We start from the raw sequence: 67,875 nt of genomic DNA on the forward strand, positions 1-67,875 counted from the left end.
ACCAACAACCTATTTCTCAAATTAGCATTTCGTTTAAACTGGAGTACAGAGGAGACCAAACGCTTCACTGACTCCTCTGGCCGGACTTCAGTCGACTCAGATGTCCTAAGTCCTTTCCATAAAATGTGTCAATATGGGCTTTGAGCATCTTAACATGCAAGGACTGGAAAGCCCCCGGTCTCAAACAACAACAAAAACAGTCTGAGGTAGTTTAAAGGAATCATCAATTAATCTACACACCAAAGGAAAAGTCACATGATGTGAAAGAGTTTGGTATAACTATAAAGTATAATGATTCAGTTGCTTTAAGCCTTTTAGCCACGCACACCTGGGAAAACCTATTTGACGGGGGAAGCAATCTGTGATGGCAGCCGTACGAGTTAAAAGGATGTATCTTCCCTGGAATATGGAAATAATTAATTTCACTGCATAAATTACATGAAGCTTAAGGGGTCCTGCCCACTGCTTATTTACAAAGACAATTACGCAGCAGCCCCCCCCCCCCCCCCCTCAAACACCCTCTATTACATAACGAGTCCTGAAGACGTGTAGCAGGATGAACCTGTTTTTGCTGTTGCTCTGGTGACTCCCAACGACTCGCTGGGGAAAGAGAGGCGACTCTGCCGAACTGTGAATGCAGCACACGAGGCGAAAAAGCCCGGGCGTCGTCTCTTCTTCTGCCCGTGAGTCGCTGCATACATGACGACAGCCTTTCCCTGCCTCCGCGCTGATGTTATTTGGAACAATGGTTGTTTAAAAAAAAAAAGACACTCCGGGGGCCCGAGGGGTGAGGATTCCCACGAAACGGGTGGAGCGCATCTCCCCTCCTGCTGCTGCTGCTTGATGCGGGGCCAAAACAAGCCGACCTTCCTCCATGTCAGCAGGAAGGAAGTTTTCTGTTTTCACAAGGAGGGAGGGGGGGGGGGGTCACATTGTGTGTGTGTGTCCTCCTATTTCGGAATATAGATTCAAACTCGCAAGAACAATTGCACATTGGCACGTACCTCTCGGGTTTGTCCACCTCGTCTCAAAGTGAGACATTTGTCCTCACTGCCTGGAGCGGACATGACAATGGCCTTAAAGTGCACGATCACATATTTGTAATCTCACATATAATGCAGCAACTAAGCCGGATCTGTCCTCCGCGTGAGGATGACTCTTTACACCCCCCCGGCCCATTGAGCTTCCCTGTAAAAACCTTCTTGGTTTCGGGAGTTTGTTGCTGCAGCTGTGCACCCTTTGCAGAAAGATGCACCTGTGCATGATTGAACAAAATGCGATCATAGAAAAACCAAAAATCCTCCGGCAGAGGAGGACAACATGAGATGGGAGGGGGTGTCAGACCGCCTGCGACTGCATCATGTTAGTAGTGAGCTAAACATAACATACGGAGGGGGGGGGGCGGTACAAGTCAGATTACCTCATCCACCGCATATTGGGTTGTTATAACCCTGAACTCTGAGCCGAGGAAAATGTCAACATAGTCTCTGGAGAGACAGCCATAAGCGGTCAGCTGATCGTCATCGTGACGGTGTTCGTTTTTTTGCAAACAGGTCATCTTGCGTCGATTAGATCAAGACTACGATCCGGTTCGAGGTGGCGATGTTAAACTCGGTATCTTTTATGATTTGCAGACTGTCCTCACTTGCTTAAAATAAAAGGATGATTAATAATTCATCCGGACCAATTCATTCACACCCGACCCCGCTATTAAACGTGCCTTGGCTTGAAGCAGTGTTCAAAAGTGAGCCAGGCAACAACTACAAAGTCCGCCCTGGCGAGAGCCCGTTTTAGTCGATTTAAGCCGCACAGGTGAGGTGGGTGAAAAGGTGCACGCGCCCACGGTGATCTTACACTTACGCGTTGATCCCGCCACGGCGTGTTCCTCCATTTCGGCGGCAATGCGCTCGCTTTCTGCTCTTTTGTTTATTCAAACAGGCGGGTTTCGGCTCTTCCTCTCCGGCAGTCCTCTCATTCCTCAGGCAGAAAGGGGGAGGGGGGGGGGGGGGTTGTTGGGGGGTTTGGGGGCGGGGGGGGGGGGAGACTCGAAAGAGTCACTCCGAAAGGGACCCGATGCCCCGAACTTACCCGGCGCAGGAAGCCCTCCTGGGGCGGCTCAGAGAGAGGACACACACGCACAAAACGAGGACCAACCCGCGTCGTTGATAAAGGCCCTGCTTGCTCCGGAGGGAAGAAGCGACTGGGGGGGGGGGGGAGGAATTCGGAGGGAATCCTGTAAGGAAAAAGCGAGAAGGGGCCGCGAGCGAAGTTTCTCGCTCTCCGACACACCGCAGCTGATGATGTGCTCGAGCGTATGGTCCGCTCACCGGCCCTGATGGACCGTACCATTACGAGGAGAGGAGGGGGGGGGGGCGGCTGCAACCAATGCTATTCGTTATCTAGATGCAACAGTGCGCAGTACAATTACACTAACTGTGAGATATAAATGTGCTTATTCTGTTGTCTTAGTAGATTAATACGGATAGAACCAGTGAGTAGAAGCGCGTTCCCCCGTGTTCTGATTGTTTACTACACCCACAAAACTTCAACCAGCCGGTTCACAGGCCACTCGATAGAAACTTTCTCTTGGAAGTATTGTCTGCAATGTGTTTATCATTGCTTAAACTGCATTGAGTGTTCTTTAATATCTAAATAAATGCAGTATGAGTAAATAGTGGGTTGATATGACAAACTATTATATTTACTGTTTTCAACAAAATACTCCTCATGAAATAAAACCATTAATTTGACCTATTGGGAAGATGTTACATAAACACACAAACCACGAAACGTCACCCTATAATCATTGGAGTCACCCTGATGATTATGGGTAACCTGAGGGACATTCCTTTTACAGCATGTTGAAATGCTCTGAGATTAAGTCAGGAAACGCTTACTCGCTGTCAGCAAGGCGTGACCACATGTACCGTCGATGACTTGTATAGGCTTTTCATTTTAGTGTAACCCAGTTCAACACATAGAAGTTAACAAAGATGTTTGTTACATCACAGTTTGGGTGCTGCAATGTCTTCTCATCCACCACCTGTGGTACTCTCAGAGCATCTGCCAAGGCGGGGGGGGGGGGGGGGGGGGGGGCTGGGCCAGGGGCCGATCGGCACGCTTGAGAGGGAACACCCCGTCAAAAGGACTCCCAACGGGGATCCTTTGTGCAGCTGTTGAGTCACGTTCACCCTAACCCCCCCACCCAAGAGCCACCTGCCACTGCAACTGGAAAGTGGGGGATTTTGAAGGAGGTGGGGGTTGGGGGTGCACGCGGCAGAGTGTGTGGTTGGTAGGTTTTTGCTGAATTGAAGCCGGAAAAAGTCTGGTGGTGTTTGTTATCAGAGGCTTTTTTTTTTTTAATGTCCTTGATTAATTCACACCATGACTCAAATTTGCACAAAGATGGCAGTCCCTCTAAAGTCATCACAGGCTGCTGGTTTTAGCCACTATCTGTAATTCAATCACAGATAAGAATAGTGCTTTGTTTTACTATTGCAACATATAGTTCATGTCCACTCCTGTCAAATCAAGGAAAGCTTTAAGGAGAGCAGGAAGCATCTTGAGCGCTAACAAAAGATCAGTGGCTTCCAATCTTATCCAGTTCAAGAATACAAAATGTTAAGTTTATTATTTCTAAGCTGATTGATAGTGCTAATGACAGAAGATATTAGATTATGTCGAACAAAGATATGCATATTTGTATTACTGGAGACAATGGAGCGGATGATAAGAGCGCTGAAATGTATAAAAATACAACAAAAAAAACCCACTGCTTTAAAACATATTTTCATGAACCGTGATTTTTAAATGGAATAACATGATTAAGGAGAAAGGACAAAAAGATGGGTGGATTATCTATTGGTATATTCTCTAAATATTTTTCAAAGACAACTAACCCTTTTTGATGAACACGTGACTGTATCAATAATAAACCATTACTCTTTAACCTTGCACACCAGCCAGAAGACCAGGTGCTCGAGTCACGAGTCACTTCCACGCTGTGCCGATGGGTCCTCGAGCTGAGGTGGATGCTAATAGCACGAAAGCAGTTGGCCTCCACTGGCTGCACGTTAGATCTGCTGAAGTATTATATTAGTAGTATAGTAGTATATTTTGTCCTTTTAAAGTTACGCGGACTGAAACAACACGTGATGGAGAACATCGATCGGCCTTTCTGCTACCAAACCCGGCCCTCATTACCTCTAATCCCTGGTGAGTTCTGTTGGAATGGGTTAACTCCATTTGAGAACCACTCACTGCACACAGGAAGTGGAGTCCCCCTCCCTATCCTCCCCCCCCCCCCCCCCCCCCTCCTTGATCCATCCCTCAGTGATCAAGAAAGGACTTGATTTCGGAGCTGCAGCTGCGGTCCTCTCTTAACGCACAGAGACTCCCACACAACACACCATCAGATACAAACAAACCCACAAACGCCTCATTAAGCCGCCACTGATCACAGTAATCACTTCATGCCTTGAAAGGGGACAGTTTACACAGAACACTCGTAATAAGAGAATAATTACATCCCAGAGGATGCGATTGCATCAGTGATCCCGAAAACAGGGGGGGGGAAACCAACTGCAGAGATAAGGAAGCAGAGGGAAACAAAAGCTCAAAGGAAAAAGGGAGTTTGGATCTAGCAAAAGACTCTTTTTTTGTGACCACAACTGATAGCGTCGAGGAACAGAGAGCCGCCAACAAGGACTTGATTGTGGAAAGACCTTCCCGGAGACTGCTGTTTGTCTTTCATTGTACCTCTTGGAGTACCGCACTCTATGAGACCAGGAAGGTAGGGACAAACCAGACAAAGACACTCCTATCTCCTGCCACTTGGACGTTGGGATTTCTCTTTTCTGAAATCTTTCGCGTTGCCTTGCAGAATTAAGAGCCAGAGGTCAGGTCATGTGACAGGGGGGGGGGGGGGGGGGTAACCCTCAGTCTGGTTAAGGAAGCCTACGTCATAGACTGAAGACAGATGGTAGTAAAGAGGGGTCGTCCGTATAGTTTTGGTAACTTTCGGAGTTTTTTCGGAAAAGCGGCACCATTTTGGTGTCTCGGCTGAGCTGGGTCGGAGGTCGCCTGCACCTGTAGGGGGGGGGAGAGGGGGGTCTTCAGATTCGTGCAACTTTACGATCGTGTTGTCTTTTGTTTCCTGTCGTTTCATCTAATCACATGTCACACTGGAAAAATGTGCGCGTAGGAGAGGAAGGGAGAGATAGTGTGGGAGCGTTCCTGTTTTCTTTGTGTTCCTCTCTAGGGTGCTGGGGGAAGAAAAAAAAAAAACACAATTCAGGCTGAAACACATTGACTTAGAGGGCCTCTGGCTGTGGACCGGGGTCAGGACTTGAGCCGGGAGGTGTGTTGGAAGTCGTGCGTATCTTCGTGCCGGACTATCAAAGTCAATTTTTCAAAAACCAAATCGGTGGACCGTTTGGTAAAGCCCCTCCAAAAAGCATGATGTCACCACACTGACATCATCGTGGTCCATTCTCAAAGAGGGGTAGATCTCCCAGTGACACATGACTGAGCAGAGAACAACTAAAGTGCTTTTAATCCCCTCGGCCGCCCACTAAACAGCATTCGGTGTGTCCGAGGCCAACGTCTCATATCAAGTCCATTTTTCACGGTATATTATTGTATAACGCCGCTAATCATGCCGCAGTACTTCGGCAGCACGTCTCAAACGGCAGAGAGCCTGGCGAGCCATGACGTAATGGCCCTGAAAACGTGCGGCCTGTTAGAAGCGGGGGCCAAAACACGTGGAGTCGGTCCCCGCCCCGCCCCCCCCCCCCTCCCCACCTCCCCCGGGGCCCCTCTCTGTTCTCCTTTTCCTCGTCTCTCTCTCTCTCTCTTTCTCTCCCTCCACCTCCCTTCTGCTCCACCGCACCCTCTGTTTATGAGTGCATGAATCGCTCTATTTCTCTACAACCCAACTCCCGGCCCACTACCAATCCGGCGACTGCTTCAATAATAGAAGTCCACCCCCCCTGCCCCCACCCCCTCCGTCCGTCTCCCCGTGCTTTCGTTTCCATGACAACCCACAATGAGGCGGGAGAGAGACAGGGTCGGAGGCAAATAGCAGAGACAGGATAAGCCGTGAATGAGAGAGTGGGAGTGCCTTCGCTTGACCTCTGGTTCCGTTTGCATGGAAGGAAAAAAGCCTCAGAGTTTCAGCGAGGTCAAACTGGACAATCGAGAAAAGCGCCAACAGCGGCGCCGCTCAGTCACCACACAACGGGCTTGTCGAGCGAGTACGTTTGGTGCATTTTTGCAGAGTGCTTTTCAATAGGAATGAATTGCAAAAATGCTTTACAGGAGTAGCAATGTAAAAAAAAAAAGGAGAGAAAGTGTCAGAAAATAAGATCAAGATCAAATCTGGAGAGTTTTAGAGATATTTGCTGATGTTTTAGCCACTAGCATGGCTATGCAAAAAAAGAGTCAAACACAATACAGAGGAAATAAATATATACAGTACTTTCTACTTACAAAAGATGGGCCACCTTAGGAATGGTCTCGTTAATGCTAAAAGGTCAAAAGGTCACTCCTGCGCGATAGGACTCGATGATGCGGTGTCACACGGATGGACGGCCTTCAGAGTGACAACAAAGACAACAGAGACAGACAAAGGGGGAAAAGTCCCGAGGTCACGCACACGCTCTCACACACTCGTATGCACACACACACGAGATTAGTTGTTTTAATTCAACTCCCTGGATTACAGTCAGGATTAATTCTACGTACTGGTGAGGAAAAATCTCTGTTATGCCGTAACCACCATAGCTGTGTGCACACAGTGTCTGGCCTATTCTTACACAATTATTTCTCCCAAATGAGTCAAAGTGGAACAGAAGAGATAACATGAGATCATTGGCTTCCACTTGATTGCTTGTAAAAAATAAAAATAAAAAAAAAACTAGATAAAAATAAGTATCTAGTCTCAAATTCCAGAGAGGTAATCCAGGATTACATTATGCTATTGATTCGCAGGTCAGAATTCCTTGTGTGTGTGTGTGTGTGTATGTGTGTGTGTGTGTGTGCAGGACATGTGGAGTGCAGAACCAGTGAGCTCAATGTCATCAACAAGCTCGGGACAACTTGAGCTTCAGAGCAGAAGTAAAATTCCGACTCAACCCCCGCTTCTGCATCTTTTTTTAATCAATCCGTGCGAGAAAGAGTCAAACTTAGCTTTTAGCTGTGCGTGTCGGCACGAGCGGAGTCCGGGACAGTGGGGGGGGGGGGGACATGTCCCACGGGACCTGGCAAGGAAGAGGGCGAGCTCGGTAATCCCAGAGCTTGCGGGCCTCCCAGTGTGGCGTGCTCAATCCCCCCCCCCCACCCCCCCAAGGCCATGCCAAAATCCCCTCGACAGCAGTCCTTATTATTTGCCTATCAGTGGCTTAGCCTCGCGCCCCCCCCCCCCCCAGACAGAACAGAGATAGAGGGATTTAGTGCAGACGAGAGGAGGAAGAACAGAGAAACACTAAAGACAGTACAAACACGATTTACTCATCTCCCCCCCGAAGCTCCTGAGAGCCGAACACGACAGGGGGGGGGGGGGGGGGGGGGGCACTTTTTATCTGCTTCATCGGTGCACTGTCCAAAAGAAGGCGGCTCCTTTGCTGGTTGAGATGAAAATTCTTCCAGATAACATTAAAAAAAAAAAACAGCGCATCGGTGAGCTCCAACGTGCGATGGAGAGACGTGTGGACACAGGAGCTCGCACTGTGAGGAGGAAATAAGTCCATGCAGGATCGGAGGCATTGGGCAGACAAACAAACGGATGAGCACGTTAACCTCGAGTAAAGATTCATTCATTACATGAGAAAGCGTGAGGCAGGAACGGGGGAACAGAATGATGCCAAATTGAATGATGTTGATTTCCTTTCTGACACCATCCAAGGACGAAGGAGACAGATGCCCGCCTTGATTTATTGACCTTTCAACCTCGGATTTGTTCAATCTGGATCATTGCAGAGGTAAATCATCTTCACTGTGAGAGTATTTGGGCTAAAGGGGATGGGAGAGGTTTTCCTTGAACCTTATTATGCAGAAGGAATAATAAATATCATAAATCTACTAAGACGGGAAAGGGAAATGCTACTCAAGCCCGACTTCCAAAGACAAAATAGTTAACTTGAGAAAAGTGGGGATGGGACTAAATTATCCATAAGAAAAATGTCTGACATTCAAAAAGAAAAACTTCAGTGGCGCACGGATCCACAATCACACACAGATGAAGTTACAAACGTGCAGTCCAAGAGGTTCTTGTTTATTATTAAGGATTAAGGTTTAACGATTAAGGTTTATTATTAAGGATTTTTGACAGCATATACAGTAAAAATGAAGTTGTTTTTTCCCCCAGTACAACAACAATAATAACTTAGATCCTGACTGGAGGTTTGTGTGAAATACCATAAAAAATGTCACCAAAAAGCTTGCATATTTATCGGTGTGTTTGTAGAGAAATCTAAAAGACATTAAGTCAGTCGTCTTATTTGGCAAAGCCCTGAGAAAAAGTTTAAAAAAAAATAAAAACATCGGACTTTTTTGCACCTAAAACCGGATGAAATGTTCGATATCTTTGGAGGAAAAATAGAGTCACAGACAAGGCAACTGGAATGGATCCTGCTTTTTGTCCCTGCAGGGACAGCCCCCCCCCTCAGATAATACTGTCCTTTGATGCACAACATCAGCAGCCATTAAAGAAGCGTGTCCTCGCTGTCCTCATTGTGTGTCCTCGGCGGGGTCTTCCTACGAGCGCTGATCGCCGCCCAGATTCTACACAGCACGCCGCCTCTGAAAGCAGCCAATCGGATCGCAGCGTTGAAACACAGGGGAGCAAAAATCAAAACCATCTCAAAAACACACCAACAAGAGTCTTCTTGACTAAAGGGCCCGTATGTGTGTGTGTGTGTGTGTCCTTGCGTGGACAGCTGCTGGTTGAGGAAGCTCACCTTATTCCACAGCTCACCAAGTCGTCCCTGGAGGCGGCGTACAGGAGACAGTCCAAGGTGAACTCGTGGGCGAGCAACTAGGAAGCAGGATTGGACGGATTTGGATTAACGGGAGGAAAAAAAACCACCACAAAGAGAAGACACGAGGCGATCTGTGAGCGAGTTTACCTTATTGATTGTGTTGTGATCTACGGGGACCGAACTGAGCCAGTGCACCAAAGCCCTCGCTTCTGGTCTGGAGCTTTTCTCCGTGGCCGCCCCACCGTCTGACAACGTGCAGGAGGTTTACAAACAGTCAGCGTGGATGGTTCAAATAACAGATATATTCTGTAACGTCGTGGTTTTTAACGTCACACACAAAAAGTAAACTAAACTAAACCAGCACGCGAGCCGTGGCTCGGGCCCGGCAGGCCGCGTGATCGTTTCCCGAAAAACTGAAAAGTCAAGTCTGAGCACGTTATTCCGACGATTCTCTGACGAACCTGTCGGGCGGAAATCTGCAGCCCGGGGGGGGGGGGGGGCGTGGCAGGGATTGACTGGTAAGTGTTAAGAAACACTAAGCAGCATTACCGAGCGTATCGATAATCCAAAGAGGGCTTGGTCTCTTCATGCAAAAGTCCTCATGCTGCAGCTTGCGCAGTTAAGCACCAGACATTAGGCGTAGTGCTGACTCCTCATCAGCGAGGCAAACAGATGGAGATGTTTAAAACAGCAAGAGGATTGGTCTATTAGTCAATTCGTTTACATAAAGCCACATATTTAATTTAATATACGTTATTTATTACAGCAGTTTGTGCACTCTGTAGCCTTGCAATGCTGTATTCTTGTGAACAATTCACAGACCCACACTGACCCATCACCACACACGTGAGATTTCTATCCGGTTGAACGTAGATCTTTTAATCACATGGGTTATTGTGCCACCTATGGGTGCATCGGTGTGGCTAAAAGAGAAAAGCATTACCCTCAGTGGCTTCAGCTCTTCTCAGTGAGTCTATCTGCTCCTGCTTCCTCTGGACAGAGTTCCTCAGTAGCTGCTGATATTCTCTCTCCTTCTCATTCAGCTGACTTAGAAGTCTGAAACAAAACAAACTCTCAGAAGATCAGAAAACGGCAGAGAGCAGAAAGATCCCCTTCGTTATTACGTGAAAGCAAAAAGACTGCATGCTACCGGGCCGTCTCGAGCCGCAGGTCACTCAGTTTCTCACTGAGGGAGAAGCTGCCGTCTGGGGGCGAGTCGGGTCTTTGCGCGTGCGGGACCTCGTACGCGAAAGCCGGCTGCTCCGTGTCTTCTGGCGAAAACACGCCGTCCGAGACAAGAACCACAGGAGTGTCCGGGTCGGCGTACTGCTCTTCAGCATTGCTGTCCTCCGTCTCAAATGAGGACTGCAGCTGGAGTTTCAGCTCTGAGACGGGGGTGTGGGGGGGGGGGGAGAAATAGGAAAATAAGAGGAGTCCCAAAGCTCGGAAGTTTGACCGGACGGGAAGACGCCGTACCTGGTAGCAGCACAGTGATGGCGTCCTGCACGGCCTGCCTCAGCAGATTGTCCAGAGCAAACATCCAGTGAGGTTTCACCTGCTCCTGCCTCAACACCTTCTTCACCTGCGTGAAGGAGCGGAGGGTTTAACGAGATCAACATCTGTCGTCTCTTCCCACCCCCCTCTCTCCCCTTCCCCCCTTCCCACTGCAAAATCCCTATCCGACGTACCGCCTCCTGGAAGCTGAAGAGCACGGCCTGCAGGCTGCTGGGTGACACTGCGGCGGAGCGCATGGCGGTCCGGAGTGCCTGCAGGCGGCCCGTCAGCAGCCTCCGGTCGGGGGTGTGGATGTTGTCCCGCAGGCAGCTGATGAGCTCCGTGATGTTGTCTGCGGTCAGCGCTGTCCCTCGGTCATGCTTTTGAAAGTAAAGGGTAACATAAGGACACACTACTTCTACCTAACCATCGAGGTCTTTCTTGCTCATTAGGGATTACTTTATTTAATAAAATACATCTGATTCCAACCATTTCATTGTATAATAGGAAAAGTAAAAATATAATCTATGATTTGCAATGATTCTGGTTTGCAACATAATTAGATTTTTAGAGAATTGTTATAGCTATTTGTATATGTAGTCTTTGGAAGTACATTTAACCAGAGAAAGAGAGCGACTGCTTTTGAGCATTAGTTAAATGCATTTTAGAAAAGGAACTTCCCACACGCGTTATGCATGAAGTCACTTCTTCACCCACCTGAGGGACAGACTCCAGTATGTTGGAGACGACGAGGCTGATGTAGTCGGTGAGGACTCGGTGCAGCGTGGCTCTCCTCTCGCTGTTTTTTCTCAGCATAAAAAGACCCATGTTCTCATCTGCTGAGGCGGGACTGCTCATGTCTGATGGGTCCTCGGGTATTCTGGACAGTAGCAACAAAGAGATCAATCACACCATAAGAGAATTAAACATTTAAAATATATAAATACAAAAAGATGTATTAGGAATAATTTTTGTAATACATAACACTGCGGAAGGCCTATTGAAATTATAATGTTGGTTATTATTACTTTTATCGTATTATTCTGCACCAACTTTGAGTTGAAAAAGAAAGGAGGTGCTTGAACTTGAAAATGTTAGCAAAGAAATCCGACGTGGCTCTTTTTTTTTTATACGTCGTCGTCTGTTGACTGCATTTGACACAACGGCAGGTCGCCCATTCTACGCCTAAACAGGATGTACCTCATCACAGAATCAGACTGAAACCGCACTGTGGTGTTCCACTGCTGTAAGAGCCTGGTCTATGAGATCTCAATCTCCTGTTGGGCAACAGCCCGACTCACGACAAGAGGCTGCTGGTGCTGGGGGGGCTCTCGGAGTGGTCACTTGCCCCGAGGGGGGACTGGTGCCTCCTGAGGTCCAGCGAGTAGGACAGGTCGATGGAACCCGAGAACGAGTCCGTGTCCTCCACCAGGATGGAGACGGGCACGGACAGGCTGCGTTGGTAGTCAGCTGCAAGCGAGATTGGCGTTAAGATACGAGCGAGCTTTAAATACAGAGTGTGGCGTCTGGAGTGCGGGCGAGACCACCCCCCCCCCCACCAGCAGAGACGTAGTCCACGGGCTCCGATTCCAGCGGCGCTTTGGCCCTCTTCCTGGGAGACGACCTGAGGAAGGTGTCGCTCAGCAGCTTGGCGGACGAGGCCCGGTCGTCGGGTTCCGGCACAAAGCACTTCATGATGAAGGCCTTCGCCTCGTCGGACATGCACTCCGGAACCTTGGGGTGGATCTTGAACATGCCCACCTGGATGGGATTGTTAAAAGTAAATTGTTCAGTTTTGCAACTTTACCTTGGGATAGTGCAATAAAAAAGTCTACAGAGTTCTGTGAGGCTTTGTTATACAGATAAAACTCGAAAAATTAGAATATCGTGCAAAAGCTCATTACTTTCAGTAATTCAACTTAAAAGGTGAAACTAATATATTATATAAACTTATTACATGCAAAGTGATATATTTCAAACCTTTATTTGATACAATTTGATGATTATGGCTATATATACACACACACTAATATATTAGTTTAACCTTTTAAGTTGAATTACTGAAAGTAATGAGCTTTTGCACGATATTCTAATTTTTCGAGTTTCACCTGTATGAAATGGAGGCAGATTTTGGGCACAGTAGTGCTTCAAGTTAAAAACCAACCACGTGATAGCCATGCTAACATGCTAATGTTATACCAACCACGTGATAGCCATGCTAACATGCTAATGTTATACTAACCACATGATAGCCATGCTAACATGCTAATGTTATACTAACCACATGATAGCCATGCCAACACGCTCATGTTAGACTGACCGCACGATAGCAATGCTAACACGCTAATGATCTTTCATAGTTGAATGTGTTAGCATGCTAACACTAAACACAATGCAGTGCTGATCACGCCGACAGTTGAAAAGACGACGCTTGGGTAATTTATCCTGAAGCAGACGGAACCGTATCTTCCAAATCTAACGGCACCCTGTCCAATAGTTAAGATGTTTCAGACCGAACCAATAAATAGAGGCCAAATGTAGAACTGTGCCGTTACAAAAGCACCACAATCTGTGTGTGTGTCAACTTTTCCTTGGTTACCTTGAACATTGCTGCCTGAGGACTTCCCAGCTCATGGAAGGGGGGTTTGCCTGTGGCCATTTCTATAATAGTGCACCCCAGGGACCAGATGTCGGCCGGCTTCCCATAACCCCGAGGCCCTTGGTCTATGATCTCCGGGGCCATGTACTGAAGAGTTCCTATTCAAATACAAAAAAACGGTAAACTGTTGTAATCAGTTATGTGAAATTAAAAAAATGGTATCTGTATGAAACAATTCAGCCATGAATTATGAATAAATGGGCATCAATTTACCAGCAAACGTCTCGGTACACGGGTTGATGCCTGCTAATCGTTTAGAGGTTCCAAAGTCAGAGATCTTCAGCACTCCGCTGTATGTGTTGATCAGTACGTTGTCCCCCTGCAGCAAAGACACACAACACACTGCAGTCTCACACCACCAAGCTCAAAATGATGCCATTTGTCCCCTTCAAGTCCCACGGTGACCCCACTCGCCTTGATGTCCCTGTGGACTATCTGATTGTCGTGAAGGTACTTGAGTCCATCCAGGATCTGTTTGGTGTAGAAGATGATGGTGGCCTCGTTGTCTTTCAGGGGACCCCATTTGGAGCGCAGGAGGGACGACAAACTTCCTTCGAGATTAAGAAAAGTGTAACATGATGTAAGCGGATTCATCAACAACCTCGACCATGTCCACTGAATCAAGAGATGATTTGTGTCCCACTGGTAAATGCGATAAGTCCCGTCCCGGCTTCATGTGGCAACACCACACTATTTTTTGCCATATTGCACATTCTTTCAACAACCACGCCACTGTCTGAAGACGTTTCTTTCTTCAATGAGCCCGGATGTTGAAACCACCCACTTTCTAGCGAATGTCTTCGGGTACGAGTTACACAATGACAATGTCAAACCACATAAACAACACCAGCCAGACGCCCACTTCCTCCATGCTTAGTCAAAGGCATCGTCCTGTACCAAAGTCACAGTGAGTTTGGAAAAAGGAGGAGGGATTCGTTACGTCAGCCCTTCCAAGAAGGCCCGCAGTGTTTGGTGGCCTGTTTTCACTTCTGGGAAAGAACATCCTTTCATCTGGTGACCTTACACTAGTTTGCTAATGTCCAATTATTAACTTGGGCAACACTGATGTATAATTCCAGGTCTCTGTGTCATAAAAGTGAAAAAAAGTATTAAGTACAGAGTAGAATGTCTAATCTTAGACAACCTCCTGCAGCCTTATACAATGTTAAGACTCATACTGCAAGGTTTGCACCTTATACCTTATTTCATGTATTAAAAAGTTTGGGTACGTTTGTGTGGATTTTGGCTGAAGAGGTCCATTTAGTGGTGGACAGTCACCCTGCACTGCGTAGCTCAAAGTTCACACTTTAGGATCCGTACCTCCAGGTACTTCCTCCATGAAGATCTTGATGAAGCCGTCCTGACTGACGGAGCCGAGGTATTGAACAATGTTCCTGTGTTTGAGCCTCTTGTGCAGAGCGATTTCCTCGTGTAGGGGCTGGGAGTACCTGGGGAAGAGGGAAATAAAAGGGTGAAGGGTGTGTTTTACAAGGTCAACGACACAGCATCCTAGAGGGTTTATTAAGGTCGCTGATGACTTTATATTCAAACAAAACCTGCACAGTTATTGCCGTGTTGGACAAATCAGTTTGATAAAAGTCAGAAAAGCTCAAGGGAGATGCATAAATAAAAGACAAATGACAAAAACGACAAAACTGTGAGCAGTGTAAAATTTGTATTTGAGTTGAAAAAAATAAACTTGAAAAGCTTGAAAAACCTGATGTCACATGACAGCTGGGGACTCTATTAATACAACAAACACTGGTCCTTAAAAAGGGATTTAAACGTTTCCCTCGGAGGGAATCCGTTTATCCACATGACGTGGAATGAAAAGTGTAAACACTCATCAGTCTCGGTGCCAGATCACTTCCCTTCAAGGTCATTGTGGGGAAACGGTGCGTCTCCCGGTAAGGGGTGAGTGCGAGTGTTTTCTCATACGTGCGGTCCCTCTCAGGGATTTCCTTGATGGCGATGCGTACGTGGTTGCTCTGGTCCCTGCCAGCGTACACCACTCCGTAGGTCCCTTTACCCAAGATGACCTTGTCGCCGTTGTCATTGGTCTCATAGATGTACTGCGGGAGGAGGGAAAAAAAAAAACGAAAAATCTGAGGAATCTCTCGAGGAGGAGAGAGAAATGTGCACGATGCAGCACGGACACATGACTGTGTTTTGGGGAACGTCTTCATGTCGCTGGGACTGACCTCTGGGATTCCCTGAGCCACTGGGTCTCGGTCCTGGTCGGGCTGCTCAGCCAGCTGAAGCAGAGAGTTCACCAGCTCGCAGAAACTAGTGACGACACAGAAGGAAGAGGCCTTATTGGAGGAGACAATGTGAGCCAAAAACAGGTTTCGGGGGATTTCCATTCAAATGAAGAGAATGCCACCGACATCAGAGGTGCCGACAGACTTTAACCAAGGAGGTGACCCAGTAAAAGGTATAGAATCAACAGTTTTCAAGCAGCGGTTCCCCTTTGAGTTCATGAATGACACACAGGAAGAAGCTAGTGTACAAGTGGCAGCAGGCGGTCGACAAGACTCATTTAAAAAAAAAAAAGCATCGCTTCCCTCAAATCAAATGCAACTGTATTCCTCACCCTTTACAGTGAAGCTCAGAGGGAAAGCACAGCTGGAAGTCATCCGAGTTGAAGTGGACGTACAGGAAGCAGCTCCGCTCATCAATCTTTGAGACACTTTAGGGGGGGGAGGGAAAAAAAGGCTAATTTAACCATCCTACATTTACTGTGTAGAGCTCTGATAGACATAAAAGGATGTTGACACAACAGACTGTTTACCCATCAATGCGCGCTCTGTTGCAGGGAGAGGGTTGCAATACAAAAAAGGTATCAGCTTTGGGATCGATTGAGTCAGTAAACGCTGAGGAGCGAGGCCTCAAACACAATACCAGCCCATAAAGTTGTTTGCCTTCGGGGGGGGGGGGGGGGGGGGCTGGTTCCTCCAGCTCAGCACATTACTGCTTTTTGGGTGTTTGCTGAAAATTGCCCGAGTGGCAAATCGAGCGCGGGGCCAAGGTACACGGCGACGTCGGGTCTGACTGACAGGCCCCCGTTTCCCAGGCAACCCCACGTGTTTTGGGCCCCGCGACGCAGCCTCAGGCTGGAATCACACACGGAGCTGACAGCGCGTGACGTGCTCCACTTACCTCACTCCGCGGATTGCAGACGCTGGGAAAGTCCACTGGTGTAGGCCTTTCTGTGAAGTCGAGGAGGGGGGGGGGGGGGGGGGGGGGGGGGGGGGGGGAGTAAAACACAGAGAGAGACGGCATGTTGTGCTGAACACGGGCCGAGCGGAGGAGCGAGACAAAAAGTAACAAGGTCGTATTTCTTTCTTTCTTCGCGGCGCGCACAAACCTTCACGGGCGTGACGTGTTCCAACTGGACGGTGCGACTTCGGTCCTCCTCGCTCACGCACACCATAGCTGGCTGGAGGACTTTGCTGGGCTCCAGAATGAGCACCTGAAAGGCAGGACATTCGTATGCATATTTGTAACGGGGGTGGTGGGGGGGGGGGGTGTAAATAGTGCTTCGTTCGTGGGTGATGGAACGCGCGGAAGTTCTCAGCGGGGACTCACTGGGCAGCGGCCCGTGAAGTCAGTGGGCCTACAGGTCTGCAGAAGCAGGTCCATCCAGAAGTCCATGGTGTCTTGTTTAGCGGATTTCACCTCAGGTAGCTTTGCAAACTGCCGGTACAGGATGTAGGTCTCCATGATGGATGCCACGTACCTGAGCAGGAACACTTGCCTGATTAATCCTCGCGCAATAAACCCAAAGGCCTTCTGGGAGAAAAGTATATGCACTCCTTTATCAGATGGATCGATCATCACGACGCGCTGCACGATCACGATCGGTGAAGAAGTGCCTTACCAGACCGGCGCCTGCAGCCTGTAGAGTTTTTCTGAGGCCGAGGTGACTTTCTGATGCTCGTTGACGAGGATGTTGGCTCCGAGGTAGAAGCCGACGTCCCAGTAGTCCTTCATCTTCTCCAAGCTTCCTTTCCGGCCCAGCAGGGTGCTTAGAGTCACGCCTGAACACAAACACAACAGAGTGAAACAGAAGCATCCCCAAACTAATAGACATGCATAAAACATTTAAACTGTGGCTTTGCTAATTTGCTAATAACCTTTGGATTTTACCCCATAAACATGATATGTAAAATTGGGGGTAAAGTTGGTTACTATTTGTCACTGATTCCCTCCGACCAATAAAGCGGACTGCATTACCAACCTGTTTTGCGCATCTCGATGGAAGTGTCAAATTCATGTCCAGCAACCATCAGGAGGACCACGTGGTTGATGCCCGAGTGCAGAGTTGGCTCCATCTCAAAAGCCTTTCCATACCTGTGGAACAGCACAAGAACACCGGCGAGCTGAAAACCAGCACCGTGACATCGGGCACACCAGGACAACGATGCAAATTAAACCGCAAACGCATGCAAACCCGGGCAGCCTGTGCTAAAAGCCCGAGGCTGGTCCGGCGAGAACCGGTCCCAGAGCGCCAAGCGGCCGTACCAGTAGCAGGCCTGGTCTCTGCTGCGCTGATCGGTGAAGCCGGAGCTCATGAACATGTCCTTGTAGATCCGTCCACACAGGCAGTAGATGTCCGACACCACATTGACCCCCGACTCCACGATGGGAAGAATGACCCCCAGGGCCTTGGCGCGATCTCCGGGCTTATTTCTCCTGGCGGGACAAAATGTGACTTTGTCAGTGGTGAGGGGCTTTGACCAATACCCTTCATATAATACACGAGCACGGAAAAGGCTGCACGCCGCAGAGAATAAATCACGGGGGTGTAAATGTGTTGACTTGTAGTTTAATGCACTAGGAGCCGTCTGGGTACCTGTTCAGAGCAAATATGTAGTTAAATTTGATGTTCTGGTGTTTCGCGACCAGACACGAGGGCAGGTCGTTGAGCGTCTCCACCAGTTTGATTATAGCATCGTAGTCCTGCGAAAAGAGGGGTGTAGCATTCCAAAGCGTTATTCACCTCATGGAGAGTCATCGAATAGTTTCACTTTGTGAGCCGCTGCTATCCAAACACATGACCTACTGCCAGGTCTCTTGCAGGCCCCAAATCAGTTTGCTAAATCGAGTTAAAAAATAAATAAATGCATTGATACTTTTTTCTTATATTGAACACTACAAGCACGCTGGGCTCTGCAACCGATCAAGATGATGACCTGAACTTTTTTTTTCTTTTTTAAAACAATAGCTGAGCTGTTGCGGCAGAGAAGGGGGGCGATCCGACATTCCTCCTTCTGGTGCCGCGCTCGGACCCCGCCCATCCACGGCCTTCACGCTGACCTCGAACCACACACACAGCAACACCCAGTCACGGGCACACAGGTCAACACACACGCACGCACGCACCTGGATGTCCCTGTAGGACAACAGCAGGTTCATGACGATGTCGGGGGTGAGCAGCTCCACGCTGTCCAGCCGCTGCTGGATGCGGCTCAGCTCGTCGCTCAGGGCCCGGCCGCTGAAGCGCTCGCGCGCCGTGCGGATCTCGTGCCTGATGGACTCCTGGAAGTACTCGCTGTCGGGCACAAAAGAGGGAGCGAACGATGACGACGATGACGATGATGATGATGTTGTTGTTGTTGGACAGTGAGCGACGCCTGACCTGGACTGAACTTGCACGTTGTTCAGCAGATGCACCACTCTCTCCACCAGCGGGGTCAGCAGGGGCTCCAGCTGGAAACTGGGCTGCATCAGGTCCTGGATGGCGCTCATCATGGTGGTGGCGTCGCAGGCGAACACTTTGCCCTGAGGCGACACCACGTACGGGATGAACGTGTAAGTGCCACACTGCTCCTGGAGGTGGAGGAGGTGGAGGAGGAGGAGGAGGAGGACACACACGTCACACACCAGGAGATCCTGAGAGTCCTCGGTGCTTTGCATCGGAATGCTTGAAGTTTCTTTTCAGGTCTTTCCCGAACGCAATTGATTAACTTCCGATTTGGCCTTTACTCTGTAGATAATGTGGACTTTATCAAATCGTTCTTATCTTTGACTCCTGCAGGGGTTGCATTGTTTTTTGGGGGCTTTTCGCTGGTCTACCTAGTTGTGCATTCACTTTCTATGGATTCTGTGCATCTTATGAGGTCACAAATTTCACAGACCAGCACATAGAAGAATATTCAATATTACATGACATGTCGCTTTTTATCCAAAGTGACTTTTCAACCATGGCGGTACAAACTCAGAAGAGCAAGAAACAAGAAAGTACAATTTCATCAAATAAGCCGATTTGCAACTTGTTATGGATAAGAGTCATTATTAAGTACAACTTAGTGCTACGGTTTGTTAGTTTTTGTAGAATCATCAGCTGCTTATTTGAGGGATAAACAACAGCTCCATCATCTCTCTCCCAACAACAACAACAACCAGTGGGTAAAGACAGCATGGCTCTCATTTCAAAGTCACCTTGAGCGCCTGCACGTCACTATCCTGCTTGTAGCAGTATAGAATGATGTTGTTGGTCATGCTGAAACTTTCCCTCACTCCCAGGTGATAGTAAAGGGAAGGCTGGCAGAAGGAGTCGCTCATCTCCACCACGGCCACATCTGTGTAGGGGGGGGGGGGGGGGGGAGAAATGGATTCGGGTTAGTTTGCGTAAGAAGCGCGCGCGCGCGCGAGTCGTCCGAATGACCCCGACTTGCCTGCGTTGTAGAAACTATCCAGAATGTCTGTGGTGCCCAAAGATAACCTCTCGAACGAAATAGTTTTGAGAAGCGCGTGCGCGTCGGCGCAAGCTTCCTTCAGGCAGCTGAGAGTCAAGCTCTCCTCGCCGTGCGGCGCCGACGCGTCCTCGTTCACGACGTACGCCACGGACACGGCGCGGGTCCGGCTGCGCGGGGAGGTGAGCTGCTTCCCCGCGGCCGCCGCCGCGCCGCCGCCACCGCTCGGGTCCACGGACGAGGCGTCCTGCCACAGGCTGCCGGCGGACACGCGCACGGGGTCCTTGCGGCGCTGGTCGTGCAGGCTCATTCTCCTGCGCTCCGTCGTGTACATGTTGCGCGTTTGTTGTTCCGCGGCGCGAGCTCGACGCAGAAGCGGCACCTCGTTTGGGGGAAGGGAGGGGGGGGGGGGGCGCTGACCAACAACGACAACGAAAAAAAAAATGCAGCGACACGGTTGCGCGTTCGTGTAATTCCCCAGGTGTGTCGACGCCCACGGGAATGACGTATCCACTGTCATTCCCGTACTCCTCTCTCCAGTCGATCCGCCCCCCTCTCCTTTCCTCTCCTCCCTCCCCTCCGCCCCGGTGACATTTTGAGTGAAACTGAACGGAGACTCTCACGTGACCTCCGCCCTGGAACATTTTTCCACTAGTTTGTGCCACTTTGGGGTCATTCTATTGAGTAAGTGCGCCTCACGTGTCTTGCAACCACCGCAGTGACAGCTTTTCAACAAGCCTCTTTCAATGAGGTCTTAAAAAACAAAATATTAAAGGATAGAAAGTCGAAATTATGAGCCATTATTTCATCAATTCAACTTTATCCGTCTATCTCTTCTATTGATGGTGGCGCATGTAGTTTGATGCGGTTCTAATCCATGTCGAGGTGTCCCTGAGCAAGACACCCAACCCCTAATTGTTCCCCAGGCAAACATGTAACGCATGGGTTATGATGCAATGTTAGTCGCTTTGGATAGAAGCGTCAGCTAAATTCTTTTTTGTGTGTGGCGGAAATGGGCTTCGATGCATTAAAGAGAAAAAAAAAAACGGTGGGCAGGCTGGGTCAGGCAGAGGAATCTTGTGGTCTCTGGCTTTGCTTCACTTGCAGCCATGTCGAGTTATTTGGTTTACTTAAAAGCCAGAGCGTGCAGTTCATTCAAGACAATGCAAAGTTTTATATGTCCAGTAAATATTCATCGTAAAAACATGACAACGTACAAAGTCCTAGCCAAATTCCCACCGTCTTTATTTACAGTACACAAATGCTTTTGTCTTCAGAAACAAACAAACAAAAATAAAAACACGGAAGTCTGAGAATACATACAGCGGGAAGGACATTCCAGCATTGACTATTTCCCCCCTGCACTACGAAAGCAAAAAAAGGTCATATGATTCCATGTTGTGTGTCTAATGGTTTACTCTCGACAATAATGTGATTCACATTCCACGTATCGTACGTTGACATTTACAGCTGGGACATGGACAAAAGGTTAGTCTCCTGCTAGACTGAACTGAGCGCTGTGATCCAAAAATATATATATATATATATATATAACTAACTATTGTATTCATCTGGCACCGAGCACGTGGCGTTGTGAGCACTTGTCGGGTGTGAACGAGTCAGACAGACATTACACAGTCAACCTGAGAGTAGGAAGTCTTCTTTGAGAGACAGTCGTGGCAGGTTTGAGCAATCGTTCAGTAATTACAGAATATACAAACCGGCCGTGTACTAGAATTGTATCAAACCACATTTTCCTCTCCATTGGGCTCCGTTCCTCGCCGACACAGCCATCCGATGAGCATTGATGGTGAGATTTGACAATCTGAAGGGACTCGAAGCGAGGCCTTTTACTCGTCGAGGCCCTCGTCGTCCTCCTCCTCCTCCTCCTCCCCCTCCGCCTTGGCGTCCACCTCGGTCGTATCGGAAAACTCGTGCAGGAGGACGTACTCGCGGCTGCTGAAGCCAAACTTGATGACGTCTTTCTCTTTGAGCTCGTAGTAGCGCTGGCCTTCGATGCGCTGGTTGTTCAGGTAGGTGCCGTTGCCGGAGCCCAGGTCGATGATGTACGGCCGCACCCTGCGCCCGCTGGTGCCGTCGGCTCGCGTGAACGCCATCAGCCTGCAGAAATGCAGACAGAAAGTGTTACTAATACAGAAAAAAAATGAACTACGTATAATGCGACATGGAACGACAACCACGGCAACGTAAAACTCCCACGGATAACGCCATTCTTACCGATACTGGAATACGGCGTGTTGCTTGGAGCAGGATGGGTGGTCGATGGGGATATCGGCGATCTTTCGCTGTCGCCCCAACAAATAGGCACTCTGCCTGTGAATGTACATGACGGGAAGGGCCTCGTCGTTCTTGAACGGGTACAGCCGCCACCGGCGCTTTGGGATGCGGGCCTCGGGCGGCTCGTTGTACTTGATCACCTCCCCGCGGAATGTGTTTGTGTCTTCCGTCAGCGCCCCCGAAAGTCCAAAGTTGGGCTTCTCTTTCTCAGCAGGTGGGTCGCCCGCTCCCTCGGGCTCTCCCGAGTCCGCTTCCTGGGCTTCATCCCGCCGCTGGCGGTTTTCCCTGCGCCGCTCGTTGTGCTGCTGCCTCTCGGCTTGCTGCGAGGCAAACACGCCGCCGCCACCACCGCCGCCGCCGCCTCGCTCCCTTTGTCGTTCTCGGCCACTCTCCCGCGGCCTGTCGGTTTCCCACCTGCTCCGCCTCTCCTCCGGCTGATCGTCTCGCCGCCGCCGCTCATCGCCGCCGGCCCGGTGCTCCTCCCGCTCCTGGGAGATTTTTTTTTTGGCAAGAAGGAGATTATTTGTCCATTGCAAGCTTGTACAGGTGGGAGTTGTTTGCAGTGATTACCGTCTATTGTAGGAGTCTCTTTACTGTAGGTGGGCTAAGACTCTGATTACGTTATTGTTATTACAGTAAGAGCAACAACAGAAACTAATTGACATTTGTGGTAGTCATGAGACTTACACTAAAAGTGCTCATGTGCTAATACTTTGGAGTTGTTCGGAAATCTGGCCCAATGTAGCCGAACAAACCAACGTTATTCCAACCTTTTGAATAAGCAATAAGACTGTTTGGAATTAGATGACGATAGACATGGTTATACCTGGGCAAAAAGTGCTCTATAGTGACAGAAAGTGGTATTTGTCACTAGAAGTGTCGGTCCAGCAGCACCAGTGTGAGGTCACTTTTCAATCTATTTGTAAAGCTTTCAAGAAGTGTCCCGCCGTGATTTAGAACCCACTCACCCGCTTTACTTTGCCATCGGCCCCGCGGTGAGGGGGGGAGCGGCTCCTTCTGGTTCGGGGAGATCTGCTGCCTCGCCTGACCGGAGACGTCTCTCTCCTCCCCGGGGAACGCTCCCTCGGCCGGGCGGGGGACCTAAGCGGAGAACCCAAAAAATAGGTGTGAATGCAGCTAACGTTTTTTAAAAAGGCTGCTAAGTTTAAAGGCATTTGCGACGAATGACCCACGCAGTAAAAACACGCGGTTAAAACGGAGTCACGTGGGGACCACTGATGGGAAGAAGCATCACCTGCTCGCTCGCCGCCTCGGTGGACTCGAGGTGCCGCTGGATCTCGACCTCGAGCGGCGGGATGTCTGTGGCCTAACGGGGCTCACTTGCTCCTGCTTTATCTGAACGTTGGGCTCGCGCTCCGGTGATTGCCGCCTCCGGTGTCGCTTTTCTTTGGTCATTCTGATATGTGTAAAACAATCCAACGGTTATTTAACTAAACACACATCGCCGTGCTAACAAAGGCGTTCAAAAAAACACAAGAGCTAACTCGCGATTACAAACTTCGACTGTTGTGCTCAAAATGACTCACTTCCGCTTCCGGCGGTACGTCGAGAATTTTGCGTCAACGGGGACGCGATCAACCCTTCACTTTGGTTCCGTATGCATGAATCTCTCATTTGTGGGATTTTTACTTAAAGTCGGTTTTTATATAATGACTGAACTGATTTTTTGAATGAGCATCATTCTATTTTTAAACTACCAAGGAACATTATCAGAGGTAAAAGTCACGTTCAATTGCATTGACATCAAATGGAAACCCAGCAACCCATCAGCCGTATTGTTGTGTCGTGATTATCTGAGTTATTGTTTGTAGTCCCCATTATGAGCAGTGCATTTGTTAACCAAACGGCCGAATCCACCCGGACACATTTAAGCGGGGCGCCGGGACGCTGTTGCCGTGACAACTTTTCGTCAGCAACGTCATCGATATTTAGTTAGTTAATACGCTTGTGATTTTAGTGTATAGCTCTATTGTTTTGACAGAGACGACACAATGGCTAAATCTACACCATTCGAGTGCCTCGTGAAACACGACAGTCCAGTTTTGGTCGAAAGATCAAACGGAAAATTCACAACGGTGAGTTTAAAATGTAACAGCGACGTTGGATTGAGCAAGTTGTGGAAAGCAGGAATACAGGAAATACATGATTTACAATCTGTTTAAACGTGCAGAGGAGTTTCCAATTATATAAATAGAGCAAAGCTAGACACTTGAGTCAAAAACAGACTACAACATTATATAATGGAAGCAAACATAATTAGAAATCATTTTCTTAAAAAGCTCAAACATGTCATCAGAATCATTTATATGTATCAACAATTCCTTAAAAATGTGGTTATTGACAGGAACATATTTGATTATCTTCAAATTATTAAAAGAAGATCTAAGAAGGTAAACATGTTCCACCCCCTACAGCCCAAATCCACAGCTGCTGATGACCCCAGGCTGGAAAACATCCTCAACCGCATCCTTCCACCCAGGTGGAGCCCCCACCGTCTCGCACGGTTGAACAAGTACGAACCGCATCGTTGTTTTGTCTCTCTGCTCCTGCGTGGCAGGGAATGGGTGGAGGGAGACCAGCTGTGGGCGCAGCAGGTGTCCGTGGCACCGTGTACCAGAGAAGACGTCATTGGCCTACAGGAACTGCTGGACGAGAAGCTGCAGCAGTGGCAGGCCAGGGGAACGGGAATCTGTCCTCTCCGCAGGGAGCTCTTTTCCCAGTGCTTTGGTAAACCGAGGAGGCCCGAGATCGATCGATTCGACCGAGTCACAGATGGACGATACAGACCGAAGGCTGAGAGACCCACGATTCTCACCCACATCGACTCCCATCGCCCTCTTCTCTTGACTTTCCTTCAGATGAGCTGATCAGACAGGTGACCGTCGAATGCGCTGAGATGGGTCTGCTGCTCCTGATGGTCAGAGACGAGATTCAAATTACCCTGGCCGTGTACCGGGCCCTGAGCCAGAGCAGCGCGGCTTTTGGAATGAGGAAAGCGCTGCAGGCCGAGCTGGGGAAGAGCGACGGGGAGAAAACCGTGAGGACAATCGTTTATTCAATATCAAGTCTGGCTTAATTTGACGACTTAAAGCTTATTACACACACACAGCCGAGGACACTTATCTGAAATGCTGGCGACTTTTACCGTAGTTCAGTTTTCACTGTTTTTTACTACGGTATCCAGCAGGGAGCCTCGTTTCACCATAAGTGGAAAATAAAGAATACTGCTTTTTTGCTTCATTCGTCTTTTTACACGCTTAGGTTTGTGATCTGGGGGAGGAAGAACGTGAAGAGCTGTGGAAGCAACTGAACCAGCTGACAGCTTACAAAAAACATTTAGACAAGAGAGAAAAGGAAAGGCGACAGGTGGAGGAGAAGATTCACACCCAAGAGGTTCAGTTCCTGAAGAGAATCAACCAGCAGCTCAAGGTGAGCTTTATTTTTTTTTAGATTTAGAGTTATGTCGACACATTTAGATTTTTATATTTGTCTTCTTTTTCAGGACCAAGTGACAGCGATCGCTGATGCAAAGAAGTAACTTTGCCTCCATTTCCCAGAAAGCAATGTGCTTCTTAAGTGGTTTCAGTTGCAATAAATATATTTCTCAATTCTGAAAAGATTAAAAAAAAAGGTTTTCTTTCAAACACATTTCTGTGTTTTTTTCACATGAGCACCGTGGCTAATCCAGAACACAGTCTACCGTTCCTAGTACACAATGTCATATTGGTATTTTTTGTCTCGTTTCAAAATAAAAAATGAATGTAAACCAATTGAAATTAACAGGTATTTTATTACAGCGTGTAACAAGTACAGTTCACAAAAACTATACCGTTCTCTTGAACATCAAGAGAGCATCACACGTGTATATGACAAATGAATGAAAGGTCATTTAAAAGCCGTCCTGGGTTGAAGTGGAAAAGACGCGATACAAACAGTCCTTTCCCAGAGAGACGGAGGAGGAGGAGGAGGAGGCACCAAGTGGCCGCTTGATGAAGACCCTTCACACACAGTCAGCATTCCACCTTCTGCCAACTCGGCTCTTTCAGTGTGACCGCGCTGGCGTGTAAATGTTGGTGCGTTACAAAATGTGGCGCTTCCACTCTAGTGCTTTGGCCTTTTGGCCTTGCGTCCTTCTGTGGCTGCTGCCGGGGCCTTTCTGTTCTTGTTCTTGTTTTTCACATTGTGCGTTTCGTAATAGCGGACTCCAAACTTCTTGGTCCTCTTGGCGCGGTCTGCTGCTCTTCTCTGTGGAGGTGGACGAAGAGGAAAAACAAAACATGAGCTTTTCAACTCAACCTCATTCCAGCTACATGACTGAAATATCTTGGATTTCTAAGGGGGGGGGGGGTCACGACAGGGGAAACACTGTATGTGTATATACATCTGTTGGGGCGTCAGAAGACCAGCGCTGCGTACCTGCTTAGAAGTCTGCCTGGGGGGTTGTTGTGTGGACTCCTCGTCCTCCTCGGCTTTCCTCTTCTTGCTCCTCTGGTCTGCGTCTGAAGCAGAGTGTGAGGAATGGGGAGTCGGCGTTATTTCAACAGAAGGTCAACCTGACCTGCCCCGGCTTGAGTTGCTACAGGCGAATACCACGCAAATCACTATTTATGGATTCTTGTGTCAAACTTTGGATAAAACATATTCGATGCCAGGCTTAATTCTGAGCTTTTCTTTTAGTTCCTGAAGAAATGTACAAAGTCCAAAATAAATATTTCCCTTAAATCGAACCCCACGGCCCGGAGAAACGCGGCGACTGACCTTTTCTCCTTTCTTCCTTTGATGCCGCCGCCGCCGCCTGTTTGATCTTGATGTCCTTGCACGCCTTGTCAGACAGCGCCTTCGGTATCCTGTCCAAGGCAATAAAGCAAAGGGTCAGGACCTGTGATCGCCACGTGACTCCACCGAATGAAACAAAACAGAGAAAGACCAAGACGAGGAAGTCAGTGCGGTTTGAGAGCGGACGGACCGGATCGCAGAGAAGCGTTGGGATTTGGCCCGGTCCAGGAAGTGCTTGTACTTGGAGATCTTGTCGTCCAGCTCGTAGATCACCTCCCGGGGACTCTTGTTGCGGTTTGCGTGAGCTGCTGCTGCTGATGATGCTGCGGACTCTTCCTCCTCAGGCTCTCCATCGGCCGGCTCAACATCGGCACCGCCTTCCTCGCCATCTTTCTTTCCTTCTTCTTCTTCTCCTTCCTCCTCCTCCTCCTCTCCTTCTTCGCAGTCTTCCTCGCCATCAGAGCCAGAGAAGTCCAGGTCGGGCATTTCCACAGGAACCAGGTCTTCCTCATTGAACTCCGGGGCCACGTTGATCTTGCCAAAGTTCTGTCTCACGTTAGACAGAATCTTGGTGACCTGCTCTTTCTTTCTCTGCCGCTCCTTCTCTTGTTCCTCCGAGGTGGCCTCCGGGTGGTCTGGCTGCTCCTCCTGCACTTTCTCAACTGCCTCCGCGGGCCCTTGAACTGCCAATTTGTCCGTGTCCTAGAAAAACAAAGACAGAGACAAAAATCAAAAGGTTGACCACGCGGTACCACGCGGGTCATTTAGCGATAAGATCGAGGGAACTCTTACCGCGTGATCCCCCTCAGCCCCCGGGGGTTTCACGAAGAAGGGGATGCGCCCTCTCTGCCAATCATTCAACACCATTTTGGAGACCGTGGAGAGATCTGGCTCACCGCCCTGTAGAAGGCCAACGACGCATTGCCATAGTTGAGGGTTTAAACGAGCAGTTGACACATAAATACAACCAAGTGTGAGTTAAATAAGTTTACAAGATAAATTCAAACCTGAGGCAGAGCTGTTTAAAGGAGCCAGAAAAGGAAAGATTCAGACCTTTAGAAGTTTCCCAGTGCGGAACGCCAGCTTTTCCAGGAAGTTTTCAGCAGAGTTCCAGGTGGGGATGCGGTAGGTCTTCTGAATGTATTCTGGCTTGGCCCGCTGCAGGACCGCCTCGATGTGCTCCTCAGGGTTCTTGATCTTCTCCACTTGAACCTTTGAGACAACGGGAGGGAAATAGGGGCGCAGTTTAAGATTTGGACCGGCAACCTTATCCGTTAAACAAGACCACTTGGCCGAAATGACAAAGCCTTTCTATCTGTTTCTATTGGCTATGGAGGTGCACCAATGATTCTCCTCTATTGTAGAATTGGTTTATGGCACAACGCGAAGAAGAACAAATAGACTCACCACTCCTTTCAGGACAATATCTGATTCACTGTCTTCTGAAGGGTAGACGACGCCAGGACAGTCTATGAGGAAGATGCGCCTCATCAAAGTGATGTACTGCCACACCTAAAAAAAGGGGAAGAAAATGAGGATTTCTAAATGCTTAAATCCATTCAAGATGCTCCAAACATTTCTCCCTTCCACGATCGGTTGATCAGACGTCCCAATGTAACGTCTCGCTCTGCCCCCCCTGTCTGTCCTTCGCATAGCACGGGAAAAAACCCCTCCCCTCCGGGGCTACTTCTCGTTGCTTTGGCCAAAATTTGGACACATAACACATTCCATATTATTAAACCTGGAACACTGTGTGTGAGAATGAAAAACGAGGTGTGAAATAAAGGAGTCACTGGCTGCTTGTGCAAAAGACTAATCTTTCGTCTCCTTTCACGTGTGGTTTGCCTGCACTGAGAAGGACACTCGAGACGTACCTTTGTTTCTCCAGCGAGGGGGGCCACATTGCAGACCTTCTTGGACCGCAGCGTGTTGATGACCGAGCTCTTTCCCACATTCGGGTAGCCAATGAAACCCACACTGATCTGCTTTTTGTCCGTGTGGAGCTGTGGGAGGCAGAAAAAAACGAGTCTGAATGTGGCGTTTCCTCCTCGAGTGGCGGCGGTAATTCGAGACGAGGCTCTCTTGCAACACACCAAGCGGCCGGGTCGTCGCTCCAGAGACACAATCCAGCTCGTTCAGAACACAAACCCAAAAATATTTTCTTCAGTCAACAAGAAAATCACAAAGCCTTTCATAACAGGTACAGACGACTTTTCTTTTCGTCCCCAGGAGGTAAACTGAAGGCAGTTTTGGAACAAGCTTCTCGTTGTTTTTGGAGAACGCAGCGCAGAGAAAAAGGCTGTTGTCTTTCTCAATACCACAGCATTCAATTTACAGAGAACATTCCATTTTATATGAACTTTATCGGATCTTATGTGGTAAAGGTTTGCAAATTTGATTTTAGAACTATTTAAAAAAAATATTTAAAGAAATGCTTCATAACTATCCAAAATCATGCCAACAATTCACGGTACTTCGACACTAAAGCAGTACTTGAGGCCATGCGATCCAGCCAACAAAGGCCTAATAAACAAGAAACAAGTTTCTCTACGTGCAAATTAATGAGGAGGATGGAGAACTAATTTAGCGCATATTCGGTTTTCATGAGTTAATCTATAAATAAATATAACACTTGTATATCAAAAGATTACTTCACACACGGCCAAAAGCAAATATAAAAGGATTCCACCAAGTGGAAAATAAGCTGATAACTTAAAAAAAACGTTTTTGCATCGAGGCAGTAAGTGGTTCTCTGCGTATATCAAAGACATCTTGAGCCGGAGGCATGTGCTTACCTTGCCAAACTGCCGGAGCAGCTGGATGAGGGAGCCCTTCCCAAACGAGTTGGTGAGGCTGGCGTGGAAGGCGAGAGTCGGGTACTCTTGGGATAAAAGAGCCACCCAGCGTTTCTGGTCCAAAATTGAGTGGAAACAAAGATGTTAACTTTGAAGAAAACAGAAAACATTAAGCTCGAAATCGAAACTAAAAGATGAACATGTGGTGTACTTCTTACCGTGACCCAGGCGGGGATGAGGTCGCATTTGTTCAGAACAAAGATGAGATGTTTCCAGGATTTCTCCTTTTTCATGTAGTTCTCGATGCTCTTGGAGCGCGTTCCCATGGGGTCACGGGCATCCAGCACTTGGATGACAACATCAGACGAGTCGATAACCTATCAGAAGGAAACAGTCAGAGCGCCCGGGACACGTTCCACCTGTACATTCGCAGAATGCCGTGCTGAGGAGGACGCGTTACCTTGTAAAGTTCTCCCCAGATCCTCTTGGACTGACCCTTTTTGAAGATTTCTTCACGTACTTCCTCCCTGTTGTAAAATGCAAATTAAAACTAGCATCAGTGCTTGAAACTTTCAGAATTAGTTATTAATGAATTGTTCTTGTGTTGTGGTCAATAATGTGTCCTGTGAGAGCACAACCACCCAGAACTCTGATCTCCACATTCTCATCAGTCCATTCTAGAGGTCAGTTAAAACAGCCAGCACAGGATACATGAGGAGATATTTTGAGGGCCTCACCGGACCCCGGTGTCCTCAGTCACCAGGTCTCTGTCCTTGTCTGCATCGTAGGTCAGGACCGAGGCCGCAGCCTTTTCTACCAGGTCCTTCACGTCCTCCACCACCAAGCTGGGCCTCTTTCTCTGAGCTTTCGGCCCAAATGTGGTCTCAAAACCTTCCGTGTCTAGAATGTGCACCTTGGAGTTCTGCAGATGTACAAACACACAAAACGATTAAACTTACAGCTGCGACTTTTTTTTCATTTAAACGTAGTCGCAGTCGCTCTGGACAGAATCACAGAAGCAGTACACACAGTTGGAAAAACAGCAAAATATGCTACTACATCACCAAGAAAACTGAGAGGAAAGAGGCTTTTTTTGCCTTGTACACTCACATGAGCCTTCACTCTATCGTGCAGGAGGGACATGGGGAGTTTGCTTGGTCTCATCACCACGCGATACGGATCCTTCTGCACGGCTCCCATCTCGTCTTGGAACTTCTGAAGGGAGGACTGCTTGATCACGCGGGTATTTGCTGAAATACAGGAGATACAAAATGTGTCGTTCAGATGTCCCGTTTCTCTAACAATTCTATTCAGTCCTGTTCCGTTTAAATGTAAAACAAACAATGACCGGGTCTGTCTTGAATAGCAGTTCTTAACTCTGTAAACCAAAATGTATCAAAATAGATGTCTTTGTATGTTGATGTGTTTGAGAGTAGGCAGACACCCTACCAGAAAGTGTTAATCTGCAATGGAGCATTTAACATAGTGTTTTTATTCTTGCAAACATGGTCAGGTCAAAAACTCTCTGCAAAAAAATGCACTTACTGAACCACTTGATGTTGGGTTCCACCCGGGCTACAGTCCCTGGAGTCACGGTGGACTGGAACTGGAGAGGTCTGATGACTTTCCCACGGTCATTACTGGGAACAGGGCATCAGTGAGTGTGAGTAGAAGCACTTATTGCTAAATTTGTCTCCCTCTTAGAAAATCAACAGCCCACAAGAATAATAATAACAACAAAATCATGATTACCGTCTCTGCTTCTGTCTGTACATATTCAGGCGTTGGATGGTGGATCGGTCCCTCATGTTTTGTCCTCCAGCCCCTTTAGCTCGATCTGCGAAATATATCGACAGCTCGCTTAAAAATCCACAAACGCAACACAGTTGGTTTTTTTTAAGGCACCTCAGCGCGATGAGGAATAAATAACAGCAGCTGAAGCTTCAGCTTGACACATGCACTGCAACGTAAAGTTGAACATTCAAACTTTATTATTACAGCATTCGCCGGGGGTAACATCGCGTTAACTTAAACGGAACTGTGTGTTTTTATTTCAAAACATTTGCACACGTATTGTCAGAGACTCGCTAAGGGGACAAAGGTAGCCTGTAAATGTGTTTTTAAGACAGCTCACGAGACGGCTAGCAGCGATTAGCATTAGCTGTAAACAAACGGTGTGATGTTAGCTCACCGGGGTTGCTGCTGGAGGACGATTTATTTATCGAGCTCTTCCCCTTGTACAGCGGCTTCACCATTTTCACCGGTTAGTCGGTAAAACCTTACAGGAGAAAAAAGAAAAAATTAGAGACAACACGGTGGCGTCTCAGTCCCGAGGTTCGGACGATGTTTCTCCCTTCAGCTGTAAAGTGGACGCCGTACACGTGCTGTTACGGCTGAAGCAGGAAGGACGTCATCGAAAGAGCGACGACAAGAAGGACCAATCAGAGGACTGTATGGACCGGATGTGCTGCGAGACCAAGGAATGTTCTCTGTTCACTTTCATACTTCATCAGCAATACACTGCAATAACTTATTTATTTTCATTCTCACAAAGTACATTTATACCATTTATGCATAAGCTGGAGTCAGCGAAAAAAAGAACGTGATAAAGGAACTATATTTATGAAATAATCAGAGGAGAAACAAATATAAAATGTCTATTATTACCGTCTCACTTGATTCAAAACCAAACTGTTTGTGGTTCTGTACAGATATTGTGCACTTCTCCTTACCTTTATAGGTCATCATTCTTTTACCCAAAGATAACTTTTATTAAAATGTTGAAATGACACAGACATTGCCTATCTTGGTCTCTGCACCCGATTCACTCAGTTGAAGTACGTCAACATAGAATATAGAATAAAGCTGCACACTTACATTTAGTGCCGTCTAATCCAACACAAGAACTTTAAGCATATTTTTTGGGGGGGTTCAGTCTGTCATCAAAATGAAAGTATTACAGCTGCTAAAACAACAGGGCGGCTAAATTTCATGTGACTGATTTGCGTGAAAACCCTTTAGTGAGGCGAGGCCGAAGATGGACAGTCTCGACCATCCGTGACGGAGTGACCACAATTTATGGTCGATTCCCTCGGCTGCATGAAAAAACAATAGACTCAAATGAAGCTTACACGCAATTTTATACCACTTTTGTACCACTGAAGCAGTTTTACGACTCAAAGGTCTTTTTCTCTGTCCTTTGAGTAACAGTAGACACCACATGAAAGCATGAAGCGCTACAATAAAAAACATTATTTGCATCACGGGAACAGCAAATCTTTACGACAGAATCTGGGCCTTGAATATCAATATATGCAAGCTTCTACCGTAACTTCATTATATCCTAGTGCTGCCCATGAAGCGGAACAGAAACAAGCTGTACCTGCCGCCACTCCGCCACTATAGGACCAAATTCTTGGCAAATTACAAAACAAATTCCCTTTGTTGTGTATCACGCAGGATCCAATTGTTCCGTAGGTCTGGCATAAATTTAACAGGTTTACAATCAACAAACACTATTACTATTTCATGTTGCTTTTTACATTTGAGTGAGATGTATTGTACTTTTCACTCTTGAAGCCTAGACTTGGGTGGTCAATTCAATAAATAAGATCAGCAAATGAAATATGACACATTGTTATAAGCGCTATAGACTTTTTTACTAAAAGTACACATTTGTTTCAGAAGCGAGAGGACATTGAAGGTTGAGGCTCCGCCAGAACAGATCACTCCTGTCCTCCGCCTCATGACCTCCACCTCCGCCCCCACCTCACGGTTTGGTGTCACTCTTATTATTATTTTTTGACCTTGCAGTGAGCCAACAACGTGGGGTGCCACGCCTGTGATCTCGTGCTTGTGATGAAACACTGGCTGGCCTCGTCATTTCCTGTCGTCTGTAAGAAGAGCAACCCCCCCCCCCTCCTCCTCCTCCTCCGCCCCCCTCCCTCAGAGATCCTGGGCCAAGCTCCGCAAGAGAGGCCGTGACCTGGAACGCCACACTGGTGCTCCTGCTCTGGGGGGCGTTGTCCTCTTCTACTCCAGGTGGCGCCAGACTTCTTCGAGTACTTCCAAGCCCTGCTGCCGGCGCTGAGGTCCAACGCCAGCCCGTGGTGTGTGTCGGCCTGGAACGACAACGGCCCGGGACGGCTTCGTGGACCCGGGCCAGGCGGACCTGCTCTACCGGACTGACTTCCTCCCCGGTCTCGGGTGGATGGAGCTCCTCAGGGAGCTGTGGGCGGAGCTGGAGCCCAAGTGGCCCGCTGCCTTCTGGGACGATGGGATGCGCCAGCCCGGAGCGGCGCCGCGGCCGCGCCTGCATACGGCCCGAGGTCTCGAGAACTTTGACCTTTGGCCGGAAAGTAGTGAGCCTGGGGCAGTTATACGACAAGTACCTGCGATACATTAAGCTGAATAACAAATGTGTTTCACCGAGTCAGACCTGAGGAGACGTGCAGGGAGCGTTTGGAGAATGAGGTTTACACAGCTCCCGTAGTGACCTATGAAGACGTGAAGCAGGGGCCGCTCAAAGGTTCAGGGCCCGTCTGCCTTCAATACTCCAAGAAGGAAAGCTTCAAAGTGCTGGGCAGGAACCTGGGAGTCATGGAAGATTTGAAGTCTTGAGTTCCGAGGACCAGGTACAGAGGGGTGGTCACTTTCATCGTAGAATCTACTTGGCCCCGCCCCCAGGGTGGATCAAGTATGATCCCACCTGGAGCCGATCATCCCGACGATGCAGGTCCAGATGATTTGTACTCTTTAATAATGCAGAGTGGATCGTCTTTCTCTCTAGTGTCGGCGACTTTGCCAATGCTACTCAGGTCTTTTTCATCTCTCTGCAGCCTCGAACAGCTTGTTAAAGCAAGACATTCTGCAGGTCACTAGAGATCTATATTTATATTCTGCTAATTGTGCACATGAAATGATTTACCCAATTAATGCAATTACCTTGTTTTACTCTTTGATAATAATCATTTGTCATTTTCTGTTGATTACGTCTGGTGCCAAAATAACCTGTGGTGTGGTTTCTTATGGTGATGGAGACAGTCTTAACTACAGTATAATGATTATCATTGACTATGAAAATCAATTCTTCCTACTAAAATAGCTTTGAATGATGTTCCAATGCAGTTTACGCCTTACAGGTTTGTTACCCGTCCTGTTCATTTTTGGAATAAAAGAAATTCACAATCTTTCTTTTTAAGTTGTGATCTAATGTTGTCATGGATATAAATGGTTTACAAATTCTCATTCTACGATGTGAAGCGGGTCAATGAAGATGGAACCAGTGAGACGATAACTTGTAGGTTCAGATTTAATCAGTAAAACTGGCTCCAATAAACCAGCTTTCCACTAGATATCTTTTCATAAAGACAGGTTTGCAGTCTTTATTTTATATCAACTTCAACTTCATGTTCATGAGAAATAACTGAAGTTAAAACAAGTTTGCAAAAATCTGAGCTGCTCTGACTCAGGTTTGAATGAATTGTTTTATTCCATTAGAATGTAACACCATACGACTATGAATTATGAGGCATCAGAGAAGGTGCAGTGATCCTGACTCACATGTACCTGTGATTATTCTATGCTGAAAGCATCCCATCCAGTTGGCTCTGAATAGAAACACAAATATGTAAAATCTTAAGATGTGACAACAAAGCTGCTATAATTTTCGAATCTTCTTTGTTGTGTTAAAAAGAAACGTCATCTTGAGCTGCTGGTTGAGACCCTTCAGCATCTCGATCTCCTCCTGGCGCTCCTCATTCTCCGCCCGCCTCCTCTCGCCGTCGCTCTCTTCAGCAGCTTCAGTGTCCGCTCTCAGTTCCTTCACTCGCTTCCTCAGGTGTGGTGTCTCCTCCTCCACTTCAGAACTCTAGGAATGTAAAGAGAGGAACTTGTAAGGCAAAGAGCACCAGCTGTATTTACACCCCGAGAGAGACATGTGGCTCTCTGCGGGATACCTTTGTGAAAAACTGTTCAAACCTATAATGCCACTGGCTGTGGATGAGTGCAAAATGTACTAAATAAAATCTGTTGGTTTGTTGCAAGTCATCATAAATAATAATAAAAAGAGTTTACAAAGCAGCAAAAACAAGGTTATAATAATGACAGACTAAACACAGCAAAACAACCAGAAAACCAATGATGAAAATAAGCTAAGAAATCACTTTTTATAAACCAAATGGGTAAAATCAGAAAACCAAAGAACAGAGGAGCCTGTGGACGTCCTTACAGTTCTCCTCCTGTCAATCATGTCCACCTCAGCCAGCAGTGTTTTCCTCACTCCAAAAAACATGGCGCTCTCATACAGCGTCTGGTAGGCGGTGAAGGTCTTCTGGACCTGATCTCTGACCCTCAGCAGCAGCGACCCCCTCTCAGCGCACTGGATGGTCAGCACCCGGTTCAGCTCATCTGACAGGACCAGAACAGTCAGAGGATACCTGCAGCTCGGTGAATTGAATATAGGAAGATACGCTTCTCCTCCGGACCATGACATTATTATATAAATAGTAGATTCCATCAATGTTGTCAATAAAAACAACAGCAAACACATTAAATCACTTGTATTCAAGGACTTTTTTTCTTTCATAGGATACAAGCTATTTTAACTGTAAAATATTACAGAATATGTCCACGCTACAGTAGCTTAATGTCAATATACGCCCATCGTTCTCCTTCAGCTTGATGCTTCCTGCCTACATAAAACATAACTAAAATAAAGTTACAATCACAAAACAAAAGGAGCAAAGGAAGTTCAGTTTTTGTGTATTTATTCTGTAACGTTACTGACTTAGAAAGCGATATTTCAGGTTCATGACTTGTTTGCTTGAGCTCACTTTGATCCATTTCTGTTCCTAACAATAATAATAATAATAAACTATATATAAAACCGTCACAGCGTCAACCTCTAAACATTAAAGTGACTTTTCACTAATAACTACGGGCAGAATGCGTGACTGAGTTAAACACTACTAGCAGTTTATTCTACTCTAAAAAAACAGGACATTGGTGTCACGTAACTTATGTGATGTCATAAACTAAAATGTGGCGAGTCGACGAATGCGTCCTTGAGGATGCAGCCGAGCGACCTTGAGACGCAGCTAGAAGAGGTCCCACCACGACGCGCGAGATGACGCGCACGCGTGTGTCACAGGAATATCTGTTGATCCTCGTTAAACAAAAAGAGACAAAACCTCCAAATGAATCCACGAGAAAAGGGAATTATTACACAAAAAAAGCAATGGACTGTGTTACAATGGGACTCTTAATGGAAAACAGTTTAAATCTAACAATTTTTTGAAGAGCACCAAATGTACCCATCGTCAATAACTCAATTAAGCTACTTCCCCCTCTGCTTGGAAGGGTTATAACATGCTGCGGCAGGAATGATGAACGCTTGCCCCTTCACTTCGTGAGAGATACCAGATGTAGAGGATTTCAATGCTTTAAAGCGCTCAATATCTTTTTGAAATCCACAGCGCACAGTGAGATGAGAAATAAATCAAATGGGGTCAGTGGCCGTAGCGCTTGACGCTCACGTGTTCGCTTTGAATTTCGCGAGCTGCGGCAGCCGGTCGGGACTGAAGGAAAAAGAGAACAGACCCACCGGGGCCTGATGATCGCTGATCGCTGCTCAGCAGCCAGGTAGCAGTTAGAAAGGTTTGCAAAATATCAACCTCGGGGTGGGACTCGAACAAAAGTCAGGAAATCCCCGACGTCTGGATTCATCTTGTTTTTAAAGAAAAAATCTATATGTATATATTTAAATCTGTATGTCACGGTTTGGGTCTGCTTGTCTTATTTTGTAGCTTTCTTGTGTCTCGTGTCTCTGGGTAACTTCACTTCCTGTCCTGTGATTGCCTGATTGCTTCCACCTGTGTCCAATCACCTGCACCTCCCTTGTGTATTTAAGCCCTGTGTGCCAGTTGTCCTTTGTCGCGTCATTGTATTACGTCAGTCGTCGTTGGAGCACGTCTTCTATTAGTTTAAGAATAAAGAGCACTTTGTGTGGAAACCTCTGCGTTTGAGTCCTGCCTGCAACCTGCCCCAGCCCGACACCTTGACACTGTATCTATCTTTTAAATTTTTCAGTGCAGACCCCTGAATCCTGGCAGCTTCGATGCTTTCCAATGAATACTAGAAACGTAATAGTTGATTATAAACCCTTGATCTTTCCAGGTCCTCATTTCTCAGACCAACAGGTCTCTAAAAAATTTGGCTCTGAAGACATCTAGAAAGGCCGAGGTCTTCATGACAAATATTGGCACATTTTCCGGCGTCTTCACATAACAACCGCACCTCATTTATAAATACAGATATTACGGTTCGCTTCAAGAAGAGATTAGACACATTTTAAATCACAGGGATAAAAAATAGGGAAAGATGAGAAGAGAGAACCATGACTCATCCACCAAATGAAAAACAATCGTGGAAAAACCCAGCTGGAACCAAAATGATGCAATATGTTGTTTTTCAACAGAATATGTCTGATGAATGTGCAACGGCCTCCGTGTTTATTTTCACCAAAATATAATCTTTTACTTGTTTAGTTCATGGCTGGTCGTGGCCACAAGTTTCACACCACATAAATCACAGCATAATCTGCTGGCGAGGCCCCTCGGGAGGCCCTCTAATGAATGGTGTTTACGAGCGCTCATCTTTGGCATGTGAACCGCCGCTTAAGGTTACGGACGATAAGCCACAATAAGGTGGAAATGTGTTAGAAAAAAAACGCTTTCGGTTCGCGTTACACACCAAAATGTCTAATGTCGGTATGAACATCAACGGTTGATAATAACTGCACTTCTCACTTGTTAAAACCTTTGGCGTGATCTGTTCCTAACAATCGATACGCAGCTGAGAGCCACCTGGGATGTTTGTGCGCATAAAAGAAAATTCCATTGGCAACCCTTCTGCCGTGCCTCCGTTTGAAGGACTAATCTTAATGACGTTTATAGAAAAATGTGCTTTTACAAGAAGCTAATGGTTACCTTATTTTGGTTAGTATTTTGCCTGACAAGATTGATATCGCTCAAGAAACATGTGGGAGTTGTTACGAAGCAACAGGCCCGAAAAGTCCAAATAACCACCGTTTGAAGGGATCCTTAAATCTTGACTGACTGACCTCGCGGAGACAGTCTTGTGTCTTACAGTTTCCAGGGCAACGGAGTCCTGGATAAGTCAAGTCTTCTTTCCTGGTACCTTGAGACAATCCTGTGGGCCTGAAATGTCAAAATAAATTGGCAGAAAGACGAAAATGCACGTTTCTCAGAACCTTGATACCAGCCTGTAAATCTCCGTGTGCCGAACCCGCTTCGTTGTCCCCGGGTCAAAGATGAGCTTCCACGCAGTTCAGCCACCTCCCCCCCCCACCCCCTCCTTCGCCCCCCCCCCACGCCGGCGCACTAGTTTCACCTCGGTGGAGCCACGGCTTGGACCTCAAGTAGCAGGACCGTCAGCTAAAGAAATAAGCTTCGCATGACCCGCATCAGGTGGGCTGTGTGCCACAGTGCGTCTTGAATCCAAACAGTGTCCCCCCCCCCCCCTCCCTTCATCCCCCCCTCCTCTCTTGCTTGCTCTTCTGCGGGCCTTTCACTGAGGCGGCTTGTCTTCAACGTTTATCTAGCTGCCCTCTCAATTCGATAGGGACAACAAGAGGGGGCCTGTTCGGACGGGGGGCCCCGTGTCCGCTGAGGTCACGCCGCCGGAGGGGATGTGGAGCGGCTCGGGAAGCACAAGCGATTACGCGGGTCTGATCTGTCCAAGGCACCCTTGGCTGGCGAGGATCGGAGGCGGGCTGGAGACCACCTGGAACGTCTCCCGGCGGTGGACCGCCGCTCCTTCCCGCCACTGATCTCCGTGAGAACGCGGGCTCTTTGATCGAGGAGCCGTCTTTGCTTCCGATGTGGTTTGTTTTATATAATGTGCTCTGTCTTTCCTCCGACAGGATAGTGGTCGAGGGCTGAATAAGAGGGGGTGGGGGGGGGGGGGGGGGTCGGCGTAGTAAAACACTTGGTCTCTGTGGCCTCAGGGCCACGGCGGACCCCCGTGAAAGCTGCAGAAACTGTTGTATTTCACGCTTTTTATTCACATTTCTTACAGGGCGACAGATAACGACAGATAAATGAGTTTCAATTGCATTTCAGGATTAATGATTTTCAATATCTTTGCACTCTGAGTAGGTCTAAAAATGTTAAAACATTTGTAGAATACTGCAAATCACACGGGGGCATAACAAAAGTCATTTAAATGTTGGACCTTTTAGCTCCTTAATTCCTATCTATGGGCCAATAGTGTGCTTTGGCAGAAACACTATCCCTCTTTCGTAGCCTTTGCCAAACCTGCCCAGATGTGTACTGAGTGGAAGAGAAAGGAAACATTGGATCGCAGGCTGAGACGTGCTGCTGCACAAGTGGTCTGAAATCACAGGCCAAATATGAAAGCATACAGGTAACATTTAGTACCTCGTACAAAGGTATGCAGCCTCCAAATTACACTAAAAACAATGCTTTTGGGAGCTTTTAGTCCCCATTGAACAGAGTGCAGCTTCGAGAATTAAGTGTGTGGGGGGGGGGGGGGTTTCACGGCACGCGCACGGCAGCCAATAACGCAGTTGGGATTTGATGTAACGATGAAATGGCGTTCCGTCGGCGAGGTTGATGATTGCGCTCATCCTCTGCAGCAACATCTCCAGGGGGAAAAAAAGTTAGCGTATACAAATTCAAAAGGGGAAATTTCTCAGCTATCAGTTTTGTTTGTTTCTATTTCCATTGCGTTTGTCAACGACAAACTAGCCTTGTGTTCCTGCACGGCAGCGGATGTAGATGCTTAATATTGTGACACGTCATGAGTCACCAATGGAAACAGGCGCAGTATGTTTATTTCCACCAGTCTCCCACGATATTACTACAAATGATCGCTTTCCAACTATGTTTCCTTGGCGAACAATGCGGCGTCACTCGGGGGGTTTGGATGTTACCTTTAAAGGAGACAGAGGTTCAGATTCAAACCCGCAGATGAGCAGACGGGACTTCATTGGCGCCCCCCCCCCCCCCCCCCCCCCCCCCGTCGCATAGCTCCCGGGCCGTGTTTACCACAGAGAGCCGCCTCGGGGCGCTTCAAAAAGGTGATCACGGGGTGCGATCACAACGTGCCGACGTCTGCTCCCAAGCGCAGTCCAATATTTCAACCACTCACCCATTTTCAGGATTTCCCAGTAAAAGAAAACATTTGTATCCTCATTTTTGACCACAGGTGCGAGGGGGGGGGGGGGGGGGGGGGTCGAACCGAGTTGACCCCACTTCTCCAAGTAACTGTTGCCATAGCATCCATCAAAGGGCCTGAAATATGCTTTCCGACGTTGTTGTGTGTTTTTTTTTTTGTATGCTGCATGACTAGAAACAAGAAGAGTCAGAGCCGAAACGGTGAAATGCTGGCAACGCTTTCCAAATATAGAGATTTGCGACTGGGGGAGCGGATCGCTGCACGGAAACCGCGGAACCGCGGTTCAATCCGTGCTTCTTCACCGTGGAGTTGGACTGTTGAGCTGCCGCAATGAGTCCATATTGAAATGCAGTTAACACATCAGAGACAAATCATCGTGTCCAGGCTTGGCCGCAGCTCGGCTCATTGTCCACAAATATCCAAAAAGGATGATTTATTCCACTGATGAGGGCCACAAAAAACACCAGACGGCCTTTTAAATGTTATGTCAAACTGTGACATTTTGTCCTGCATATTTCTCCATAGTCTCTTAATGGGTATTTCTGGATGCTTAAGGGGGTGGGGGTCTTTTTTTTTTTTAATTGAATGCGCTATTTACATAGTCAACAAACTAGCACAAAGTTCCTAATATATAAACCTGGGGAAAAAAATATAATTGTAATCATTTACAGGGTGTTTAAATCGCTGGGGTCAAATTGACCCCAATGGTAAAATGTGTTAGTAAATGTGAAGGTAACAAGAGTGTTAAAATAATTTCCTTCACGGGAGGCTCAGATCTCGCCTTACATATGGCAAGAAAAAAGTTCACAAGTATTTGAACGGAATGCTTCGGTCACCTTATTGAACTCCTGATGACATCGTTTTGCGGCGTCTGTCTCCAGGAGGAACTGAACCTGAGACTGAAGGAACGTTCCAGAGTCTGTGTGGTGCGGATCAGGACCAGTTGGGCCTGCACACCATTATTAGTTCCCGTGTAGTCCCTATACGCCCCCTCAAAGCCCGTCCGTCCCTGTGCCTGACTCTGCTCCCCGGGGGGGCCACCGAGCAGTGAAAGCTTCGTCAATCGACGACCTGATTCGGTTTCGCTCGACCCACAGATGCGCGTTATTGCCACGTTTTGACCTCGGTTTTCTTTTACTTCACCCGCCCTTCCTCTCTAAGTGTTTCAGTTTGACCCGTTTGAGAGGAAAGGAACCATTTGCCTGCTGGCTGCAGTTTTGGCGCTGAGGCATCGCATCGCTCTCTTAATGGTGTGTTCCAACAGCGGACCTGGCCTCTATCCCCCCCCCCCCCATCGTGGCCGTCTCGCCGTGCAGGGTCCCATAAAGTTTGTGCTGAGCTTTTCGGTGTCACTGAGGTCGAGCCGCCTTTCCCCTCCCTCCCTCTCGATGCGTCCGTCGGGAGGATGAGGAGAGACGAAGGCGCTCATCTCGCTGCAGCGTCGTTTTTTTTTTTGTTGCACCGGGGGGTAAAGTTGCATTGAACCGCTCCCAAACCCTGGGCCTGGTAGCCTATTTATGTGCTCTTTCACGCCTCGCCTACTTTAAAAAACATTCCATCATTTACGCACCATTAAGCGCGGCGTAGATGCATGTGAGATTCCGTGGATCGCCTTTTTCCAGTCTCCCAAACCTTGAATGCAATTTTGACACGTTTGTTTTTTTTTGGACGGAATTTCTTCTTTGCGGTCACTCAATATTGTTCGCAGGCAAAAAAAAAAAAAAAAAAAAAGTGTTTATTGAGAGTAATTTGCCAACAGCAAATGTCCATCAGCTTCTGCGTTTATAGTCCACGTCGAGGACGTCGAGACGCTGATGTTTTCCAGGAGAGACGTAGGCCGGGCAGTGGAGAGCGTGTCCAACACTTTACTCATTTCCTTCCAGGTATGTAAGAATCTCTACGTGAGGTTTTACAAAGAGCAGAAAGGAAACAATTTATTCTTGCAACATTACATGAGGAAATACTAAGTTGTGCTGTTAACATCATGCGGTTGATCGCTTGTTTAAATTGTTTCTTTCTGCAAACAAATCTAGGCTCTTAGAATTGTTGGCTACTGAACCCTGAGGGGATCTAACCAGGTAGCTTCTGGTTTTTAGTGATGAGCTCTTCTGCGACATTTTAGAGTTGGTCATCCCGCCATCCGCTCGCACCAAGCCCCAAAGGGAATAAACATCGGGCGACACTCTCGTAAACCTTTGTGTCTTTTTGACCCGAAACGCAGATGTGTGGAGAAGGGCTCAGAGTCTCGGAGTGTGTGGGGTGCCCATATACTGTATCTTCTCTCTCACCTCCCACTTGAACCACATCTGGAAGGAATCAGCCAACGGGCCGCGGGCCGTGAAAAATTAAGAAGCACTTAAAACTGAACAAAATATTTGAATTGAGCCAGCAGATAGTGTGTGTGTGAACTACGCCTCCTTGCAGTGCAGGAATGTGGAACCGGAGAATCTGTGGAATATGCATCCCTCGTTCCCTCTCTGCTCCTCGAGCTCCTTTTCGCTCTTGTTATAATACACAAAATAAATGTCGGCCTTCTTTAAAAATGTAATGAAATGAAAATGCCTTCTGGCCCAGCTTTACCAGGTTTACCTCTAAATAATCAAATAAAGTATGAACACAGGTTTGGACACGCCAGTGCCTCCTAACCTTTAAGTTTAACCCAATATCAGAAAATACAAATCTGGGGGTAGAGCAAAAGGACAAGAGGGTCAAAAGTCTAAACATGTAAAGTAGTGGAGGATATTTAATGTCGTCTTAACCAACAATGTAATGGTTCCATCTGAGACGGCTTGGATGGATTTTAGAGCTTCTGAGATCAGCGTTTGTTGTCATTTAGTGTGCATGTCTGGGATTGTCTTTGTATTGCTTGAATCTGATCACTGAATCTGCAAAACAGAAATCGCGCTTCCAGAATTCTTACGAAAGTGCATCTATGTTTGTTGGAAAAACTACCGACCTGGCTCTTCCTTGGTGGGAGACCACATCATCATTGGTAGAAGCGTGAACTCTTTTATATTAAAATGTTGCAGTTCTTGAACCACACCTTTAATCTATACACAGTTGCACAGTTTAATCTATACAATACGCTCTGGTTAACCGCGTATTTCAAGGTGGCATCGAGTCAAGGTCAACGGTTTAAATCTTCCATAAAACAGCCAGTGGTGAAGTTTGGGTGAAAGCTGTGTTTGTAATTTGTCTGTGGTGCTCCACCACGACGATGACATCCTTCCTGCTCAGTTCTCCAAAACGTTCATCTCGCACAAATTACCATTCGCGCTCGGAGGGATCTCCAGTCGGTGGAAAACTGATCCTCTGGCTCCTCGACTGATTCCCCGCTGGCACCTTCATTCGAGTCATCAGCTACTCGATCCTCCATTGAGTCGGACTGAAGCACTTGAGCTCAGCTGTCGCTGTGCAGACAGTCAAACTGAGCCGGGCCCTTTGAGGAGGAACTCAATATCACTCAGGGTTCCCTCTTTTCCTTCCCTCCTTCTTAGGGTTAGGGTTAACCTGACCCTAACCCTGACCATTCATACCTACGAGCTCAGGCAGTTTATTCGAGGAGCGTTGGTAACCCCAGCTGTCGGCGGCAGATGTGTGATCAGCTCTGATTTCGGCGCGGCATGGGGGGGGAGTCAAGTGGGCCGTTGAATCATGGTGTTTACCGAAGAGTGACATACAACATACATCACTAGCACATTCACACATCTCGTTCTGCTCCTACAGATGGGGGAGCGGGACCCGTTCGCGGGAACTTCTGCCTCTAAAGGTCGTCTCGGTGGGAGACGCGCTGGACCCGTCCGCCTCGTTAGGTGCTGTCCGTGCTGGTGACGGCTCAGAGATGGGTTCAGAGATGCAAACCCGTCCAAACGTTGTGTTTTGACCACGGAGGCTGAATACAATGTTAGAAACAGCACAGAACCAATAAAACAGCCGGAGGAGCTACTCCTAAAAGCTTGTTCTTGTTTAATAGTTGGCAGGAAAACGCTGCAGTCCTCTAAACACGCCATTACACGCGCGTTTTCTGTAATTGTCACTGGGGACCTTCTGAAATGTCTTTCACTGTTATGAAAATATAAACTTCTATTAAGTTAGCAGAAAGCCTTAAGAGTTCTGCACACAATGGTTAGCGATTGGCGAGCTGCTCTGCAGGTTACAAGCACAGGCTACCACCGAAAACCTGTGTTGTGACTCCACATGTTTTTCCTGTGAATGTGTTGAAAGGTGTATTTGTTGAACTAAGGCTAAAAGAGTTGTTTCACATGGTTCCGATTCATCAGCCCCATTCGACATCTGCTCCACCAGGAAAAAGGGACTTAATGTGTTTATTTTGAAGTGTGTTTTCAACGGCCTTTCCAATCCTAACAAGTTGTCATGTGTATGCAACGGGCAGGTAAATTGCTCAGTGCTGCAATCTGACCTGCTAAAAGACCTGATTGCCGCCCCTGGCTTATAATAAGAAACATATTTTCACTTGGATCGTAAACTGAGATTAAAGAAGTATTTGTAAAATACATTTGATACAAGTTAGAGCCAGTAAAACTCATTTCTTTACCACAGGAAGAACAAGTTAAAAGAAGAACAACAACAACAACATTGTTAAATATATTTACATGGTGCGTGCAGGCATTTGGACTATTTGAAATATAAATATAGTTTTTAGACTATATTCAGTATAAATAATGCAATTTGTGTAATTGCCAATACTTGGAGAGCAGGCGAAGGACCCAAACGTAGACAAAAGTGGGCTTACAGGTGCAATAACATTACATATATATAAAAAAATGATATTAAAATATGAGTCCAAGTTGCCAAAAGGTGACAGATACCCGGAATTCCTTCCAGCAACAAGAGCCGTATTGACAAAGTGGTCTCGTGTAAACAGTGAAGTGACTAATGGGAAAGTGTCACTTCTGATGACCGCGAGGATAACAAGACGCAGGTGAAACTAATCACACGAGAAAAAACACCCCAGGGGGAAAGGATGTGAGAATGTCTGAAACAAAAAAAAAAAAAGAGAAATATACATAATATACTAAGCACCGATTATTGACGTTAATCGAACAAAACAGAACCCAAGAGATGCACGCGTTCCACGTGTTTGGCTCAACGAAGCATGCTGGAATGTCACATGTTATTGGTTGTACACGCTGGGAGGTTATCAGAGGGCGCAGAAAAGAAAAGGAACAGCCAAGTAGAGTGAAATGACCCCACATTGGATGAGCTGATTTAATCCAAATGTGGGGTTTACGGCGCGTATCTGGGAAAATGATTAGTGTCAGTCGCAGCTTGCCTCACACTGCTGGCCACGAGCAGCGCCGTTTCAACATCTCTATTATTCATCCCTTATCACGGCTTTATTAACAAAGCGTGAATATATCAAGTGTTTCCTGCTGTTAACAGCTGAGTTTAGAAAGAAGAAGAAACGTAATACTCAGAGGATCACATAACAAAGACATTATAGAGCTTGTGTTTTCTCATGTGGATTTCTCCCATTAGAGAGAGATTTCTACACGACTTTAGAAATGACTGACAATGATTGTGTGGTTAACACGCGTGTTAACTAAAAGCTTTGTCCTACATCAATAATCATCTCACGTCGGCATGAATAAACAACTTAAAAGATGATATTTCCCTTTTTTTTTTTTATTGCGTGGTTATCTCTGTGAATCGTGTGCTGTTTTAACGCGTTTCCTTCCAGGGGCCCTCGATGAGCCCCAGGCTGCCGTCTCCAACTATTACCACGCTGCGCCCTCCCCGCGTTCCCTATTTCAGGAGGATTACAACAGAATGTGTGGGAGGGTTCCTAGTATGTCTAAAGTCACAGGGGCCCAGGGGCCACGTGAGGATACAGGCAAGCGAACGCCGCTCAGTAAGTCAGCGATAGGCCGCGCGGGGTGGGGGTGGAGGGGAGGGGGAAGAGCCGCATCGGACTTATTTGATCACGTGACCGGTTGTTACACGTTACAATAGCTTTACTTGACTTTGCTCCATCTCATCGGGCGTCTGTGCAACCACAAGTGAGAAGCTGAGAGGTAGCACTCCTCGTTTCCTCAGTCGGCCAATCGTGATCAGCCCCTGGAATACATATCCAAACCATGTGGCTTTGACAATCGATGGAGTGCACAGAAAAAGGTAAACCGCTACATCTCTTGCAGCTAATATTTTACATGGGAGCGAGTAAGCGCGGCTGTAACGTGCCCCGATTATAACAAATAGATGTTTGAGGAAGCATCTATTGAGATTACCGTTGGGGGAGGATTGGATGCGTTTTAAACGGCACGTGTCTGCAGATCCTTTTCAGAGGTCCGGTGCCTCGGGTCTGTGGGCTTCTTTTTCACTTCTCCCCTCAACGCTCCCCGGATCACAAGCCCACTCCAAGGAGAACAGCTCTGCAGGACGGGCCTCATGCAAGGCGGAGCGGAGGCTGCACAAGTGCCCTTTGTAAACACGATGTCCTCATTCTGACGGACCATCTGATCCTCAGGGATCAATGGTCCGTAAAACACGCAAAGTACAGTTAAACTTAACAAAGTTCCAAACACACATGTGATCTCTTGGCGACACGAATGGCCCGTGTCACAGGGGGCTTCCTCTGGCTTCGTCCAATGAGGATCCAGGCATTGACCCGAAACTCACACATGGGAGGGAGGGGACGGAGGACGGGGGACGGGGGGGGGTTTGTTCGTGGCCTGGCCCCTGTTGGTGCGGTTCAACCACTTCAGCCACACGGGGAAGTCCCAGCGCCGATTGAGCTCAAAGCGACTTTCAACCGACGAACTCCACGAGGCAACTGTTGAAGTCGGGTTTTGTCATCACGGGGATTATGGTCTGAAATGGCAATTACATCTTTCAGCAAGTCTGAAAATACATAAACACATACAAAGAACATTGTCCTACCCTACGAAAGAAAGACATTCTCATGAAAACATGAAAAGTGGGGCGACTGTTACATCAGAGTTTCTCTATGGGACCAAAGGAAAGGGGATGTTTTTAGAGGGAGTCTTTGAGTTTCCCCCACAGATCTTACTGGGCAAAGGCTCGGTTTGGCAATACGAACCGTGGCATTAAAAAAAATGAAAATGCCCAATTTGAGCAACAGGAACGAAAAAGACATAATCCACTTTTAAACCCCTTTTATCGTTATCCAGAAATTCGAAAGCAAAGTGTACATTACAACCCCAGGCATGTGTGCTGGAAGATATCGCAGGAATGACTGTGTGTCATACAGTGGTGACGGATGGCGGTACTTAGAGTCTTTTGTCTACTGAGTTTAGACACTTTGAGCCCCCCTCTCCCCCCCCACTTTCAGTTGCAAGCACTAATGAACTCATTAGCCCAACGCACCAGGCCTCGTGGAGACGTTTCGGGAGGGTTTGAACCGACGCCAGGATCCTCTGCACCGCGCGGGACGTTACTTGTGATTAACACCATGGACAGTTCCAGAACATCTGTGGGAGGCGAGTCATCGCTCGAGTGAAACATAAACAATGTCGTCCGGCGAGGGGAAGCTCGACTGGAGCTGCGTCCTCAGTGCACCGCGAGGGGAGAGAGAGAGAGCGAGAGAGAGAGAGAGAGAGAGAGAGAGAGAGAGAGTGTGTGAAGGGGCTGAAAAAAGTGAGGAGAAGATTAGCAGAAAAAGTGAGATATTTATACACTTATTATCTCACTTGGCAAAATACAGGCTGTCGTTTGGATTATTTATATCCTTTCAAGTTGAAAAATGATGTTACCGCAGAGCATCTGGCCTCTGTGGAGAGCAAATTGACATCCGTGTAAATCTGCCGATTTAATTCATTTTGGGAAGATATTAGGTCGTAAAATTTAAGAGGATTTATTTAGTTTGGGGTGGCCTGTTGTGCATACGTTAATTATGACCTCCTGTTAGAGTGAATTACAATGATGTCTCTCTTTCTCTCTCTATATATATATGTATTTAGATATCTATATGTTTTTTAAATTTTTATTTGGATCAATAGGTTAGACATTTAAAATACCCCTTTTTTTATAAGAGAAATGTATCATTCTTTTGTGTCACCATGGCCAGGAAATACTAATATAAAACAACACAGAACATCTGCGGTCAAAGCATATCATCAGTGCTTTGTACTTTATATTTGCTGTGATATTTTGTGATATATTGTGATATTTGCATCACTCATCATTAGGATGTGAAAAGTTCTGAACTGCCAATCAGCTCCAAATCCTCACATATCAAATGTACAATTCAATACACACAATTTCCATTTCCACCCTGTGACCTTTATTGAATTCTTCTATTGATCTGTAGCACTTTTTTTTTTTTTATTACAGACCAAAAAGAAACAACGTTCATCCAAAGATTATTGGGTCAAATCAGCTCTTCTAATTCTTCTGACAGCCCCAGCAGAGGTTGGACACATATACTGTATATGGTTTATGATGAATGGAGGGAACGTTAACTGATCTCGTTTTCGCTCCGACTGCTCAAAACTTCTCCCTCCGTATTTCCACTGTCACGTCCTCGTCTGACCACGTGAGGGGAATGTCTGCGAGTATAAAACGGTCAACCCTCCCCGACCGAGGGCTTTGGACTCGTGTCTTCGCTTTCACAGAGGACGGGTAGCAAAAAGTCAAATACCTTACTTCACCACTCAGGAGAACGGGATAACGTGGAAACATTTTTTTGAACTTAAAGCCTATAAGTTCCCAAATCCAAGTTGTCTTAAGTCGAAGAGTTTGAGGCCTATATTTCACATCTGGATTGTTCGAAACATCTGTTGCGGTCAAGCTCTTTGCCTTGAACACTCGCAGGCCTCCTTCCCTCCCTCGCTCCGTGATGTTATGCCTCAAACCTTCATGTCATGAGACTCTTTCACCTGGTCTGAGCTCAGCCTGGCCCAGGCCCATGAACTCGAGCTCACCTCCATCGCAACGTGTGTCGTGCCAACCGTGGGTCGGATTTGGAATGAGTACCTAGAAACCGTAGCGGTGAGTAAATTCTATTTATTTACTCTGGGTTGCTTTTCACTCACGTTAAAACGTCTGTGCACGCTGCTCACCTGGTTCAAATTGACTGAGAATAACACAAATGTTTACGTGTCGTCTGAGGAAGACATTCCTAAAGGGGGATGTAAAAATCCAACTTTTCTTAAATATCGGGCTGCAGCTTCTTATTTTTTTGCTGAATGAAATACATTCATTGCATTTTGCGTCGGTCCGGGAAAAGAAAAATGCCCCATCTGTGATAGAAACTCTTCCAATTAAAAAAAAAAAAAGCAGCCTTTAAATTTGACGTCTCTAAATTGAGGCGATGGCACGGATGGAATTCGATACATTTCATCCCTCAGAATTGGCTTAGTTTTGTGGTGTTCTGTTGCACTTTGTGCGACGACAATAAAGGAATTCGTTTTTGAAAGAGGGATTGGCACTGCACGTACTTTCATAGTGATATTCCGATTGTGTACATGAGCGCCAATATGGCAAACACATGTTGGCAGGGGCCGACGTTCTGGGCATGTTTCTTCCAATGTCATCAATCTTTATTTTCAAGCAGTGGGAAGAGTTTCAAAGAAAAAGCTCCCCGTAACATTTGAGCCACACACACTTTTTTTTGTGGATGGCTCATATTTAAGCTTTCATGATAGATGTTGAATACGTTGGTGTGATAGATTGCAATGTGGCATGATTGCTTACTTTTTAAAACAAAATCCCACAAAATCCAAGGTTTTTCAAAACTAAATATATATTTTGGACTTGGCCAGTCGTCGTGTTGAAGAAAACGGTACATTAACATTTTTTTCTCAAAGCAAACGATGGGGCGGGAAATCGGGCCAATTAAACAACATTTTCGACCTCACACCGGCTCCACTTTGTAACCGGTTCTGAAATGTCAGAGCGGCAGCGAGGTTTCTCACCCCACTTTTCCTCTCCTCCCTCTGCAAAGCCGACATATTTACCCCCATTTGGGCCGGTTGTCGCTTCGAAGCGGGCTTTTAAACCAACGTCAGCATCTCAGGTCGCACATCGGACCGTGACCCTTAATGAAGACGGATTTGGGCCTTGTGTAACATTTGCGAGGTATTTGTTTCTACTCTCGGCGGGACGGGCCGGGGGGGTCGTGGGGATTTTCGGCCTGTAATTGACTTTGGAGCAACCCTCTGCTGTGGTTTCGTCTGGCTTTGAGAAGGAACCCGAATGTGGTGAAGAGCTGTTACAGGAGAGGTATGTGACATATTACTGCACAGTATGGCACACACAGAAAATATGCGAAACCCCGTTTGCCCTCCAACCTCGTTGTGCTTAACACATCATGCAAGATTGGCCGAGTCTGGAATGATTTTCACGTGGTATGTGTTGGAAGAAATGAATGCTTTGAGAACAAAGCCGTCTGACCACAACGTGCACAACAAAAAGTCTCTCTTCTCGTTGTTAACAGAAGGTTTGGTTGGACTTTTTGGCCACGATCATGTTGTTTTTTAACATTTTCCCTGCACTTAGCCAATAGCAGTATAACAAGGTTAATTATCAATTGTACCCACAATTATCTATGAACCGTTCATTACTTTTACAATGTGAATGTTTTGACATGAAGCAAGTCTCTTAAAGGAACAGTATAAATGGAGCTGAAATGACTGATCAATATTAAAGACCGTGCTGACATCCTGATCGCCATTAATCTGGGAATATAATCAAAAATCATCCGTATTTCCAAAGTAAATGAATATGTCTTGTGTATAAAATTTGTTTCATCCTTTTCTTATGTCTGAAATGACCCTCACAGATCCCCAGGTCTCTTTCCTCTTACCCATGGCTTTTGAGAATCACAGAAAGTATTACCTCAATATCAAATATTGCCAATATTTGCATGCACAAGCACCTTACAACTGTTTTGGGGGCTCCTGTGGGCCGCCTCTGGCTGGCAGTAGAGGTCTTTCTGACTCACTCAAACGTAGAAGAGGCCCTTGTCATTCTCAGTTATGAGATTTAAGACATATAAAGTAAAGTATCATCTCAGTTCTGCCGCGTTGGAAGAAGACATCCAACTGCATCCCGGGCATTCGCAAATATAAAAGTGGCAATGTGTTATTTTCAAGGCTCTGGCTCTGTTTATTTCTTGGCGACCTTCAGCAGCCTGCACGGTGACTTGATTCTGAGGATAAATGCTCGGGCAGGATAAGTGTAAGTGAATGCGGCTGGTGTTTATCCAGTAGTCCTTCTCAAACCGGAGCGCTGTTTTCAGCCCGGGACATTTATCAACAAAGAATGCGGGACTTCGAGAAGAGCTGTTTATGGCCCCCTGTTGGATAGTAAGGAAATGGAGAAATTCATGCTATTTGGAAATATACAATGATTGTATGCTGACATTATTAACACTCCTAAAAAGATTGGGATATTTTGTGTTTTTCTTCTTTTTTTTAAATTTTGATTGGAAGAAGAGTGGATTAATATAGCAATGCACCATCATAAGGATCTTGATTGCATGAACCAAGCTCATTTCTTGGATGGATTGAAAGATGCAGTCATCTGATACGTTGGATACTGCATGCATAAAGTAACTGCATGGGTTAAAGGCTCAAGGGGATTTAAACAACTGAAATATTTAAAAAGATGTAATAACCTGATCACAATGTGTGTGGGAAGAACTGTCTCCTACTCTGTTGTATTTTGTACGTTGTCATAGAATTAAGCATTTTCAACCTCAGGGGCACTAAGGGTTGTACGAGCGAAGAAAAAGTACTTTTTTCTTTATTTTCACGGGGCAAAAACCCCAAGCTGCATAGGCATATAATGAAAAAGAGATGAGAATCATATAAAAATCCTCCTCAGGTGCTGGAGATCATTTAGAGGCGAATCCTGTGTTTGTTTTAAATCCGGAAAAACAGCACCTTTAAAAAACCAAAAAAGACTCCAAAGACAATAGCTGGCGGTTCGAACAACACTTACACGGGTCCACCACAAGTGTTTCACCTCTGAGTGAGGGGGGGGGGGCGGGGCCTCGGATGCCCGCCGGCAGGCTGCAGCTTGGATGCAAATATCTCTCCTCTGCAACCATTTCTGCGACTTGGATGCGGCGGGACGCGACTGCGTGGACTTATAAGTGCGCAATTTTCGCGGGGAGCTTCAGTGCAAACGGCCTGACTGAAAAGCGCGTGTGACTCAAATTCATCGGAATAAGATGCGTGTGTGTGTGTGTGTGCTTTTTTTACGCATATAATCTTTTACTGGAGGAATTTACTTGCGCATTTTCTTTTCTTGCGCGTCCGATAGCCTGCCACGAAGTCGCCTCGAAATTGAGACAGATGTGAGAGAAATGAAATCATGTGTCTTTCGAAACGGTGACAGGGAAAAGTTGCACGGGGGGCATCGTGGAGGAGGAGTTCTTTGCGACCAAACAAGTAACGGATTTTCTCTTATAAAAAAGGAAAATTGAGTCCCGACCGCTCCATGAATCCGAGTCCTCGTTGTGCAGGTGGGTCAATTCACCTTTTACTAATTCAATTGTATTAACTGAGTCACGGCTTTGGATCGCAATTTCCCATGAATTAATTAATATCCTAACTCGGGGTTTCTAGAAATGTGTTTGTGTTACTTTCTTGTACCCGAAACATTTTGACGTGATGATTAAGAAGAATTATTATCTTATTATAACGATTGTATTCATTAAGTAGATTCCGTTGGCAACCATTATTTATTTATTTCTTCTCGTTAGATCATTTAAATTTGAGACTACGAGAGCTGACTTTTCCCTTAAATATATTTCCCAAAATTCTGCCCAGAATGCGTAATTACACCGGGTTTTTTTTGGCACAACATTTTCTTCCCCTGACTTATCCGAATTGGGACTGACAGCGACTTCAGCCTACTTTTTCCAGTAATGCATTCGACACACCACACTTTTATCTCCTTGGCATCCTCTTGAGATCCAATGAGGATTGAGGAGCAGTGCGATGCAAACATCTGTGATCCAGGATGGAGCCTCAGAGGCAAAGCGCAGGGCTCAACTGAGCTGTGCAAGATCAACCCCGCTGGAGCTGTGTGGGCTCAAGCCTCACATGGAAACTCAAAGAGAGAGAGAGAGAGGGAGAGAGAGAGAGAGAGAGAGAGAGAGAGAGAGAGAGATAGAGAGAGGGAGCCTGTTGGTGGTTTGATTGGAGGGAAGAGCACGATGATGATGTTCTTTCTCTGCGTGAGAGCGTTTTCTTTTTCAACCGCTGCACGTTTGACCTCTGTGGAAGTGGAAGTGATTACCGAAATGGCCCAGGCTTCTGTTCTGGTGCTTCAGTGGTGAAGCCAGGTGTTTCTCAATAGATGGCTGAGGCCACTCATCTCCAGATTGACATTCAAAGGCGCAGGGAGCAGAAACGATGACTTCAGCTTCACTCAAAGCATCATCTCGTCGTCTCGTTTTTATCTTTCTCAGCGGGGAAGTTTGTGACTTGAATGTAAAAATCATGGCTTATATCAACGTGGGTGAAATCACCCTCTAATTCCAACGTGCTTTGTTTGGATCCCACATGATGGTGAGCCAAGATTGAGGATAAAAGAAAATCTGCTGATTTGAAAGCCAGAAATGACCGCTTGTTGAGAAGGAAAAGGAAAACCAGAGTGTGTGGGGTCACATGTTGCAGTGTTGATCATTAGAAATGAAACTTGTGCAAGCGTTCCTCTCTTTCCCAGTTTCACAAATGTGTCTCCAAAAGGAGAGCGGCTCGGAAAGTTTGTTGTCAGAGTCGCGGCGCCTTCTCCGGTTCAATAAATCCCCACAGCGGGAGCTCCCTTTCACTGCGTGAATAATTGATTGAAACTATAAGGGCCTACAAAGGAGGCAATATAATCTCCTCACTACTTGATGAGCGGGGCATAGTTTCACCGGGCTCAGCCCAACGTGGCCCGCGCAGACGAGGGGGGCTTGAGGGGGGGGGGGGGGGGTGGGCATAGGACACGACAACCAGTTCACAGTGGGACCCCGACTCTGATCAGAGAGCAGACGTGGAAGGGCTGAGGTGAGGCTTCACTGAGCTGCGGGAGCTTGTGAAAGAGTCTCTGGCACATGCCTCGAGTTACTCGGCGCTCGGAGCGAGAGTTACGCGCGCCCCCCCCCCCCCCCCTTCTCCCGAGAGTCTCTCCGTGGAGGGAACAGGTGAGGCACAGGTGAGGGCGGACGGCTGGCCTCGCGCGCACCGCTCGTTTGGCCCGCAAAAACGACGGTGACGTCGCCGAGTCGTTAAGCGCCCAGAAGCGAGTCGAGAGTCGGCGGAGTTTCCCCAATTAGGACCAGAGGACGCGCGTGCCTCTGTCCTCTGGTTTTGTTTAAATTGATTCCATGGAAATTGTTATGACTAGAAAGGGAACTCCCTTTCTTTAGGATTGAGACATTTCGGCATTCTTTGACTCATTCGGCATTTTGCGGCTTTGTGAACTCCATTTGTTTTGAAAAGGAGGAAATGTCTCATTGATGTTTAACATGTTGTACTCAGGAATCTGCAAGGGCGTAACCACCCTTTAATCTGGGGGGAGGGGGGGGGGGGTTGTCCCCCCACATATACAGCAGAAAATATGTAAAATATATGTTCTCCTGTTGTGCATTAAAATGGTCAATGTAGGCCTCGAAACTATGTTCTAAATATTTTCATACATAATTGTAGGCAATGCACCTTTATTAAAAAACCATGGCTACCCCCTTGGGAATCTGGAATCTGAAATAGAGGGCAACTTTTCACTATCATTATTGAATTCACTGTAAATCAGTTCGGATCTTACTGTATCTTGGGGAAAAAATGCAATCATGCTTTTGTTTGCATTATATGAATAATATAATCATCTTTGTAAGTTACATGATATGTCAAACATTACTGAAATCACTCTGGATCAGTCGAGTTTAAAGGAAAATGGTGAAATATGAAATCATTTTTTCCCTTTTCTGTTGTTCAGACGCATCAAACAGCGTCGTCCTTAGTGTGATTCAGAGCCATAATCAAATCAACAGCCAAATATGGTTCTATTTTTCTTTATTGAGCTGCGAGGGAGGACCTCCCATTGCTCGGATCCTAACATGTTCCGTGTGTCCTCTTCACACAAGAGCTGTAAATACAGGCAGCGAACGACACTATCTAAAACCGATCTCAGCACGCCGAAGCCTTTCAGGGCCGAGTGTGTGTTGCATTTCCCGGTGAACATTGACTCCACTTGTATTTTCAAAGGAGAAATGCATCATGCAAGTCCAAATACAGCCTGAAATGCTTTGACCATGAAGGTTATTGGTTATTTTTTTGAGTCATGAGTTTATTCCAAACAATATATCCTTGTTGCTACTGTTGCTAGTGTTGGGAAATGTGCTTATTGTTCTTGCTGAGAGTTAGATGACAAGTTTGATACCTGAAGCTCATATTTGTGCAATAAATATGACGCGCCAGACGGTTAGCTTAGCTTAGCACAAAGACTGGAAAAAGTGGAAGATATTCAATAGTGCCTTGAGTAATGGAAGTTCAAAGTCATGTTTAAAAAAAAGTTAATGCTGAAACTGAAAGTTTTTCATTTCTTTCTGTTGTATATACTTTAACTTCTTCTCTCCTTTCAATTTTGGGGTGCAGTGACTTTTGGAATCTTGTCTAGAAGCATTTTAACCTTTAGGAAGTCAGCATGTCTGGTGCTGTTTTTCATTTCACAATTTATAATGTTGTATTCTTTGAGCTCTAGAAGTAGGTAGATTTTGTTACCAGTTGGACAGCTGTTTCCCGCTTTTGTGCTCAGCTAAGCTGTTTTTAGCCGTATATCCATCATACTGTCAGAAACTCTGACAGTATGAAGAAATCCAATAGCCTTACCCAAAAGTATTCCCTTCATGTCATCTACCTGTAAAAACCATTCCCTGAAACTTCTCCCCTGTCTGTATGTCTGTCTGTCGTCCTCTCCTCTCTCTTTTTTATTCAGCAGATCCAAGCAGATGTGATCACACATAGTCAAGAACCTGCGACCATCCGTCCCATTCCCATCTGCGGGTCTGAAGCAGGAAGCACGCTGCCGAGCTCAGGGCCCCCGCTGAGAGGAAAGCGCCTCCCGAGCTTCATGGCTTGAACTCCGCGAGGAGTCCAACGTATCTCCTCTGCCGTCCTTCCTCCTCTCCTACCTCCGTGCAACCCAGCCCCCCCACCCCCCCTCTCTCCGTCTACTCCCTTTGCCAGTACTACCCCCAACCTCCTCCCCCCTCACGCCGGACCAGTGTGATGGCTCGTTGCTCCACAGGCTCCTTCGGACTCGCGGCCGCAGCATCCCCCTCCACTGCAGAGACTCGCCCCCGCAGCGGCCACTAGGGCGAACGAACCAGGGTAGGGAAGGGAGAGACAGCAGCACCGCAGGAGAGAGAGAGAGAGAGAGAGAGAGATCATCTATAGTCCCACAGCACGATCCACCTGTCCCACGGAGGAAGGGCCCCCCGCCCCCCCCCCCAGCCTGATCCATCTGGTCGCAGAGGGGGGACCCTGCGTGGCCAGGAAGGCAAACAGGGACTATGCAGCTGGGACTGTTGGCGCTGGCAATGGTCTTCGTCAGCTCCGTGGGTCACAGCGATGCGCTCCGGCTCTCCAAGGGGAGGCGGCAGCGGCGGGGTGAGTTCTCTGCTCCGTCAGTCTGTCGTGACTCGCTTCTCTGTTTCTGCGGTCACAAATGCGGATTTCTTGTAAACATTTAACAAGCAAAAGTAAAGGTAACCCTTTGGTTTATTTTCCCTGTTTGTTTTTGGTTATGCTGGGTTCAGTGTTTTCCCCCGAAATGTCTTTCTTCTTCCTCCTCAGTTTGTGTAAAACTTTTATGCGTGCTGGGACTGTTTGTAGAGGTTATTTCTTTGATAGATTCGCCCCTCAAAGCCTAACCCTAACCCTAACCCTCAAATCAAACGGAATGAGTGTCGGACAGTTCTCAGATCTGAATTGTTGCTTGAAAGCTTTTTGTGCTCAGGCCCCCTCACTCGCAGTATATCTCTGGCCCTCAGAGCCTCGGCGTTACTGTCAGCTTTGAAACAATTCTTCCTTTACACACAATTCATTTCTCGGCATTTGCCAATGCCGAGCTCAGCCCGACCTCCGCGAACCAGTATTCATTTAGCACCGCGCCCGGGCCAAGGTAGCAAATGTGGTTTTATTAAAATCACACATGCTGGGAAGGATGTTTGCGTCATGGAAGTAGAATCATTTTTAGGTATTCACGCGCACTTCTATTTGTAATGCACCAATGCAGTTTTTTTGTGTGTGCCATTTCAATGGGTACGGGAAGATTTGGGTAATTCGCCATGTACAAGCAGCAGGGATGACCATCCAATGACCCCTTCTGAGACAGCTATAAAAACCTAGCAGTGTTTTCTTCCTGGTCTGTCATTGTTGTAGTTTTTTGGTGCTTTGATCACTTCTGACTCGCCCTGGTAGAGGCCTTGTCTGATGTTCGTTGCCTTATTTCGAACGACTCTTGCAGATTTTAACTGCCTCTTGCGAGGCTGTCAGACCCAATTACCCTGTTTATTTCCAAATGAAAATCTGTTAAGGATCTCCGGCTAGCATTTGGAGTAAACAGTGAATAACTGCTCAAACAAAGATGTTTGGCCCGGCCCTCGGCTAGATGAAGCCGCGAGCAGGAACTCGAGCCTGTTGGAGCGAAAGAGCGCCCGGAAGGTCTACGGCTGGACACCGAAGCTGATACCAGCAAAACATTAAAGTCCCGAATGTTGTTCTCCTAGCCAGAATGTTAACAAATGCGCCTCACGTTTATCTTATTAAAAATCGTATTTGCTTTTCAATGAGGCACCACCCTGCGTTACCTCAAACTCAAATACCTCATCGGTAAATGTAGAATCACAAAACAATATGGTATGCAAATTACAATTCGGGCAATGAATTATTCCTCCAACCCGGCTGTTCCTTTCTCACTGGTCACTGTGTTCATGTTTCCACAGTTAGCACCGAGGGGCCGCCATCCTGCCCCAAGGGCTGTGAGCGATGCTCCGAGTACAACGGCTGCATTAAATGTAGGCCCAAGCTCTTCATCTTCCTGGAGCGCAACGACATTCGCCAGATAGGCGTGTGCCTCGCCTCCTGTCCCGTGGGATACTTTGGGATGAGGAACCCAGAAGGCAACAACAGATGCACCCGTGAGTTTCTGTCTTTTGACCGAGCGACGTAGATGCACATCCTCGTACCACCAAATACACGCACAGGTCGTGAGGTCAAACCATCTGTCTGCGTTGTTTCGTCATCTCTTCTTTGTGTACGATGCGGGGGGGGGCATTTGGAGGAGCAGAGGGATACCTTGCTGGTTTATTTATTTTGTTTGTATACGTCCACTTTGCTGCACTAATTTGTGTGGTTAACAAATACCTAAAATGTGCCTCCGTGGAATAATGATTTACCAATTGCCACACTCTTTATTCACCGAAGTGATTCCACGTTCTGCTTTCTCTTAATAACCAATCCGTGCCACCATTTGTCAATGCTTGTGAGCGGCTAAGACCGCTAGATGGAATCTTTCTGTCGCTGCTAATCCTGGTGCTGAAGGGCACACAATTATCCACCGAATCTAGCATCTCCATCATGATTACAGGCACATTTGGCTCATTGGGAAGGAGGATCAAACATGACTACGCGCACAGGAATGACCAAAGTTACAGAGTTGGCTCCGGTGGCACTGGTCCCGTACTTTTAGCCACGGCGTGCCAGCAACCCAGTCTGTTTCTTATTGCGTGTGGGCAGAAAACACGATCGCAACCGAATCCCAACAAAAACATCTCAGTTGCGTCGTTGTTTGTCTGTTTTTGAGAGGATGTTTGTGTTTTTTATTTGACCCTCATGTGCAAAGTTTGTGCCAAATCTCAAACAGTTTCTAATGGTTTTACTTTTAAACATATTTAATTCTGGTGCACCCTTTTACTCACTATCTTAAGCAGTCTGTACAATCTTTTTGGTAACTAGGGAAACGTTTTTTTTTTGGAATGTGAGCAGTTGACTTTTCTAAACAAGTCATCATGTAAAGTCCGAGTCAAGTCTCCACTTTTGTTTCTTTGGTCGCGACGAAGGCTCCGTCACCTGCTGCGTGTCGTCCCGTCAGCTTAGAACACTGCAGCGCCACATCTAAGGAATTCAAAGCATACAAGCATACAAGCAGGAGCTACAATCGACTTAGCCATCTTTATTCTCAACAGTTTTTCAAAAAGACGCTAGATCGACAAAGTAAAGGGTGTTCAAATTTTGAGTAGATATTATTCGACAGGGAATGACATTCGGCTCATCAGACACCTTTATTCGTGTTGATGCACCACATATTTTAACCCCGCGCTGGTTTGTTACTTCATACAATGTCTTTTCCTCAACATTTGTCTCACGTTATAGAGCTGCAAACATCAGTACTGTCAAATTTAGTTGTCAAGGACTTCAAAATAGTAATTGGGAGCAGGAGGAAAAAACCCAGTGAGGATTCAGTGTTACGTCATTTGTGACCTACACAGTGTACCGGCTGCAGAGTTAGACTTTAGCAAACATGAATAAGTCTAGATCTGAATACATTTCCATAAAAAGAAATATTGGAAGGACCATGCAGATTTCCATTTCTCTCCGTTTTTTTTCCATGAGAATAAGGATGTTTTTTTCGTGGTGAGGTCAAAGCTTTTGGGTTCTTTTTGGGACGCCTGCTTTTTATCCTCCTGTGCTTGTGATTATCCAAATCTTTTTTTGATTTAAGAGATTTGAATGAGCAGCAACTCTTGAGAAAGCCACTGAAGCATACTCTCCTGCATATACTCATTCACACCAGCTCGCCAAAACAACACGTCCTGTGGTGCTTGTGTTTTTAGGAGGAGAAGTGTGGTCCTCTCTCTAAATAGAGACTGTGTTGCTTAATCACTAATAAATCTCTCAGAGAAAATACAATCCAAGTTCCTTCTGTTCTCTCTCTGGAGAACCATTTGCTTTTTCAGGCAACAAGGCCATGAATAATCCATTACAAGATATTTCTCTGTTTCCATTAGAAATTAAGAATAAAAGATCTGAAGCTGACAATGTGAACACGGACACAATGTGACTAAAATGATTTGATCCTTTCATTTGATCCTCTCTTTTTGTCTTTCAGAATGTAAAATAGACAATTGTGAAGCGTGTTTCAATCGCAATTTTTGCACAAAATGTAAGGAGGGCTTGTATTCACACAGTGGGCGATGTTATGTCAGCTGCCCGCCAGGCCAGCGCACCGCCAACGAGTCCATGGAGTGTGTTGGTGAGTGACCTTTGACCTTCTCCCTCATTTTGAAAACCCTAGCCAAAGAATACACGAAGGTTCCGCGGATCAACGGTGCGACGTCGGAGCTGCGGAACATTCGCTCACCGCCGCAGTGCCGGCTTCTCTTTTTTTTCTCCCCCCAGGTCAACGTCCTGAAGAGTGCATTCTGGGCGAGTGGAGCCAATGGGGTTCCTGCACGAAGAAGAACAAAACATGTGGCTTTAAGAAAGGCTCGCAGTCTCGAGTGCGCGTGTCCTCTCAGGTCCACAGCCCAGACGCCTCCCCGGCCCCCGAGCCCTCGCTCGCCTGTGCCCCGCAGGCCGAGAGTAGGAGGTGCAGCGTGACCAAGACGCCGTGTGCGCGAGGCAAGCGCAAATACACACTCAGCAGCAAATACACACTCGGGCAAAGGCCTAAGTTATCGGCAAATCGGGCGCCGGGCTCACGCGGTCGACCGGATGGAAGCGAAACCTGCCGTGCGTTGATTGGGGTTTTGGTTTTTGGCCCAGGATACAGAACCCTCCTGGCTTTGCGCACGTGTGTAAACAATAAACACAATCTGCCGGGCCGGGCCAGATGAAGGGGCGGGCATTACGCACCGCGAAAGCTGGACCGGGATCACAGCTAGAAAAAGCGATTTGTTCTGAAGACCACTGAAGCGTGAGGTTTACACTACCGTGACATGTTTGCTCGGGCTCCTATCGTCCACACAGCAGCTCGCTCTGCGGCAGGTTGACGGCCAACGGCCACCGTCAACTCCCGCCGCAGGTCATCAGTGGCCCTCGAAACACGGCTAGGAAATTACAAACCTGGTCCAACGGGGGGCTGGAGTTTTTTTGGACGAAAAGAGCCACCTAAAACAGCAACAGTTATTTGCTTTTAAACACTGAATGGTAGGAAATGATTTACAGGCCCATGCGTTGGGATGTAAAAGCTTATTTTACGAGGAGGTACGATGGAGTTGTAGTTGTTCTGGGGACCAGGCACTCATTTACGGGGACTGAGAGAAATACCTAACAAGCTGTACTCAAAGCTTTTACTGCATGGCAGCACGCTTTGAGGATCTGGGGCACAAATATTTACACAGTGTTCACAACTCTAAAGGAGGTTGCGCTGTGCTACAGATGCCTGATTTGCCTCCACACACGTGAGTAAATATCCTATGGAGCTCTGCCTCAGAGTGTGGGGGGGGGGGGGGGGGGGGGAACAGAGCGTCATGTCCAGAGGGAGGGAGGCTCGCGTGAGGACCACGGTCTTCAGTGGACAGGCAGCACAGTAAAAAAAAAAAAAAGTCTACTAAGAAAAATGTCTTTCCATGGGTTCAGAAGAATAACGATCTGTGATATTATAAAAAAAATGGTCACATTTCCCAACCTGGAGCCGAGGCAGGTTGTATCAGAAAGGATATTTATTATGTGAGGTATTGGCTGACGAGCGATGAGTCATGGAAGCATTCTGGGTTGTGAAAACGTTGACCGCTCATGAATCAGTTCTTCTCATTATGTCGCTAAACACTTTTGGAAGTCAGACACGTATTACTTCAAAAATGTAGCGGAATGAATGTTCCTCTGCATTTTACCATTTCATATTGGTTAACTCGGTCACAAATAAAAAATAAAACAAGTAAAAAAGAGCCCAGCTGTGGATTCATCTGCGTGAGCTGGCTGGCAGGCCGGCTACGTAGAACACAGGGGGCAGACGTTGTATAACATCAGTGATTTAGTGGCCTGCAGAACTCACGCTTTGTGTCGATTTGGCTTCAAATTTTCTCCCTTTTTCCCCCCGAAAGCTGCACAAAAAGGGTCTCACGCGAAAACAGAATTTTCTGGATGTGTTATTGCATTTGTCAGGCAAAATTGTTTAGCTTGGATGGAGGGGAAGTACAATCAGGGCTGTCATAAACTGATGGAGTCCCCCACTCTTGGCTCCATTTGTTGGAGGAGTAATTAAGTCCTTACACGGTGAGCACATGTGGGAGGACATTTACACCATGACGGCTGGGTGCGAGGTGCTCGTCTGAATGGGGGCCATAGCAACTTCAGCCATATGTTTTATCAATCCTAGACAACACTGATAAAAATGCTGGTCATAATATGCTCTTATGTGATTTGAGTCCAACCCACCAAATGACACCACTGGGATTTCTTTGTGATTTTGTCACTAATTGCCCTTTAAAAGGGTGATGTATATGTTTGTGCACTACTGTGTGAGCCTTCCCATTTTCAGTTGGAAGTGATGCACCTGTACTGAGTCTGTCCACATTCATTTCTTCATCCATCACCGCATAATGATTTTCACCGGCTATGTCGAAACACAATTTGGGAAATTTGAGAATGATTGTGTGCTTTTTGTTCTTCTAACTCTGCGCCTAAACCAAATTTCCATAACTGTTTGTACAACAAGTTTTAAAAATCCTGGTAGGGAAATAAACACAGACCTTGAGTTTTCACTACAGAGCTGTACACAAACACGGTGGCGCCATGAGCCCCGGCCTCTTGTCATCTGCCCGGTGAACACTGTCCAGCCGTTGGCATGTGTTCACTCAGTTTCCAGGATGTGCGGAGACCCTCAACGCACAAGTTCATAACAAACATCCTCCAGCGTAACTACACACCCTCGGATATACAAACGCGTTTGAGTGCAGCCTAAACAACGGCCGTCCGTCCGTCCCCGCCGCGCGGCCGCCCCTCCGCGACCCTACGGGCTCGCGTGCCCTATTTTAAAATCAGCGGGTGGATCCTAATGTAGCAGCAGAGACTAGATGGGGGGGGGGGGGGTGTTTTCTGTGTGTGTTTAGTGGAAGAAGGAAGTCAGTAGCTGGGAATAAAGAGAGCAAATAAATGACCCGACTCATAAGGGCGGCCCTTTTTAGCTTAATGCTAACGATGTTATGCTAGCATGCGCGCTGTGGGAAATGGCCGCGTTCCCACTCGCCAACCGCCCCCCCCGAATTCAGGTGGCACTGCTTTGAATGAGGCCTCCATCAGGATCTACTAATGATCTAACTGAATACGTGACGCTACTGCTGAAGAGAAATATGTGGAACTCGTAGCGGCGCTAGAAGTAACCTTCACGAATGCCGATGCAAAACTTCATGGCATTTGAGCCAATGCCTTTGCGATATTTCAGTGCAGAATGGCGGACAGAGAGAACAACTAACGCGGCTTAAAACAACCCGGCTTTCCAAATGTTTAGATGTGTTGTAATATTTTATCCTGTTAGGGTTGTTTATTATGTATTGATTGCTTGTGATACAGCGGGTGCAGCTGTACTAGTCGTCGCTTCATGTCATTGTTTGATGACAACTCCGCACTAGATGTGCGTGGCTCACGGACGGTTGTTTTGCCGCATTAGAGACCACATAATCACAACCACCAGCGCTGGTCCAACACACACATCCCTTGTTATCCAGACTTCCACTCTCACCCCTCAGGAATCCATGTTTTTCATTTTGTTTAGCCAAGCGGAGGGACTACATGCAACATCTGGTGACGACAGATATCCCGCGGGAATTTATTTGAGAAATGGTAACAAAATGTAAACAATATTTCCTATGCATTTGTTATTTCAGACAAGAAGAGCAAGGCGGATCGACAAGACGACGCAAACAGGCGAGAGCGGGAGAACGCACGCGGGCGAGGGCGCGAAGGCAAAGAAGGCACTAGAGAAAGCGGAGGTGGGGGTGGAGTAGGTGGTGGTGGTGGTGGTGGTGGAGGAGGAGGAGGAGGAGGGGGGAAGAGGCGAAAAGGACAGAGCAGGACCACCACAGCTCCCAGCATCACCACCAGCTCTCTCAGCTAAACCGCACGGGCCTGCTGGATGGGGCCGAGAGACGACCAGAGGCAGTGCATCATCAGCCCCCCACCCCTGACCCCCCCCCCCCTCGAAGCCACAGGACAAGGCGCAAGGTGACGACGGAAACGGAGTAGTGAACTGGAGCAACTGCTGCAACACAAAATGGCTTTTGAATAGACGGACCTATCTGGAAGATACTGGCGTCGTGGCGCAGAGACTCAATGCCTCACTCGCCACCCCCCACCCCCCCCACCCCCCCTTTCAAGGGGGGAACGCTGTTGGACCGCGAAGCTCGTGTGGTGAAGAGCAACCTTTGTCCCATCTTGAACTAAGAACAGATCCCTGCGCAGCATTCGGCCCCGGACGTCTGATAAGGAATGAAGGCTCTCTCTGGTCTCCTCTGGTCTTTGATGTGTTGTGTTCCAATCACAATCTGTTCTTCATTTCTTGTTGTGCTTGTGAGGAGCAGCAGATGGACTTTCTCCACGTGATGCAAAGACAATGAGTAGCATTGAGGTCGTATGTACCTTGTTTCCTGTTGTGAGATGAAACGAAAAAAAGAAAGGCACTGGAAATCATTTGTGGTTGTCGAGGACAAAGGGGTCTTCTGCACGGTGTGTTATTTCAAGGAGGCAATTTGTAACAAAAGAAGCCAAAGGGAAGATTTAGGAGAATTACTGGCTCATTTTCTTCTCCGTTGTCTTGACACAAACTTTTGTCATTCGATAGCTTACTTGTTTTGTTTTCCGGATTAAATGTTGCCGTTTGTATAAGACTCTGCACATAAAACAAGCAATAGAAACATGAGTATTTGCATGTGTGCGAAGGGTTGCACGTGCGCGCCTTTGTGCGTGCAAACGTGTGTGCGCGCGTTAGTCTCCACCCAAAGTTCGGGGGGGGGTTTCTACGTCGGGTGCATCTCTGCACGGAATCAAGGAACTCAGTTGCTTGTCCGTGTGCGTTTAGGTGTGCACGGATGTGCTATTATCGGTACATTATAGATTGAAGGAAAAGGTCCTGTGCAAATGCACAGTAATATATATTTATATATAAAATGCAGTAAAGAACAAGCCACTGATTGTCATATAAGAGATCAAATCATCAGGCTCTGAGGATTTTGCACAAACCATGTTTCCTACTGCTCAAGTTTCAAAACAATCAAAGCATTTTACACCTTTGTACTCCCGAAGCTTCATGACGTTACGGATGGAGAGAACATGGTTTTATCCCTAGGACTCTTTCAAATGGGTCTGTTTGCTTTACACAAGATATTCCTTTTGCGGGTGAGGTTGCACGCTACATTATTCATTCATACCACGACGGCGAATGTTTCAAACTGTGTTTATCATAAAAGAATCATCATGTATAGCGTATTCTGTGAAAGCCTAAATGAAGATCAGATGAAGCCAATTGGAACTTCAGTCACACACTGATTTTGCTATTAGTTTGTTTGATGAAGTTGAAATGATTGCAGTGGAAGGTATTCTCAGTCTATGCTATTGCTACATATACACTTCTATGTATTCATATGTGACGCATTTTATCAAGACTGTGTTATGTTTTGGGTCATCTTGTTTTACAATTTGGGTAATACTTTTATATTCTAATTATTTCCATTGGTTTTCGAAATATTTCACTTTATTAAATGTCCCATTTTGTAGAAAGTGACGTTCCCACAGTGTTTTATATCTGTATGTGTATATTAACGGGACAGCCACTAAAACGCAGCATTTCAAAGATTCAATACGAGTGTATTCAGACGGACTCTTTGAGAAAAAGAAATAAAGAATGTTTGAACTTTAAATAATGTAAACATTTTTTAGTAGGAGCGTGAGGCCGGCTGATCCAGTGGTTCAAACAGCACAAGGACACAATCATACTGACTTTACTCCTTTAAAAAATGTATTGTACTTCAACATAATCTGGATTAATTTGCGTAGTCTGACAGCACTAATCTGACCTCTGGTGGCCTGGTCAGACATCAGCATAATCTCAAATATCAGCAATTATCACTGGTAGTATACTTGGAAAAAAAAAAGAACTATTAGATGAAATTGAATTACTTAACAGGAATGATCCTTGGTGATTATTAATTCATCCGTTATTGATGAAACAATAACAGACATGTTAATCTGTTTATGCAGAGTAAGACTAACACATGACAAAGGAACAAGCGTCTCTACACATCAAGACAATTTTGACAATTTCGACGTTACGACCTGACCAGAGTGAAAAAAGTTCCAACCACCAAGCATCCATCGCTTCTTCTCTGGCCTGAACTCCAATCGAAAACCTCAAAGAAGAACAATAAACAAAGTGTGGCGGGCGAGCGATGCTATCTCGCAGCCGAGAGCACTCAGCGCTTGCGGTATGCTCTTCTTCGGGCTGCAGGAGGCCGTCTCGGGGAGGCCGAGGGGCTTTAGATGGTGCGATGGTGCCGATGCTGGCGCCTAGGCAGGGGTCGTAAAAGCAGAGACAGAAATAAAAACTAATGGTGTGTCATAGCCAGAAGGGAGGGAGGGAGGGAGGAGAGGGAGGGGGGGAGGGGGGGGTGGGGTGTATACCATGCCTTGGCCCCGACAACAAAACAGCCGTTTCTCATTACCGAAGGGGAGGGCAGGGGGAATGGTAGAGTATGCTCCGTAAATTACACATTCATCGCTCTTCCTGACCATAAATTCTTGCCCTGGCTCTCCCTCACCTCCCACTCGCTCTGTTCCCCGTTCCCATGTTTTCCCTGAGAAATGACTGGTACATCTTTGGGCTACACGGGTACCTTTGATTCGCCAAGATCCAAAACACTGAATCAATTTTCGTTGCTTTAGTTTGGCCTTCGAGGCCCCCCGGGACCCCCCCCCGGGACCCCCCCCGCCGGGAGCGCCGGCACGCCACACGCGGTGTCCGTG

At 47.0% G+C, this 67,875-nt stretch overlaps 7 protein-coding genes and 1 pseudogene across 16 annotated transcripts in view; 3 read left to right on the forward strand and 5 right to left on the reverse strand.

Moving 5' to 3' along the window:
- The window catches only part of map7d1a (MAP7 domain containing 1a), a 22,425-nt gene extending 20,113 nt beyond the window's left edge, over nt 1-2,312 (reverse strand). For 5 of the 7 annotated variants that reach the window (XM_037454036.2, XM_037454033.2, XM_037454034.2 and 2 more), the window contains exon 1: nt 1,855-1,999. In XM_037454036.2, the coding sequence (XP_037309933.2) occupies nt 1,855-1,891 (37 nt within the window). In that variant the 5' untranslated portion in view covers nt 1,892-1,999. Of the gene's footprint in view, nt 1-1,854; nt 2,012-2,088 lie in introns of those variants that run through there. The other 2 variants (XM_037454035.2, XM_037454032.2) reach the window with 2 other exon arrangements.
- Nucleotides 2,313-8,256: 5,944 nt separating this feature from the next.
- Nucleotides 8,257-20,524, reverse strand: si:ch211-1i11.3 (mitogen-activated protein kinase kinase kinase 5). Its single transcript, XM_037454808.2, has 28 exons — nt 19,812-20,524; nt 19,576-19,715; nt 18,773-18,963; nt 18,517-18,685; nt 17,987-18,093; nt 17,656-17,826; nt 17,372-17,484; nt 17,012-17,171; nt 16,720-16,870; nt 16,499-16,603; nt 16,291-16,340; nt 15,725-15,820; nt 15,333-15,417; nt 15,070-15,203; nt 14,452-14,579; nt 13,546-13,682; nt 13,345-13,450; nt 13,072-13,229; nt 12,032-12,233; nt 11,774-11,942; nt 11,190-11,352; nt 10,667-10,852; nt 10,455-10,560; nt 10,129-10,363; nt 9,922-10,034; nt 9,126-9,223; nt 8,958-9,034; nt 8,257-8,799 (listed from the first exon to the last, which is right to left on the reverse strand). Exons 1-28 carry the CDS (start codon nt 20,347-20,349, stop codon nt 8,703-8,705), a joined length of 4,185 nt encoding a protein of 1,394 aa, XP_037310705.2. The 5' UTR covers nt 20,350-20,524; the 3' UTR covers nt 8,257-8,702.
- Nucleotides 20,525-21,057: 533 nt separating this feature from the next.
- On the reverse strand, nt 21,058-23,687 carry snip1 (Smad nuclear interacting protein). Its single transcript, XM_037454009.2, has 4 exons — nt 23,383-23,687; nt 23,096-23,228; nt 22,068-22,615; nt 21,058-21,950 (listed from the first exon to the last, which is right to left on the reverse strand). Exons 1-4 carry the CDS (start codon nt 23,541-23,543, stop codon nt 21,680-21,682), a joined length of 1,113 nt encoding a protein of 370 aa, XP_037309906.2. The 5' UTR covers nt 23,544-23,687; the 3' UTR covers nt 21,058-21,679.
- A 46-nt stretch (nt 23,688-23,733) lies between these two features.
- LOC119197577 (33 kDa inner dynein arm light chain, axonemal-like) lies at nt 23,734-25,908 on the forward strand. 3 transcript variants are annotated; one of them, XM_037454010.2, is made up of 6 exons: nt 23,734-23,863; nt 24,130-24,223; nt 24,563-24,875; nt 25,007-25,185; nt 25,410-25,577; nt 25,651-25,908. In XM_037454010.2, the coding sequence occupies exons 2-6, from the start codon at nt 24,140-24,142 to the stop codon at nt 25,684-25,686; spliced, it is 780 nt and encodes a 259-aa protein (XP_037309907.2). In that variant the 5' UTR covers nt 23,734-23,863; nt 24,130-24,139; the 3' UTR covers nt 25,687-25,908. The 3 variants fall into 3 exon arrangements, with proteins under 3 accessions (XP_037309907.2, XP_037309908.2, XP_062421301.1); XM_037454011.2 differs by lacking the exon at nt 23,734-23,863 and having other exon boundaries at nt 23,868-24,223; nt 24,563-24,627; nt 24,706-24,875; nt 25,651-25,907; XM_062565317.1 differs by lacking the exon at nt 23,734-23,863 and having other exon boundaries at nt 23,868-24,223; nt 25,651-25,907.
- Nucleotides 25,909-25,918: 10 nt separating this feature from the next.
- On the reverse strand, nt 25,919-32,138 carry gnl2 (G protein nucleolar 2). The gene is made up of 16 exons (XM_037454008.2): nt 31,911-32,138; nt 31,472-31,556; nt 31,265-31,359; nt 30,830-30,969; nt 30,457-30,641; nt 30,180-30,246; nt 29,938-30,096; nt 29,720-29,833; nt 28,799-28,927; nt 28,332-28,436; nt 27,978-28,136; nt 27,717-27,824; nt 27,115-27,626; nt 26,907-26,995; nt 26,565-26,647; nt 25,919-26,393 (listed from the first exon to the last, which is right to left on the reverse strand). The coding sequence occupies exons 1-16, from the start codon at nt 31,972-31,974 to the stop codon at nt 26,250-26,252; spliced, it is 2,238 nt and encodes a 745-aa protein (XP_037309905.2). The 5' UTR covers nt 31,975-32,138; the 3' UTR covers nt 25,919-26,249.
- A 936-nt stretch (nt 32,139-33,074) lies between these two features.
- Nucleotides 33,075-34,464, forward strand: LOC119197327 (alpha-1,3-mannosyl-glycoprotein 2-beta-N-acetylglucosaminyltransferase-like; annotated as a pseudogene).
- Nucleotides 34,465-35,378: 914 nt separating this feature from the next.
- Nucleotides 35,379-36,282, reverse strand: LOC119197967 (axonemal dynein light intermediate polypeptide 1-like). Its single transcript, XM_037454711.2, has 2 exons — nt 35,949-36,282; nt 35,379-35,588 (listed from the first exon to the last, which is right to left on the reverse strand). The coding sequence occupies exons 1-2, from the start codon at nt 36,267-36,269 to the stop codon at nt 35,379-35,381; spliced, it is 531 nt and encodes a 176-aa protein (XP_037310608.2). The 5' UTR covers nt 36,270-36,282.
- Nucleotides 36,283-52,997: 16,715 nt separating this feature from the next.
- On the forward strand, nt 52,998-66,756 carry rspo1 (R-spondin 1). 2 transcript variants are annotated; one of them, XM_037455013.2, is made up of 6 exons: nt 52,998-53,390; nt 56,852-57,525; nt 58,863-59,057; nt 61,028-61,171; nt 61,318-61,539; nt 64,746-66,756. In XM_037455013.2, exons 2-6 carry the CDS (start codon nt 57,429-57,431, stop codon nt 64,973-64,975), a joined length of 888 nt encoding a protein of 295 aa, XP_037310910.2. In that variant the 5' UTR covers nt 52,998-53,390; nt 56,852-57,428; the 3' UTR covers nt 64,976-66,756. The 2 variants fall into 2 exon arrangements, with proteins under 2 accessions (XP_037310910.2, XP_037310911.2); XM_037455014.2 differs by having other exon boundaries at nt 56,855-57,525.
- Nucleotides 66,757-67,875: the final 1,119 nt, after the last annotated feature.

The sequence above is a fragment of the Pungitius pungitius genome, chromosome 11 (assembly GCF_949316345.1).
Source record: "Pungitius pungitius chromosome 11, fPunPun2.1, whole genome shotgun sequence".
Lineage (NCBI taxonomy): Eukaryota > Metazoa > Chordata > Actinopteri > Perciformes > Gasterosteidae > Pungitius > Pungitius pungitius.

What these genes read in the sequence shown, in the direction of transcription:
- LOC119197967 (XM_037454711.2), bottom strand. Translation starts at nt 36,269, where the DNA reads ATGTGTTTGCTGTTGTTTTTATTGACAACATTGATGGAATCTACTATT. An exon ending in TGATTGACAGGAGGAGAACT is followed by an intron (nt 35,589 to 35,948) that starts GTAAGGACGTCC and finishes TTACATTCCTAG; the next exon opens with AGTTCTGAAGTGGAGGAGGA.
- si:ch211-1i11.3 (XM_037454808.2), bottom strand. Translation starts at nt 20,349, where the DNA reads ATGACAGTGGATACGTCATTCCCGTGGGCGTCGACACACCTGGGGAAT. An exon ending in AGGCTGCAGGCGCCGGTCTG is followed by an intron (nt 16,871 to 17,011) that starts GTAAGGCACTTC and finishes GTTCCTGCTCAG; the next exon opens with GTACGTGGCATCCATCATGG. An exon ending in TTGGTGAGCTGTGGAATAAG is followed by an intron (nt 8,800 to 8,957) that starts GTGAGCTTCCTC and finishes GGCTGCTTTCAG; the next exon opens with AGGCGGCGTGCTGTGTAGAA.
- snip1 (XM_037454009.2), bottom strand. Translation starts at nt 23,543, where the DNA reads ATGACCAAAGAAAAGCGACACCGGAGGCGGCAATCACCGGAGCGCGAG. An exon ending in CCGAGGCGGCGAGCGAGCAG is followed by an intron (nt 23,229 to 23,382) that starts GTGATGCTTCTT and finishes TTCTCCGCTTAG; the next exon opens with GTCCCCCGCCCGGCCGAGGG. An exon ending in CCGATGGCAAAGTAAAGCGG is followed by an intron (nt 22,616 to 23,095) that starts GTGAGTGGGTTC and finishes AAAATCTCCCAG; the next exon opens with GAGCGGGAGGAGCACCGGGC.
- rspo1 (XM_037455013.2), top strand. Translation starts at nt 57,429, where the DNA reads ATGCAGCTGGGACTGTTGGCGCTGGCAATGGTCTTCGTCAGCTCCGTG. An exon ending in CGAGTCCATGGAGTGTGTTG is followed by an intron (nt 61,172 to 61,317) that starts GTGAGTGACCTT and finishes TTCTCCCCCCAG; the next exon opens with GTCAACGTCCTGAAGAGTGC. An exon ending in CAAGACGCCGTGTGCGCGAG is followed by an intron (nt 61,540 to 64,745) that starts GCAAGCGCAAAT and finishes TTGTTATTTCAG; the next exon opens with ACAAGAAGAGCAAGGCGGAT.
- LOC119197577 (XM_037454010.2), top strand. Translation starts at nt 24,140, where the DNA reads ATGGCTAAATCTACACCATTCGAGTGCCTCGTGAAACACGACAGTCCA. An exon ending in CAAACGGAAAATTCACAACG is followed by an intron (nt 24,224 to 24,562) that starts GTGAGTTTAAAA and finishes CACCCCCTACAG; the next exon opens with CCCAAATCCACAGCTGCTGA. An exon ending in GAATCAACCAGCAGCTCAAG is followed by an intron (nt 25,578 to 25,650) that starts GTGAGCTTTATT and finishes CTTCTTTTTCAG; the next exon opens with GACCAAGTGACAGCGATCGC.
- gnl2 (XM_037454008.2), bottom strand. Translation starts at nt 31,974, where the DNA reads ATGGTGAAGCCGCTGTACAAGGGGAAGAGCTCGATAAATAAATCGTCC. An exon ending in TGCTCCGGCAGTTTGGCAAG is followed by an intron (nt 28,928 to 29,719) that starts GTAAGCACATGC and finishes TGCCTCCCACAG; the next exon opens with CTCCACACGGACAAAAAGCA. An exon ending in CCCTCGCTGGAGAAACAAAG is followed by an intron (nt 28,437 to 28,798) that starts GTACGTCTCGAG and finishes CCCTTTTTTTAG; the next exon opens with GTGTGGCAGTACATCACTTT.